Source organism: Amblyomma americanum, chromosome 6, assembly GCF_052857255.1.
Source record: "Amblyomma americanum isolate KBUSLIRL-KWMA chromosome 6, ASM5285725v1, whole genome shotgun sequence".
In the NCBI taxonomy this organism is placed as follows: Eukaryota; Metazoa; Arthropoda; class Arachnida; order Ixodida; family Ixodidae; genus Amblyomma; species Amblyomma americanum.
In genome coordinates, this window is record NC_135502.1 from 116,719,348 (window position 1) to 116,791,436 (window position 72,089).

At 45.5% G+C, this 72,089-nt stretch overlaps 1 protein-coding gene and 1 long non-coding RNA gene across 3 annotated transcripts in view; both read left to right on the plus strand.

Moving 5' to 3' along the window:
* Positions 1–6,412: 6,412 nt before the first annotated feature.
* On the plus strand, positions 6,413–33,853 carry LOC144094953 (uncharacterized). Its single transcript, XR_013306626.1, has 3 exons — positions 6,413–6,540; positions 19,334–19,385; positions 33,708–33,853. It is a non-coding gene; the product is annotated as an uncharacterized LOC144094953 (long non-coding RNA).
* A 16,557-nt stretch (positions 33,854–50,410) lies between these two features.
* LOC144094036 (glutamate-gated chloride channel-like) overlaps positions 50,411–72,089 on the plus strand; it is a 25,950-nt gene continuing 4,271 nt past the window's right edge. The window contains exons 1-7 of one of the 2 annotated variants that reach the window (XM_077627887.1): positions 50,411–50,963; positions 52,342–52,443; positions 53,572–53,672; positions 59,144–59,208; positions 60,668–60,891; positions 65,576–65,658; positions 67,559–67,693. In XM_077627887.1, coding sequence (XP_077484013.1) covers positions 52,358–52,443; positions 53,572–53,672; positions 59,144–59,208; positions 60,668–60,891; positions 65,576–65,658; positions 67,559–67,693 — 694 coding nt within the window. In that variant the 5' untranslated portion in view covers positions 50,411–50,963; positions 52,342–52,357. The remainder of the gene's footprint in view (positions 50,964–52,341; positions 52,444–53,571; positions 53,673–59,143; positions 59,209–60,667; positions 60,892–65,575; positions 65,659–67,558; positions 67,694–72,089) is intronic. The other variant, XM_077627886.1, reaches the window with a different exon arrangement.

The window sequence follows — 72,089 nt, forward strand, 5'->3', positions numbered from 1 at the left end:
CGAAGACTTTCCCGATTAAGGATCAAAGACCAGCAGTGGACTGACGCCAGATGCTACAACCTACGAAGACGCAACGCGGAATACAAGCCAGGAGACCAAGTCTGGGTCTGGACGCCCATTTGCTGCCGAGGATTGAGTGAAGAGCATTTGCGCCGCTATTTCGGCATGTACAAGGTTCGTCGGCTAGGTGAACTGGATCATGAAATCATCCCTGACGCAATGAGTGCATTATAGCGACGCCGCGTACAACCAAAAGTTGTTCATGTCGTCCGTCTAGAGCCCAATAATGCGCGATTAAGGACGCTGTTTTTCCACAGTCTGTGTTTATTGTCGCACGATATGTTTTATTCGGTAATAGTTGCTTTATTTCTTTTAATGTATTGGGTTGATGCTTCTTGGAGAGGGGAGTAATGCCGCGAATCTTTGTTTGTTCATTCTTCAAAGCTAGCTGCCCACCGCTTTATTGCTTTGTTTGCGCTGCAAGAAAACTAGATTTATCTCGATTGATCGCATTCAGGCAGAGCTGATTCTACGCTGCTCCAGAATGGTCTTGTAACTTTGCTCGCTTTATCTAGAAAGTTCGCTCTCAGCTTTAAGCTGAGCACGGCAGACAGCGGCGGGCATTCTGTTCGACGACCCCAGAGCACTCTTGTTGCTACGCCGCTACCGAGTGATTCAGACCATTGTGGGCGTAAGTGAGCCCAACTAAAGAGTTTTATTTAGACACCATTTTCGCAGCCTTTCTGAGCTCTAGATGCAGTTACCACTTGGTGACAATATTGCTCCTGACATTGCTCTCTTTCTTCATAAACGAATACATCTTGTTTTTGCCTATACCTTGTTTCCTTTTCACCGCTTTTAGACCACCTGCGTTGTTAAGAGCATGCTCGATTCTCTCCACATTAAACTACCTTATCTCGGCTACCTTCAACTTAGTGATTAACATTGGTGGCTCTGTCAGTTCTGTCTGTTGTGCTAGACGCCTTCACGCTTTGGCGTTTTTTCATCAGACCTTTTATCTCCTGAGAGAGCTTGCAGTTATTCTGTCGAACTAATGCACTGCTTACTTCTACTGCGCATTCCGCAATGATAGCGATGAGATTAATGTTTATTGCATGAACATTTCAATTTCAATTTCAATTTATTTCCCATGTATACATGGTGAGGGTCGAGGGAAAAAAGCCAGAATTTGTGGCTTGACATGCCCCTCGGCCCCTACATTGCAGGGCAACAGGCAACATACATACACAAAAATCATCAGAAAAGTTCGTCGTCCGCACTTAAAGCCGAACGTCGGTTCTACACCCATATCCTGAATTCTTCTACTTTTCCTCTTACCGCTAACTCGTTAGGGCGCATCCACTTCAACAGTATCTTCCTTTGTCTTTTCAAGTCTTCCTGATTCGAGACGTTACCATCATGTGGTCTCTACAACGCACCTTTCCGAGCACTTCAACGTCCTGCACAATGCAAGGGTGAGCGCATAACATGAAGTCTATTTCTTTTTTAGCCTCACCGTTCGGGCTCTTTCTCCTCCATTTCCTATTCTTTCATTTTGAGTAAAAAGTTATTCATCATCATCATCATCATCAGCTTTACTATACACACTGCAGGGCAAAGGCCTTACCCGCGTTTGTTCCCTCACCCACTCTGCCCGCTTCCGGTCTCTTAATGTTATACCTATCATTTTTCTTTCCATGTTTCGCCTCGTTGTCCTTAACTTAAGCTGAACTCTTTTCGTTAGCCTCCCCGTTTCTGCCCCGTAGGTGAGTACCGGTAAGATAAAGCTGTTGTACACTTTCCTCTTGAGGGAAATTTGTAAACTGCCACTAATGATCTGCGAGAATTTGCCATATGCGCTCCACCCCATTCTTATCCTTCTAGTTATCTCCCTCTCATGATCTGGATCAGCTGTCACTACCTGCCCTAAGTAGACGTATTCCGTCACAACTTCTAGGCTCTCGCTGCCAATTGTGAACTGTTGTTCCCTTGCTAGGCTGTTGAACATTACCTTGGTTTCCTGCATGTTAATTTTTAGACCCATCGACCTGCTCTGCCTGTCTAACTCATTTATCATGATTTGCAGTTCACCTCCTGAGTGACTCAGCATGGCAATGTCATCAGTGAATCGCAGAATATTAAGGTATTCTCCATTTATTCTTATTCCCAACTGTTCCCAATTCAGGCCTCGAAATATCTCCTGTAAACATGCGGTGAACAGCATTGGCGAGATCGCCTGACGCCCTTCCTTATTGGAATTTTATTGCTGACTTTATGGAGGACTATAGTAGCTGTGCAGTTGCTATATGTATCTTGCAGTATTTTGACATAAGGATCTTCGTACCCCTAATTACGCAATGCCTGTGTGACTGCTGAGGTTTCCACTGCGTCGAATGCTTTCTCGTAATCAATGAAAGCTATATATAGAGGTTGATTATATTCTGCGCATTTCTCTATCACCTGTTTGATGGTGTGAATATGATCTATTATGGAATACCCTTTACGAAAGCCTGCCTGATCATTTGGTTGATGAAAGTCTAACGTTGCCTTGACTCTATTAGCGATTACCTTAGTAAATACTTTGTAGGCAACGGATAGTAAGCTGATCGCCCTTTAATTTTTCAAGTCCTTGGCGTCTCCCTTCTTATGAATGAAGATACTGTTTGCATTCTTCCAAGCTTCTGGTACAGTCGAGGTCATAAGGCATTGCGTATACAGGGTGGCTAGTTTTTCTAGCACGATGTCCCCTCCCTACTTCATCAGATCTGCTGTTACCTGATCCTCTCCAGCTGCTTTTCCCCTTTTCATTGCTTCTAAGGCTTTCATTACTTCATCTTTCGTTACTGGCGGGATGACGCATTGCTGTGTACTGCTGTCTTTCTCATTAACGCTCTGATTACATTGGCTACTGTACAGTTGTGTGTAGAACTCTTCGGCTACGTTAACTATCTTATCCATATTGCTAATGACACTACCCTGCTTGTCTCTTAATGGATACATCTGGTTTTTACCTATGCCTAGTTTCCTCTGCACTGCTTTTAGACTACCTCCGTTCTTTAGAGCATGCTCGATTCTCCCCATATTAAACTTCCTTCTCTCGGCTATTTTGAGCTTATTTATTAACTTTGATAGCTCTGTTAGTTCTATTCTGTCCGTAGGATTAGACGCACTCATGCTTTGGCGCTTCTTATTCAGATCTTTCGTCACCTGATATAGCTTCCCGGTATCCTGTACACCTGTCCTACCGCCTACTTCTACTGCGCACTGCATAATTATTGATGTCAGATTATCGTGCATTGTATGAACATCAAGATCGTCTTCCTCAGTTAAATCCGAATATCTGTTTTGCAGCGCTATCCTAAGCTCCTGTGATTTCCCTCTTACGACTAACTCGTTAATGGTCTTCTTCTTCACTAGCTTCTTCCGTTCCCTCTTCAAGTCTAAGCTAATTCTAGACCTCACCATTCGGTGGTCGCTACAGCGCACCTTTCCGAGGAAGGCCACATCCTGAATGATGCCTTGTTTAGCCCATAGTATGAAGTCGATTTCATTTTCAGTTTAACCATTGGGGCTCTTCCAGGTCCACTTCCTGTTTTCTCGTTTGCGGAAGAAGGTATTCATGATCCGTAAATTATTTCTATCTGCGAATTCGACTAATACCTCTCCCCTGCTATTTCTAGAGCCTATCCCATACTCACCTACCACGTGGTCGTCAGTCTGCTTCTTGCCCACCTTCGCATTGAAGTCGCCCATCAGTACAGTGTACTGCGATTTTACTTTATTCATTGCCGATTCTACGTCCTCATAGAAACTTTCAACGATCTGGTCATCATGGCTGGATGTGGGTGCGTAGGCCTGCACCACTTTCAGCTTGTACCTCCGATTCAGCCTAATTACTATAGCTGCTACCCTCTCGTTAATACTATAGAACTCCTCTACATTGCCAGCTATATCCTTATTAATGAGGAATCCCACACCTAGTTCTCGTCCATCCTCTAATCCGCGATAGCACAGTTTGTGTCCGTCCTTTAGTACTGTATACGCCTCACCTGTCCTCCTAACCTCGCTAAGCCCTATCACATCCCATTTAATTCCCGCTAGATCCTCGAACAGCACTGCTAGGCTAGCCTCACTAGATAAAGTTCTAGCGTTCAACGTTGCCAGGTTCAGATTCCAATGGCGGCCAGTCCGGAGCCAGAGATTCTTAGCACCCTCTGCTGCGTCACAGGTCTGACCGCCGCCGTAGTCAGTTGCTCCGCAGCCGCTGGGGACTGAGGGCCGAGGGTTAATTGGTTTGATCACAGAAGGTTGTGGCCAAGTACTACACCAGGGTGGCCAAATCCTGGGTGGCCCAAAAAAGGTATTAATGATCCATAGATTATTGCTGCCTGCGAGCTCTACTAATAACTCCCCCATTCTATTGCTACAGCTTATGCCATACTCGCCTACTACCTGGTCTACAGCCTGCTTCTTAGCTACCTTGTCGGAGCGTGCTCGAGCTGCTGTCAAAATGATTGGGAACTTCGAGAAGCATGTAATCCATCGCTTAAGGCATTGGTTCCATCGACTTGGCGGAAACGGGGCCTAGCGAGTGGCAGACTCGTTTTACTAGCATCAAATCTGTACTGGCATTGCTGAGGCGGCTCCACAAAGAGTTGGCTTCCGGATATCGTGTTTGCGCCATCCGTCGCTTTTCCAACACAGCCGGTAAAGTTCAGCACGTGATAAGACAATATGTCCATGACGCCTTGATGCATCGCTTCTGATGTTCCGCTTGATATTTCTTGCGGGTCAAGGAACGTTTAGGATTTGCTGTTTCTTTCAGAGTTCAGAAAGCGAATAGAATAGCAAAGCTGTTTTGCTGCACAGGCATCAGTTGATTCATCCAACATTAAAGAGTACCCGGGGCATTCTTCACCATATTATCCAGGTGGCACTTGAAGTGTGATGCCAACACATTCCTAAAGCTTATACAGCTTATAGAATATGGTATGGGCTTGTCCGAAAAATAGCAGTATTGACACAATAATCAGCCAGCGTTGCAGGGATGGGAAGCGGCCCTATCCAACACGAACCTCGAAGAGCAATGAGACCTCGTCGAAGTAGCACGGGCAGCGGCCTTTGCTAATGGTGTCGCGGACTAGGCATCCGACATGTATTCCCGTAACTAAAGCATTTTCTTGTTTTCAATGAGCGTTATATTCATCGTCAGGACCGGAGGATAACAGCGTGGCATACAGCGCCTAGCATTAGTAGCGCTTTCGGAAGAGCACCGTCTATTTAAAAAGAACGAAATGTCTTCGTAGTAGAATGTGGGGTCTGCTGCGGGCCTCTGAAAAAAAAAACAATGCTTAAACTATCAGTCCTCAAAAGAGCGAGCATGGGAGTGAGAGTTGTGCAGCAGCCCAGTACATGCTTCAGTGAGCTTCTCACTGCCAGAGACCTGTACCAAAGATGGCATGCTCTAGGGAGCACCCCTTCCAGAGCCCTGATAACCTCACGACGGAGGCGCGCAAAGATTTGTATAACTGAGCAATGTGTGAAGGATAGAGTTATCAGTTTTGATATACCAAATGTTCCCAAGAGGACTTTCAGCGCGAGGCTGTTTTGGGATTATTGAGATTTTATCACCATGATGGTGTAAGTGGTGGCCAAACTAAGGAAACTAGTGAAATGTGTCAAGTAGTAAGCTGGGCAAATAAAAAGTAATGGTAATGATCTTTTTTAGAAAATGGTAAGCTCATCTTCTTAATTACAGTTTTCAACAAGCCAGCTTTAGGTTATAGCCACTCCCGCGTCAAAAATACTGAAACGCGATTTTGCTCATCGCCGCGCGGAATAAATTGGTACCTCACATTTAGACCCCAAATCATAACTTACAGATTGAGAGACACACGCACTAGCACTCAAGCGAAGTTATCACAAGGTGGTGCATATCAAATATCCTCTAATGAGCTCTACCCATGCTGCAGCATAGAAGCAGTTTGCAAATATGAGCAGCTGAATAGTAATCAATAAGAAAACCTCAAGGCGAATATTTGTTAGCAATGGGAATAGATGAAGAACTTGGAAATGATTATGGTAATAGCTCATGCTTAAACTGTCGAATTAAAAGACGGACTGAACAGTGAAATTGAATTTAAAGGTTTCGTGCTTAAGCCTGCTTCAATAATAGGCAGACTACTAATGAAACAAAATGTGTGGAATCGCTTGACATTAATACAACTGTTTTCACTAGAGATATTTAAGCGGTCGTGAAAACTTTCATTGGCTTCATCTTCTAACAGGTTCTATTCTTCTCATGTGAAAAAAAGTTTAATGTCTGCTGTGAAATTCGTTGCAGCACAAAGCAAAGACAAAAACGAAGCTCGAATTCAAAGCACATACATTTTCCAGCTGAAAATGTCACATTTCCGCAACGGGAGCCGACGTTCACATTTTTAACCAACGTTTGTTCCTAGCAGTCGACTCGGAAGTTGACGAAATGCAGTCGAAATTACTTTGCGTGTGTCTTCTTTTAGCTTTGGTTGCGGCTTCAGAGTAAGCATAATCTTTTATTTTCGACTCGATACGAAGCAGCATGAGCACTATACTTGGTAATGCAGTGCTTTGAGTTCAAAGAAATATTGTTAAATTCAGAGCTTAGTTGTAAGCTTGTTATTCTAAGAGACTACTTTTTGCGATTTTTCACACTGGCATACACACTTGTGTGATGCTGTCAACCGAAAAAGAAATGTGCGCTTCTTACCAGCGGTATAGATTTAAACAGCAAGAGTTGCACATGTCGCGAACGATGAGGAACGCGACAAGGGTGTAATGTTAATCCACCTATACCGCATTTATTCTCCAAGCTGGCAGCTGGCAGACAGTACTCATTTATTTCGTATATCCGCAACGCTTAAAGACATTAAGAGGAGAAATGTTACAAAAAAAATTTAGAGCACTCCAGTCTGTTACATTGGGGAAATTCGAAAGCACTTGCGTCTGACCGGCAGCAACTTTCTTTGCAAGTCATTGTTTTCTAATATCAGTACACACCCCCAACGCACTGTGCCCGTCTAACACGCTTCAACCAGCAGACTAACTGATTTACTTTGTTAATACTGTATATAGCTCTTTCCTGCATATAATCGCGTGTAATAAATACCACGCTTCATGAACTATGCGTTGCGTGCACGCCTGGCACCCAGAGGGCCTGGACAGGACAGCAATCCCGGCAATTCTGGTTTTTTCGAATGGCCATTTTTGTGCGGACACGCTCTGCCACCACGCTCTGCTGACAGGTCCTGCACACACCGCTCATGACACAGGAAAGGCTTTCGCATTAAAAAAACTCACACAAACTGATAATGGAGCTAACAATAATTTAATAGTTGCTTTGGTTACTTCAAAACGCTATTTAGTTAAGGCGTTCATGAACAGGAGGGATCTTGCATGGCGGCTGTTGGTGCGGATAGACAATTCCACTCTGCTGATGTTTTTACAGGCGCGCACAAAAGTAAACGGAGCACGCCATTGGCTTCCAACATTTCTCACGCGTTGTCTAAGTGAAATTGCCAGTAATGGTGTATGCATTCTGGTAGAGGACGCCCGTGCGCTTTCTCGTGGACGAACAATGTTTCTTCAGTCCCTATAGGGAAGACGTGTTCGCACTTAGAAAGAAATCGCGTGTTCCGTTTACTTATGTCCACGCCTGTACGTGTCTTTAATGACCGAAAGAAAGCGTTTGCTCTGTGTAACACAATACCAACCTTGCAAGTATGATTAATTTGGGAAAAACGAGATATGGAGCGTAGGTAAGTTCACTGGAAAAATGTCGATGTTTCAGTACTTTTCGAAAGAGACAAAGCGCCAAAATTTTCCGATGAGAACAGATTTGGCCGGTTAAGACTCACCAAGACAGGAGATGCACTCGGTGTTCTGTTGTAATCTGAGAGCATGCAAAGAGCCGATTCATTCCGCACGGGATGAGGTAGTCTTGCCTTAGGACCCTATGGAGCTACTGCGCCGCATTCGAGTCTGGAGCGACCCAGTGTTTCATATAAGGATAGTTGAGCCGATGAACGTGTTTTACCAAAGCTGCGTCAAATGTATTCCAACATGATCTCAGCGATGTTAATTGTTTCATTAATATAAGCTCTGTACTTCAGGGTAGCGTAAATATGTAGTCCAAGGCCTTTTTAATGATGATATAGACTCTGATGAAGCCGTTCGGGGGGTAGATGGCTAGGTGGCCTGGAAAAAAAAAGGAGCAATGTACATTTCTAAACGGTACGTTTCATGAACCCATTTTTCTCGCCATAAATGAATAAAATTGAGGTCGTACAGAAGAGTACCTATGTCGTTAAAATTTTTATTCCGCAAACCCAACGCAATATGAATGGGGTCTACGCGTTTTAACTTCGCAAAGTGGTTCAGGCTATGAGCGGCGCCATAGTGGAGGCCTCTAGATAATTTCGACCAACTGGTGTTCTTTAGCGTGCACTATCATCGCACACAGCACGGGCCTCAAGCGTTTCGGCCTCAACCGTAGCATGTCAGATCTTTTCTTTTACCTACTAAAGAATTATATGCAATTCCAATGTTAAGTCAATAATGATAATTTAATATGCCTGCAGAAGTTGGGACAACCCAGCGGCAGGAGGCAAAAACAAATTAGAGCACAGAATTTAAGCTGCTCGGTTTACGTCAGGCGCTTACACTAAAGATATTTCTGCGGAGACTGAAAAAAAAAAGACTTCATGGGAACAAATGGAAATCTATCGACACCAGTTGCAACTCGTATTTTTCTTCACGTGATTTATTATTGTTCTGTCCGTATTCAAAAGACGAAATACTTACCAGCACCTCACTATATCTCTGACCGCGTAGACAACAGTTTCAAAGAACGGGAAATCACCTCCAAGAATGATTTCCTTCGATTGTCATCTTTTCTCAAAAAACACGCGACGGGAACAAATTGCTTCAAACAGTGCTAGTGTTATGTTTAATGATATTTTTTCTATGTTACGATGACCAATGCAATTTCGTGGTGGCGTGCATTTTTGTTTTTCTGTTTGACATTGCTTCTTTTTTTTTTCTTTTTTTCATACTAAGTTTTTTTTCATACTAAGTTTATTTGTTCTGTGGCTGACACTGCTTATATCGTGTTTTCTCTTTTTGTTTACCCTACCCCGCTGTAATGTCAGATAGCGCCGTGGGGAAATACATATATGAATTGTCTTTCAGGGTGAGAACGGAGGCTAATTCATTCGCATTCGCGTCTAGCCTATATAGCTGAGAACCTTCCATCTGCAGAACATAATGCCTATTATTGAACATTATGGGTTTTCTGTTTTGTTATAACATTTGGGAGCAATCTCACTAGCTATAGTAGTAACCAGGTGTTCTATCTCATCTGGGGATACTTAAGACATGCAACAAAATTGCGACGACAGTTTCAGAAAGTGCTTTTGCTCTTATTATCACTGGCCAAAATCTCGCCACTGAAAAATCTCGCCATCCGCATAAATACGTTCCTTATATCAAGAGAACTCACTTCGCACCATCTGAGGAAGCTTCCGAGGCTTATGCGCCATCTGAATGGGTGGCAGTAAGCAAATGTCCTTCAGTCATCCCGGCAGCTGGACTGGGCTCCGAGGCTAGGCCTAGAGCCACCGGTGACGCGCTGGCAGAGGTGGCTTCGCCGGCGTCGGACCCTGCTCCCGGTCCATCGGCGGCAGCGCACATTTCGCCTTCTCCAAATGCACCTCAGCCCGTGAGCAATCTGCCCTCTGGGCGGAACTCAGCAATGGCTGCCCAGCCTCCACTGCTGGATGGGGCTTCAACCGTGCTGCGTCAGGAGGAGAGCTGTCCAATGGACCTGTCTTCATCACCTCCATCCGTGCCACCGGCTTCCTGCAGTTCTCAAAAGCGCCCATCAGGGGACACTGCACAGGATTCGTCTTCTGCCAACTGCCGCTCACAAGGCAAGCGTTCCTGCCCAGGGTATGCCAACCAGGTGGCAGTGCCGTCATCGGGATCGGTATCGTATAAACTGGCCATTAAAGCTTTGGCAGCCAAAAGCCCGACAGACATTCCGAACAGGATTCTTCAGGCGAACTTGGACGCGTGTCTTGGGACCAAAGGCTTTTGTGGCTCCACGTCTAGAACGAAATCTAATACCATCGCTGTGTTGCTCCCGACTTTGGCTGCTGTCAAGCGTCTGCAAACGCTCAAGTGCATATCGATTACTAGCGAGATCTCAGTGCCGGTCCAGGTGTACCTAGTAGAAGGTTCGGACCTACAACGCTGTGTTGTTTACAACGTCGACGTTTCCGAAGACCAGACGACCCTCCAGCGTGAGCTCTACTGTCCAACCCACTGTGTCATCCAAGCGAGATATATGGGAAAGGGGCGCTCGTGCATCGTCACTCTACAGGGCCCACCAACTCTCCCAGAACGACTTCACTACTATGGCTGTATTCTGCGGCCTCGCCCTTACAAACCGAGTGCTGTCTATTGCTACAGCTGTTTCAGACCTAGGCACATGCGTCGATCATGCCCTTTTGCAACGCAAGATGAGGCTCGGCCACTGGCACACCGTCTTACAGGGGCGGACATTGCAAGACTGACGACCACGAGATCACCTCTCCAACTTGCCCAACAAAACAGACAGCAACTGAGAAGGTTCGGGGTGGGATCCCTAAGCAAGTGCTTCCGAATGAAAACAGAGCCCCGATACACATCAAACAGGTTTGCGGCTCTTCGGTGGGATGAAGACGACTGGGCGGAGCTTTCTGAGCTCAATCCACCTGCAGCCCCTGGCCAACAGTCGTACAGTGATAAAGTGCGCAAGGATCGCCGTCGCCTTCAAGCTCCACAAAAGCACAGCCTACTGGAGCATCTGCGTGAGGACATGGCAGCAGTTGGCGACCAAATTTCACGTGTTTTAGCCGAGGTCTCTAAGCTACGGCAACGCCGGGAACTGCTTGCTCGCCGTAGACAGCCAGTGGAATCCCATTCCATGCCAATGAATGCTGCAGCGCCTTCGGCTACATCCAGCCCTCATGTGTTTTTCGCCGACTCTACCAGGTCTTCTGCATCACTGCAGGATAACTCAACAACATCCCTCCTCCGATTTATGGTAAACCAGTTATCTAACATGACATCAATTCTATTACAACGCTTGGAAGCCTAATCGATAATGGCGAGTACACGTAGTTCTGGTGTGCTGTAATGTAACTGCAGTGGCCTCTCCACAAAGCTGGGAGAGCTCAAATCTCGACTTCGCATGAACAAGCTCCAGGTGTGTGCCCTGATGCTGCAGGAAACCAATGCCTTGCCATCCATTCCGGGCTTTAATGGATACATATCTCCTTCAAAGAACGACCGTCGTGTGCACACTGTTGCCCCTCCGGGAAAGGCGGCGGTGTACGTTGATGCGTATTTTCCTCAAGTTCGCCTCTCTCTAGAAAACTGGGGCACCTCATATCGAGAGGTAGTCGCAGTGGCTGTGAAGCTTCCCAAGGCAACTGTTGTGGTCGTGTCATACTATGTAAGACCTGCCGGTGGAGCTCCCTCCCGCATTAACCTGAGGTGGTCATTAACTCTACGACGACAGCACCCAGGTTGGACTGTTTTAGTCGGTAGTGACTTTAACGCCCCTCGTCCGGACTGGGGGTGCCCCATTTCAAGCCCCCGTGGTAGGCGTGTGAGGGACGCATTCGCGAAAGCGCTGTTTGTTTTAATCAACCATCCAGATTCAGCAACGCGGACTGTGCGCCATGCTCGCAGTCCAACATATGCTCCGGACCTTACGTGGTGGTCAGGACAAGGGACTCCATCGTGGCACCTGGAACCACACTGCTGGGGTCCCAGCAAACAATGTACCTCCAGAGGAGCGCCCAGAAAGGATGGAATGTCCCTGTCCCAGTGCAACATTTATCGAACATTTCCAGGCCGTAGAGGCAGGACATAGAAACACAAGCAAAGGAGATGTGCGCCCACTAATGTCCTAAAAACGTTTTTTCGAGGGTGTTAAGCAGAAACAAAAAAAAATCATAGCATTTTGGTCCCAGAAAGGTAACTGGGAGAACGTTTTTGGGACCAATGCTTTTCAACAAAAAATACAAATTGACTCCTCGCTCCCTTTTCTCTCTCCCTCGGGCCAAAAGCTACGGGGAGAGAAGGTTTTGCGCTTGCACTCGCTGTTTTGAGAGATCAGACAGGTTTGTTCGACCAGCGGAAGGAAGCGCAGTTCACCCCGCATCTCTCTCGTGGGCCGTCGGCTCCATGCTGCAGGCAGGCAGGCGACGGCGGTCAGCCTTTTCATCGCATCGCCGGGAGCGCCGGTCACCAACGTGCCCGTCTTCAATAGTGTTTTCAACTTCAGCACGGTGCGGCGGTCCCTCCAGGCATCTCCAAGTATCAGCCGTCCTCGTTGCGCCGCTGTCTAGCAGAGGCGCAGTAATGGGCCTCCCGTCGCTCGCCCGGCTTCCTCGCTGGACGGAAGCCATCTTGCGCACACGTATTCCCTCAGCCCCTAGCCGCTCTCGCGCAAGCCCCAGCGCGCAGCAGCTCTTGCTCTCATCACTGGGCTGTCGTGAACTTCGTAGCTGCTGATTCATGGCAGCTTTACCGTGCACCTTGGCGTGCCCACATAATTCCTTTTGGAAATGGTGCAGCGGCGCGCGGCGCATCGCAAGTCTTTTGCACAACTTCATGGCCCTACACCATAATGGCGCTCTTACAGGTGTCGTTCGCGGCAGCAGATTTCAAGGCAATGGGCCACTCCTAGCGCGCACTCTGCATCCCACAGCCACTCCGACGACTGTGGCGTGTGGTTGGTGGCAGCGTGGCCGTTCACTGCGGTCATAGGCGGGAGAGATCTTCGGAAGCCCACCAGACTCTTGCTGCGAGTGCCCATGGATTAACCTGCTCTACCTACAATGCCGTCGAGTCGCAACGGTATAGTTTGTGTTGTGCTCGCGTCGCTGACTCCCAACCCACCCCCACCGGATTACTTGTGCCTTGATCACCTTGATCTCGCCTCCCACGCCGTATTGTGCTGCACGCGTGGTCTGCTGTACCATGAGTACAGCGAGCCAGGGCTCCTACCTCAAGACGTCCCCCCTTTCCATCCTGCTCCAAGCAGTCTTATCTCCACGCTTAGTCACAAGAAAATAAAACTGGGGTGTAACGAGGATGTAACGCGTATGTTTGAGCATTCCCTGTGCCGTGAGAAGACGCAGGACAGAAGGCTGCGTTGTACTCATATATAGTTGCAGCATTTTATTTCATCCTCGGGTTTCTGTTGGCAACGTCGTCAAGGTATGTGGTTTATGCTGGTTTTTTTATTTCCGCCTCGTAGAATTATTTTTCTCTGTTTTGATAACACGCTCAAGATTACTCCGAGGCTCGTGCGAGAGTCAAAGCGAGAGGGAGGTTTCACCCTGCAGAATATCCGTAACCTGAAACAGCGTATCTGTATCGTACGCCCATATCGTCTTTTCTTTTGGCACCCAGGTTGCTCTGTACATGCGTTTGCTTTTGTGTGTGCATATATGCTTTTGTACCCTTTAGAATGTTTGCTTAAGGTGCATCAACTTTCAGCCTGTATTATGTTTTTGTTGCTCCATTTTTTTTCAGATTTCTCAGAGCTAGAGAAAATTTTGGCCATTATTATTTGCTGGTGTCGTAGTGCTCCGTACATTGTGTGTTAAATGGTGCATACACATGCATCTCCTGTTTGCATTCATTTAAATGCAAAGAGCACATCTAATAAACTGAAACTACATCTGTATTGCGCTGCTATTTCCTGTTATATGGGCGGGATCGGGCGACTTTTTGAATTCATATTTCCTTTATGTGTAAAATTTTGGCACATTTTATGTTCTTGTGGCAGGAGCAGCGCAGCATGAAACAAAGAATAGAGAGGCGGGAATCAATGCTAACAACCACATTTTTAATCCATGTTAGATCGAATATATACATCTTGCTCGTGCAATAAAGAAAGAACAGAAGCATGACAAACGCATAAGATGTACACGTGGTAAAAGATTAGGACAACGCACGCAGATAATAAATTTCGCTGTCACGAACCACTATCGAAAGTATGCTGACGCATATACGTCGCTCTTTTGTCGGATGTTGAAGGCTTCTTCAATCTCCCTGGTCCGTTGATCAAAATATGACGTGAGCGCCATTTTGTTGCTAAGCTGCTGGTCACATTCATGCTCTCTACAATGTTTTGCTAATTCACTGCTGATGGCGCCCTTTTGGGATCTTTTGTGCTCTCGAAGCCGTTCATTCAAAAAGCGCCCTGTTTGACTAGTGTAGGTGCGTCCGCATGACAGATTTATTTTACAAACCCTCTTTTCACACATTTCACATGTTTTTTGGTCCTTTTTCTTTCATTGATTTTTCTTTGCTCACTGTTGACTTTGGCGCACAGGCTTCTTAATTGGTTGGGTGCTCACATGAGCACTTTTGCACCAGCTCTTGCGCCTACCTTTTTGAGGCTGAGGTAAATTTCATTAATGTAAGGAATGACCGCGTACGACTCCCCTTCTTCTGATGTGGTTGTGACATATTTTCTGCCTCTAAGTGCTTGCAGAATCCCTTCTGCGTCATTGGATAGCAGTCTCGTCGGGTAACCCGCTGCTTTAAGCCGACTGTTCTGGGCATCAAAACTACCTTGAACTTCATGATGACAGTATCTCGTCAATGCGGCTCTCATTGCTACTTTTGCTAAGGACTAGAAGAATTAGGACTAGAAATAACAAGTGAACTCCAAGAAAACAACGTTATGCGATTTCTTGACTTGACACTAGCCTTTCTAGGCGCTCACATATTCTGGCGGTACGGACCACGAAGCTAGAAGGGACTGCTCCCCTACAGATCCGCGCACTCCAAGATCATCAAGCGGGGGTAGAAAAAACAGAAATGAGAGCCGCATTGACGAGATCTTGTCATCATGAGGTTTAAGGCAGTTTTGACACCCAGAACCGTCAGCTGAAAGCAGCAGGTTGCCCGACGAGACTGCTATCCAGTGTCGCAGAAGGGATTCTGCAAGCACCTAGAGGCAGAAAAGATGTCAAAACCACATCAGAATAAAGGAAGCCGTGCGCGGTCTTTCCTTGCATTACTGGCATTTCCCACAGTCACAAAAGGGTAAGAGCAAGAGCTGGTGTAAAAGTGCTCATGTCAACACCCAACAAGTTAAGGAGCCTGTGAGCCAAAGTCAACAGCGAGCAAAGAAAAAAATCAATGCAAAAAAAACACCTGAAAAACATGTGAAATGTGTGAAAAGCGGGGTTTATGAAATACCTCAATCCGGACTCACCTACATTTGTCAAACAGGCGCTGTTTGAATAAACGGCTTCGAGACCACAAAAGATCTCTAAAGGGCGTCATCTCCAGTGAATTAGCAAAACATTGCAGAGAGCATGAATGCGCTCCGCAGCTTATCAACACAATGGTCATCCCGTCATAATTTGATCAACGAATCAGGCAGATTGAAGAAGCCTTCAACATCCGACCAAAGAGCGACATATGCGTCTGCATACCTTCAATAGCGCTTCGTGACAGATAAATTGATTATCTGCGTGCAATGTCTTAATATTTCACCACGTGTACATCTTATGCGTTTTTCATGCTTCTTTCTTTTCCTTCTTATACGAGCGATATGTATATAGTCGACTAACGTGCATTAAAAATCTGGTTGTTATTCAGCGTCGTGTCCCGCCTCTCTATTTTTTGTCTCGTGCTGTGCTGCTCCGGTCACAAGATCATGCACCAACAAGCCCAAATTTTCACCTTGTTAAAGCACATTTCATGTAAACAGGTAAGTCTGAATGTCCTAGCCAGAAAGCATTCACGCGAGTTGACAGATGTATTACACCACCTGTAGCGTAAGCATGTGTCTGAAAATTGGCACATACGTGCGTTTAGATGCCTTAAGTCTGCATGAAAAAGAAATAATTTTATTGAGCTAGAGCCGAGAAATCTAGCATTAACCTTTTGGAGCTGTCCCTGGGACGTACAACTTTTTGGACACTGCTAGTTGTGGGGACGTTTTTTGGACGTCTTCGGGAAAAATTAGAACCTCCTGGGGACATTCCAAATGTCCTGATGGGATATTTCTTGGAGAATTTGAGGAGGGTTTGTGTTTGTTGGGGTAGTGACCACCATCCTATCATCATCGGTCTCCATTCATCATGGGCCCGCCGATTACGCCGTAGGTGTTCTGTGGTCAAATAGGACACGTTTAGCACCACCGTCGAAGATCTATCTCTGCAATCATCTACACTACTTGTGTACTGCATACAAACTGCACTGAATAAGGCTACTGCTGTCACCTGGACTGACGTGAATCGCCCGGCCCCAGATGTTGGTCTGCTTAACCTGTGGGCTGCTCGCCGACAAGCGGAGATGGCAGCTTCCCGAGACCGAACTTCTGCGCAAGCACGGACAAGGCTGAATTACCTTACTGCCAAGGCTCGCAGATATGAACGCGATCTCTCGCGACGGCAGTGACATGCGTGGTTTGAGCAGTTATTGGCAAAGTTATCGAATGCTGCTCTCTGGCGAACGTTTTGTGCGATGCAACATGGTTCCCGTCGTCCTGACGCAGCGGCCGCAGCATGCTTCGCAGCTAACTTAGCTCCGGATGATTTCACCAGAGAGGCAGCGCGGAAGTTTTTCCCCAAGTATGATGTGTTGCCTCCAAGGGTCATAGGAGCCCCCTTGGCTGCCTTTCCAGCATATGTCGATAAGCTCCCATCTACAGCCGATGCCAAGGGAATTGCAAGCCCATTTTCAATGCCCGAGTTGCTTGCAGCAATAGACGAGGCCCGTCGGAAGACTGCGCCCGGCCCGGACTCCATTCCGTACGAGGTTTACAAGAACTTAATTTCCGCTGCACTGCCTCAACTCCTCGACACCATTAACAAGGTATGGATAGAAGGCGTCGTACCAGAAACCTAAAAATCGGCTATTGTCATCCCCATACCAAAGCCGGAGAAGCCGCCGACAGACCTCGGAAATTTCCAGCCTATAGCGCTTACGCCAACATTATGCAAGCTTACCGAAAAAATGCTTGCCACACGACTGTCGTGGTGGCTTGAGCACGATGGTTTCTACCATCACCCCCAAATTGGCTTTCGTACGTCCATAGGTACAGAAGATGAACCGGCTGTCTTGGCGTCAGCAAATCTGGCCTCAACTCGCAGCCACAATGTACGTACTGTACTGGCCATGGACTTTGAAAAGGCGTACGATAATATCAGTCATGCTTCCATCCTGGAATCGCTTGACATGCTGCATTTCCTCGTTAGAGTGCGCAATTTTGTTAAATCCTTCCTTGAAGGCCGACACTTTGCCATACGCCTCGGTGGTGAGGCTGTCGGATCATTTGTGCCTCTTCGCGGTGTTCCCCAGAAATCGGTGTTATCGCAAACATCATTTAATATTCCTTTTATTCCCCTTACTTGGCGCTTACATGATGTCTCTCAGATTAAGTTCTTATTGTATGCTGATGATATAACGGTGTGGAGCACTCACAACGACCTGATGACTCAAGCAGCAGGCCTACAATCAGCCATAGATATTACGCTGACTTTTGCTTCTTCAATTGGTCTCCAGCTTTCAGTGAGCAAAACCACGTTCATGTCAGTCGCCAACCGCTTGGGGCACCGTAAACTGGCTGCAACATCAATTCGTCTCGATCTAACCGGAGCTCCATTTCATGAAAGTTTGACCGTACAAATCTTGTGCTTGACAATACACGAGGCAGGAACAGGTACTGCTTGGCTTTCTCGGGCTAAAAAGCACGCAATTCAGGCGTTGGGTCTGATTAGAAGCATTGCTCCTAAAACATGCGGAGCCCGCTCTTATGTTGCACGGCAGTTGGTGCGGGCGGTTGTGCAACCGCGCCTCGTTTACCAAGCCTAATTCCAGCATTTGACGACGGCTCAATGGGATCGTCTAGAAGCTGTTAATCGAGAGGCAATGAGAGTCATCACTTGCCTTCCCCGCATTACCCCGATCGTGGCGCTCCAAGAACATGTGCAGCTGAATACACTAGATGAGCTGGTGCAGCAACGGCGCGATGCTCGCCGCCTGAAGTCAAGCCTTACACACACAACGTTTGCACACAGGGCATATGCTTCATCGCACTCCATTCTACAGCCGCCCCCGCCAGTTCTTCCTCGGAATTTTCTGCAGCTAAGCGACAGCAAGCCAACTGATCTACGTCGGCCATCATCTACCCGCGCGGAATCGTCGTTTCGCACCCCAGAAATCTGCCAAGACATCCATCGTCTAGCGGCACTTATCCCGCGGCAAATCCGTATTGAGTGGGTCCCGGGTGACCTCCTGAGCGCACAAAGCCGCGCAGATTCGGCGACCCGCCTTTTGACCGCAACCTCGTCTTTGCCTCGAGTCCTCACTCTGGATGACACTACCCTCCTTTTAACAGGAAAGGAACACCTCCGGTGCCGCACCCGTGGCTAATCCCTCCTCCGTGTGCGGTAACCCACCCCCGTGGTCTTACCCTTGCAGAGGAGGTTGCGCTTCGGAGGATAGGGGTCGGGGTTGCCCTAACTCCAGCTGTGACACGCAAGTGGCCGCATTTCAAAGATTTATATCCCGGCTCCGGGTGTCCAGTATGCAAGAACAGAGACTGTGAGGCGGATATCCACCACCTGTTGGGACTGCCTGGCGCTGAAGCCGACGAGAATTCGGCACCCGGCGGCAGTGGGACTCTCACCGGACAATCTGTATTGCTATATTGCCTGGACACAGGGTCTATATCATCGTTCACTTCTTGATTTCATCAAATCAACCCACCTTTCTTCATTTATTTAAGCATCTTACTCATCTCTCACTTCATAGTTTTTATGCCTTGAGGCAATAAACAGTGCTTCAAAAAAAAAAAAAAAGACTTGGAGATGATAGTTCCTCTGGCTTCCTTTTTGTTGTCCGTATTTTTCATCTGCGAAGATAAGATTCTAGGCGTATATGACTTGCTAAAGGTGCTTATTCATCTGTTGTTCATTATTGTATTCGCAGATATTGAATCACAGAAATTATGCCTAACCGACATCTAAACAGATATTATATAACATTCAAGAAGTATTTATTGTGATGCATATGTCATGAGTATTCTGCTTCAGAATTAGGTAAAGGCTCCGAAACATTGGGTCATGGCTCCTTGTAAGCAAATCTTGTGCTTACTAGTTAGAGCAAGAGAAAACTGCAAATTCGAAAGTGGTTAGAAATGAACAAGACAAATGGCCTTTTTTTCATTTCGGGGCCTTAGAAACTTATACGTACGATTCTCTGTTTTCAGTTCAATGCCACCCAGACTTGAAGTAGTCCCCCGGTTCTCTTGTCCAAAACTGGTAAGAGTTTTCATAGGTTACAAGAACGAGGACTGTATTTTTAAGCGAAAATTGCACTGCACGACTTGTCTTTCAAAGAAAAATTTGAAGTGTGGACGAAGCAGTTATAAGTGATTGAACTTCAGAAATGTTCAATTATCTTAGAAAAGACAACTGAAAGAAAATTTGCAATATATGGACAAGTACGGATTCTATTCTGCACAAGGGGTACAAAACCACCCTAAAAAAGCTTTTCCGGCGGCGCATGATATTAGGCTAGGAGCAAAACTCTACAAAATTAGCGCTAAAAATGGCACGCACAGAAGAGAAGAAACAACACGAGCGCTACTCTTACATGATCGCCTCATAGAGCGCGCCGAGTCACTGAGGTCATCAGCACCCAAAACCAACGTCACGCTTAACTGCCAATATTGCAAAGAGGACTCTTAGAAGGCAAGTCCAAGGCAAACCTTCTCGAGTGCATTGCCTTGATGCTACGTTAGGAAGAACTTTACGTGCGAAATATTCGAAGCCTTCGCCGTCCGTAAAAGGGATACGGATTGCGTTAGCGCATCTTCTGCAAGCTTTCTAGCTGAGGAGATTGCCTGCCTAGATAGATAGCTTTACTACCACCGTTAACTGCGCTCTATGAGATAATTTGTTAGGCAATTCTTATGTTTTCGGCGCTTTTTATTTTTTGCTCGGCTTGAAATATAACCATTAATTTTAGTAACACCCGTGTTGTCTCTTCTCTGTTGCCCGTCTGTTTTTCTGCGCTATTTTGTAGCCGTGCCACTTTTCGATTTATCTCTTCCCTGCAGCTCGTCCCGACTAAGACAGTTCGCCGATGACTGTGATATTTACCGTAAAATACTACTAAAACTGACCAACAAGCGTTGCAATCAAACCTAAACGCGATTACTATGTGGTGTCCAGACTGGAAAATGACCCTCAATCATACCAAAACTGAGTTCATGTCATTTACACGTTCCTCTTCCCGCATTTTAAGCTCATATGTTAAAGATAACAATATTGTCGAGCTTACTATAACATACAAATACCTAGGAGTAAATTTTCAAACGGATCTAACATGGCATCATAACATCAACGTTACTCTTGCAACTGCTAATTGCTCACTCGGAATCATGAAACACAGACTAAATCAAGCACACTCACACTTGAAAAAACTCCCATACACCACCTTATTAGACATAAAATTGAATATGCATCTGCAATCTGGGACCCGAGCCAGGATTACATCATACGTAACGTTAAATCCCTGCAAAGCTGTACTGTTCGCTTCATTTTTTGGGACCATTCCTAGTACACCAGTGTTAGGTGTTTAATAAATCGTACCGAGTTAGATCCCCTATCACTACGACGAAAACACGCTCGCCTATCTCTGTTTCACAAATTTTATCACGACGACGTTTTGCATGACGAGTTTTTTCAGCTACCTTGCCTTATCATTTTCCCTCGCCGTGATCATCCTTATAAACTCAAGCGCCCAGCGTGTCAGTCATCTCTTTAAGCGCAGTCACTCACACCTAGATCCATAAGTAACTCGGGTACTGATACCGAGGTTCACCCAGGAAAATTTCACAAAATGCTGCATACTCACATCAGAATGTGACGTCCCTGTGCACCACTGTACTTTTACAAAGTTATTAATCCTTCTTTTGTGCTCCCTCGAATACCACTACCTTCTTTCAGATTTTATTTTCCATTTTTTTCTGCGTTGTTTTTGTACTTTTAATCTCAGCTGTTTGAATTTACGCTTTTGTATCTGCGCTCTAGTGTAGTTGTTGATGTTTTTTTATGTTCTTCATAAAATTGCGTCTTCATTTTTAGTTTATCTCTTTGCTGCACCTTTTAGAGCAAAGTGTTATCAAAGTGATTCTTGTGTCCCCCCTATGTAGTACTCTCCCCGGAGGGCCTTTAGGATATTTGAATAAATGAATACGTGAGAGAGAGAGAGAAAGACGAACGGAAAGGCAGAGAGGTTAACTAGGCGACGCCCAGTATGCTACCCTACACGTTGGAAGGGGAACGGAGGGAGAGATGAAAAGGGGAAAGAGGAAAAATAGATCAATTTTCCACGCGTACGTAGGCCATTACTAACAGAATACACAGGGCACGCACGGAAAGTTTATTGACTTGAAATCACGACTTAGTCCTTCAAAGACTTGAAAAACGCTTACAGAACTGTCCTCTGCAATGAAGATTTAGTCCAAATACCTAGAATATTGGCTTCAGTAAGACTACGACGATGTAAGCGGCGGAGCGTTGCAGCCAGGAAACACACTAGAATACAAATCAAAGTGCAAGTGACGACAGCCTCACTCACTTGAAAAAGCTCCAGTTCGGTCGACAAGCAGATAAGGCGCACGGGAGATGCTACCACTCTTGAAACCACAAGAATTAACCGGAAATGCAGAGAAAATTTTTATTACGATAGTCTGCCATGATTCTGCAAGAACGGATAGGATAGTAATTTACTCTCACGTAAACTACAACCTCCGAGTTTAAAAGTTTGCTTCGGGCGCGATGAAAATGACACAGCTTCCCGGAAGACAGCGCAGGTACCTCTCTAAATAAGGGCATTGAGCTATGCGCCAGTTCATGGAGGAGTAATCGAACATGAGCTGGATTAAATCGCTAGTAGGAGTCAGTTTAATCAATTGACAATACTTCTCACGTTTTAATATCGGTCTCTTCAATTCTGCCGAAGTTTAAAAGGACGAGTAATAGCCTTCATTGATTGGGTAGGATAACTGTGCCTGGGAGTTTCCCGTTCTCTGGGTACCGCAAGCTCCCTGGAAATGAACAGGTGGGTCAGAAAAAAAGAACGGTGGCCCAAAGTCTAACACTATGCAGACTGCATTTAATGGCTCTAGCAAATTTATTCACCAGTATTTTTTTCTTTTTCCATCGTTAATGTTCTGTTACTGGGTCATTCATTGGCAATGTAATGGTGTTGATCTACCAGCAACGCTGGAAGCATAGGTTAGAGTTTCCTTACTTTATGTATGTGCGAAGCAGGATTTCGATTTGTTTGTGTATTTTTATTATATTTTTTGTCAACTTTCACGCTCTCCATCTCTTCTCTTTCCATTTGTTTCTCATATTTGCTTTGGAATCTAATGAAAACGCTTTCCATATTTTTAATCAGTGTGCTGCCTACTATTAGTGATGCACGGGCAGTTTCATTTTTAGCGTACCAGCAGCTTTGGAAATCATGCGGGTCGTCAACGCGTTATCGCTAAAATGATGGTTTATGGGTTATCGGGGTTTAACATCCCAAAGCGACTCAGGCTATGAGCTACGCCGTAGTGAAAGGCTCCGGAAATTTCGACCACCTGCAGTTCTTTACCCTGCACAGACATCGTACAATACACGAGCCTCTAGAATTTCGCATCCATCGAAATTCGACCGCCGCGGCCGGGATCGAACCCGGGTCTTTTGGTCCAGCAACCGAGTGCCGTAACCACTGAGCCACCGCGGCGGGTCATCACTGAAATGAAAGAGAATGTTCCAGAAGGTGGTAAAAGTATTTAATCGCAGAAATATTACTTCAATAATCGGCAAACCTGTTGCATCCCAGTAACGTCTATGGCAGGGATAGTTTAATGCCTCAGGCCGAACTCTGCAGAACACACGGAAAACTCTTAGGCGCCCATAAACCAGTGCTGTGCGCTGATTTTGCATAGCTGACCGAAGATTAGCATTTACCTAAGAGCACTCCGTAAAGTGTGCCCAATTATGGCGCACTTCTTGGTAGACTCGGTAAGCGAGGAATAATAAGAGACCTTCGAAGCGTATTATCAGCCATGAAATTTCCACATAATCAGATGGGACAGCTTCTTATCCGGCCTAGCATGAGGCGCATCGGCACTTGCGATAGGGTATTCGGAAGACGGAAGTCTAGGCGGCCGCCATTGGCGCTAATCTGTCGCGCTGATATCGTGACGGGTTAATGCGTACTTTTTTTAGTTTACTCTGTGTTATGCGTGCGGAAAGTTGTGTGATGCTGTGGCGACGAACGATGAATATTCGCTGTGTGCCATCCTGCGCGTAAGCTGTTGGGGAACGAAAATGAGGTTTTGTTCGCCTGACCGAGAGACAGCGGTGTAGAAATAAGCCACGCCACGGCAGGAGACCGCGGTCTTTTCCTTCTGCTTCTCAACCATGGCTGTCTTCAATAGGTATTGTGATTCAAGTGTTTTTGTTCCTGTGGTCGAAGTTGTCGTCACATCGCAACGTGACAGCAAGCTGATATCATTGGCGTTTTAAATAAGTGATAGAGGAACAGTGCGTGTTGCGGTTATACATTCGAAGAACTGCCCGGGGGTTTCTCGAAGGCTTAATGAGACTTCGACTGTTACCGTGACAAAAGGCAGTACAATACCGTGGAGAATAGTTACCTCATCAGCACACCGGGAAAGGTGTGCTCATCCCTCTCCAATAAATTTAATTTCATGAAAAACTGCGCAAATAAAGCTGGAAGAGAAGTTGTGCACTTCATTTTCTGCTCGATCATCGATTCTTAGGATCACGCCTTTTACACCAAAGACCGATGAGGTAGACATCTGTATTTTAAGCCTGAACGAGGGTCTTTGAATTTTTTTTTATTTTTCAGCATAGCGAGCTAATACAGCGTGCAGGTATAAAGTGCATTTCTAGAAAACTATTCAACAACAAACAACCAGCTACCCGGCCATTCCACTTGTGATTTGAAGAGATGCGCCAGAACCTCGGCGTACTAGATACATTGCCAAACATTTGTCGAAGGCTACATCCACTGCAACCATAGTACATTTTCCCTGAAATCTATAATTTCACTCTTACACAGTTCTGTAAAAAACTAAATTTTAAAACAACATACAATAAAGGAATTCCTTGCACTCGATGAAAAGCACAGTACTTTTACAGTCTTCTTACAGGTGGTTCAAACACAGATGTTTAAGTTGAAAGCGCCGTGGTACAAGAAAATCGGTGTAAAAGAGTAACAATTATACAGTGTGTATCCTTCTTCACTACTTAATATTGCGCCATTGTGTAGCCGTAGAAAAAATAGCAAATGAGAGTCTCGCCAACAGTAATAGTTACACTGACTCGCTAAGCGAGCTTACAGTTCTTCACTCTAGAATTACACTAAATCCACTGCTTGGCGACCTCACACACCACATTGCAGCAGCTATAGCTAGAGAAGAAAACTTAAGACTGCTCTGTACCAAGTCATGTCGCTATCAAAGGCAACGAAAGAGCACACGTCTGAGCTGCTTAAGCTCGTGACATGCAATTAATGTAAACATATCCTATAAAGGTTGTATAAACTTAGTACATCTGAAAGCAAGGAAAAAATTCAATCCGCTTGGAGCACTGCAATAAATAACAAACTGCACTTGGTAAAGGAAGTCTTTGGCGAATGGAAGTCATGTGCCCACCAGGAATGTTTCAGTGAAGTCATTATCTGCCATCTCCGTATAGGTCACGCACACCTTACACACGACTTTCTGGTAACGAGAAAAAAAAACAAATTTTTAGATGTGGAAATGAGCTTACAGTAAATCACATTTTAATTTCATGCTCGAAATTTGAGGAGGCAAGGAAAAAGTGCTTTTCTTCGGTTGAGAATCGATGCGTTCCTTTTCGCTCAGTGCTTCTCCAAGGGGATAATGCCATTGTGGACATATCTTGTGCTTTTAAATTTAAGAAAAGCAGGTTTCTTTAAGGAGTGTAAATCATGACCCAGTGCTCCGCCTTATGTGCCTCACTCACTTTTTCATTCCTAAGAAAGCCCGCAAGGGCACCTTGAGTCTCAAGGTGATGATGCTTGGCGCCACCAGACGGGCTCCCCATTTTTATACCAAGTGGGGTGCTCCGGGACATTCTTGTGTCTGTAAGGGTGAAGCACAAGTGACAGAATAGGAGCCCTTAATTCATACATGCTGCATGGATTCTCAATTTGTCCCTCTAAAAAAGACGATCGGAACCGGAAACGGTACCGCACCGAAGAAATCAAAGTTCCAACTTCGAAATCTGCTGAAAATTTCCCAGAGTTCCTGATAGTCTACGCTTTTGAGCAAAACGCTCCAGTGGCCGCGCAATCAGTGTTTCTAACACAAAAGTGGCTAGTGGCTATCATAGGCGAGGAATATGAAGCAAAAAAACTCTCACCCGGAGATATCCTTCTACGGGTAAAGTAAAAAAAGCAGAGCGATACATTACTCAAAAAATAGAAACTTGCTGACCGTGACAATACCGTAACACCTCACAGAAGCATGAGCGTCCAGGGAGTAACTTCTGAGCAGCTGGTAATGACAGAGGATGAAAACGAGCTCCTCGAGAATTTGCGAGATCAAGGCGTAATGTTCCTTCGCCGCATCACTACAAGGCGCAAAGGAGAAGAAAAAACAACTCCTCACATCGTGCTATTTGCGGCAGCACTCGCTTGGTCGAGTCTGCCTGGGTTGCATTCATCAGGTGCCCAGTGAGCCCATACATTCCTGACCCTAGGAGATGTTTCAGATGCCAAAAGTTTGGACATGGCAGCAAGACATCCAGAGACAAGCAGACCTGCGCCAAATGTGCCGAAACTGAACATGATACAGACAAGTGCCAATCAAAGGAAACAAAATGTGCAAATTGCAAAGGTCCACATGCAAACTGCTCACAAACCTGTGATGTATTCAAAAAAAGAAAAACAAATAATCAATGTGAAAGTACGAGAAAATATATCTTACCCTGAGGCAAAAAAAGTTCAATGAAGAGACGTCCAGGTGTTTTCTTCTGGGATGAGTTCAAGGAGCGCCGAGCCAAAATTCCGGAATGAACCTGAATGAACTAAAGCAACCACCAACTACCCTCCTTTCGGCTGATAAATATGAGAGGCAGGTATGCGGAATGGTCAACCCATTATCTGATCATTATATTCAAAACCTCAATCGAACGGACACAGGTCCCAAATGACTGGCTTACCGCTAAAGTGGTCCAAAAAGACAAAACTGGAAACCGGCAGGCAGTTGAAAATTACAGGCCAATTTCTTTAAATTGTTGCAAGCTTCTGGAGCACATAATATCAACGGCAATCCATATATATCTTGAATCTTCAAAAGCTTTGTTTCCAAATCAGCATGGTTTTCGGCAACAGTTGACAACTGTAACACAGCTAGTAGAGAGAGTTAATGACTTCGCGAAGGCTCTGAACGACATGAAACAAATCGATGCAATATGCCTTGACCAGTCAAAGGCTTTCGACAGAGTCCAAGACAGGGATTTAATTAAGACATTACTATTAATGGGAATTATTCATAAAATGGTGCACTAGATATCAGCTTATCTAAGCTGAAGATCTCAATTTGTCGAAATCAATGGTAGTAAATCAGAATAATTAAGCGTGACCTCCGCTGTACCTCTCGGGTCTGTCATGGGTGCCGTTTTATTTTTATTCCATATTAACGACATTGCTTTCGATATTAATAAAGATGTTACAGTGAGACTTTTCGCTGACGACTGCCTACTCTAGTGTGGTATTAATATTACAGATAATCAAAAAGCACTTAGTGTTGCTCTCGTAGCTATCGAAAAATGCTGCCAAGGCTAGAAAATGGAAATCAGTGAAGAGAAAATAGTAGTTTTCCGCGTCATGAACAGGACCAAACATGCCCATGAGTACTGTTATATGCTCGGATCTACCGCACTTACAAGATTATGAACGCTTAAATACCCGGGAGTCCTCATTTCTAGATATCTAAACTGGAAGGATCATATACTTAGAATCTGTTCAGCCGCTGAAAATAAACTCTGGTGTTTGCGCCGAAGATTAAAACTGGCCTCATAATCTGCCAAGTGAGCTGCCTGTTTAACTTATGTGCGACCAATATTAGAATATGCTTGTATTATATGGGATCCTGTAGAAACTGGTTCAATAAAAAAACTTGAAAGTGTGCGAAGAACAGCAGCTCGACTTACAATGTCCGGAAATACGCGTACTGATTCTGTAACAGAGATGCTACGTCTTCTCCAATTGCCACCTCTCGCAGGACGTCGCCGAATGACAAGACTATAAAATGTTTATTTCAGCTCTCAAGAAAGTCCTTCAATATGAATAGCTACCGTTACTTGGTCCCAAAACAACTTACACATCTGAGAGCAAGCAATGAATACTGTTACCAAACCACGAACCCATGCATTAATGTGTACGCTAATTCTCACTTTCCGAGGACGATAACAGAATGGAATGAGTTACCAGCATCTCTCTTACAGTCCAGTGCATCAACAACGTTCGAAAAACCTATCTCTATTTCGCACTAAAAGTTTTTTTTTTTCAATGCCATACGCCTAACCACTTGGTGGTTACATCTCGCCTAAGGTGAAGGCCGGGAATGTAGAAATGTTTTCCTTCTTCCTTTTCTGTGGGAAATAACTGTTTTTAAAGTGAATGTTTATTATCACTGCTTCTGTAGGAAAAAATTCATTGCGCTGCAAGAAATATGATTGTGTAGATGACGATGATTTTGTATTTTTCTCTTTCTGTATAATGAAAAGGAAACATATTACTCCTAAAGTGTCACGCCCCACCACTGTAACGGCCCCACGGCCAACTGTATTTGCCAATAATAATATGTTGACGCCGTGCGCCGGGGGGCCGAGCAGCGTCTGGTGACAGTGGGCACACAATACACCGTTGTTGATGTGTGCCTGCCCCGTCCCCCACCCGAACGGAACTCCGGTGTCCGCACCATTGACATCCCAGAAGTGCACCTGACGGCGCACTCTGGCAAACCCAATGTTAGTGGGAGCGGTGATACACCACTACAACTTCAGGCCACATCCCAGGCAGGGTCATCCACATCTGTGAGAGGTGCTGCCAAGGCTGCTCTGAAATCTCAAAAGAAAAGCTCGCTGGCTCCTGAGCCGACAGGCCGCACGGCTTCCTCCCATCGGGAGAAGCCACATATCCGTACCTCCGCGGGTTCCCCGCTGACATCCATCGCCTCGAAGGCGGCGATGGCTATAAACAGTACCCAGCCTCCGCAGAAGCGGCGGCGCAACAGGCCCCACAAAACCGGAAGCACACATTTTTAAATACTTCCCCAGAAGTCATTAGATAAGGCGTTCCTAATTCACTGAAACTGCCGAGGCATATAAAAAAACTACAGTGACACAAAAGGTATGCTTTCTTTATATTCCCCGCTTGTTGTGCGTCTCCAGTACACAAACTTGGGATCAAAACATAAAAATATTTTAAGTAAATATAAAGTCTTTCGTCGCCACCGAGAGCAAACAAATAGGCTCTCTGGAGGTACTGCCATAGTTGTTCAAAGTAGTGTGGCCACTCGTGAAGTCAAGCTTCAGACTACATTTGAAGCCGTTGCAGCATCTGTAGTACGTTTTCAAACAATTACTGTATGTTCCGTATATCTCCAACCATACCTGACAGTAACACTTCATAACTTAGAAGACCTTTTAAAACAATTACCAGAGCAATATATGTTAGTCAGCGATTTTAATGCTCACTGTAATTTGTGAGGAAGCGAACAAACGAACACTATAGCGGCCGTATTTTAGATTATTTTATTATGTGCAATAATATATGCCTACTCAACAAGAGCAAACACGCGTACTACTCTCCAAGCTCAGGAAAATGGAGCTGCATAGATTTTTCTCCTACATTTCCTTCTCTTTTTACTGCTTTTAAATGGGATGTCTTGGCCAACTCGTATGGTAGCGACAATCTACCCGTTTTTATCAAGGTAACTTGCTCTCCGCAAATCATTCCTCCAAAACCACGACGTTGGAAGCTCCATTTGGCCGACTGGGCGCTGTTTCAAGAAAATTCCAGCCTAGGAAAAATATATCCAAATAACTTCAGTATAGACAAACTTAATGAAATTGGCACAAACTGCATTCTTTCCGCTGCGCGCCTGGATATATACCTCAATCTTCAGGAGTGGTGAAACAAAATCACAAAACCTGGTATACGAAATAATGTAGAATAGTAAAACAGAAACAGACCAAAACAAGGACAAACTTTCGGAGGTACCCCACGCAGAAAAAATTTCCTAAATTTTAAAAAGGCAAGAGCAGAAGCCTGACATATCCGCCGTAGTGCCGAAAAGACTTCGTGGCAAAGTTACGTAACATCCATAAATAGCTCAACAACATCAAAAGAAATATGGGAGAAGGTTCGAAAGCTGAATGGTAAATACTCCCCATTCACACTTCCCCTCCTAACAGCCCCTGGTATGCCGACAAAAATCGAAGAACAGGCAGGCATTTTAAGTGAATATATTTCGGCAGTTATCAGCTCATCACACTACACAGAATCATTTCTAAAGTACGAAAACAGAGCCGAGAAACAAAGACTCCCTACAAGTGGATATACAAATTAACCATATAATAGTTTTTGTACAGTTCAAGAAATACACTCAGTATTGTCCGCTGGTAAGGAGACTGCACTCTGCCCTGACGGAATAAACTATCAAATGCTGTCCCACATCTCTGAACCGGCCGTAGAGGCATTTAAGTTTTCTTATTAAGGTTTGGGTATCGGGTAAACTACCCGAAGCCTGGAAGAAGGCCATCATCGTTCCATTTTAAAACCTGAAAAACCACCAACCTCTCCTAGTAGTTATAGTCCTATAGCACTCACTAGCTGCCTTGCAAAATCCTTTGAATGTATCGTGAACATCAGATTAACCTTCGTACTGGAAGCCTGTTAGCTTCTCGATGTCCATCAGTGCGGTTTCAAAAAGACATGCTCCCAAATAGACTACCTGGTTTGTCTTGTAAATGCTGTCCGTGAAGTTTTTGTGCGCGAACAACACTGTTTTGCTGGTTTTTTTTTTCGATTCAGAGAAAGCATATGATACAACATGGAGATTCGGGATTCTTCAGGACTTGGCTGAACTCGGCATTCGTGGCAGGATGTTGAACTGCCTAAAAGACTTCCTCTCCAACCGTTCGTTCTAAGTGCGCTTCGGTTCAACCCTCGCGAGAATTTTCATTCAGGAAAATGGAGTGCCTCAAGGGAGTATTTTATAGATGATTCCCTTTGTTGTTAAAATGAATTCTATTGGTAAAATATTTCCAATATCCCTGATGTATTCAGTCTATGTAGGCGATCTTCAGGTAGCTTGCATGTCCTCAAACATATCAACATGCGAAAGACAATTGCAGCAAGAGCAGTTAACAATAAATAAACTTGCAACATGGGCTCATTGAAATGGGTTCCGGTTCTCCCCGCTGAAACCACTGGCTATTCTTTTCTCACTCAAACATGGCCTACACCCTTCGCGGTGGCTCAGTAGTTACGGCGCTCGGCTACTTAGACGCGGGTTCGATCCCGGCCGCGGCGGCGGAATTTCTATGAAGGTGAAATTATAGAGGCCCGTGTACTGTGCGATGTCACTGCACAACAAAGAACCCCAAGTGGGTGAAATTTGCGGAGCCCTTCACTACGGCGTCCCTCATAGCCTGAGTCGCTTTGGAACGCTAAACCCCCATATACTAAACTAAACTAAACGTGGCCTACAGATAGATCCTAGACTACACCTGGACGAAACCGTATTACCTGTAAAGAGTAACCACAGATTTCTGGGCATAACTTTTGACATAAAACTGACCTTCTTGCCCCCCATAAAGAACCTGAAGAAGAAAGTTTCTCGATCAATTAATATCTTAAAACTGCTTATATCTTAAAAGACCTACCTTTTACACATCTACCGCAGCATAGTTTGCTCTTTCCTAGATAATGGGTCCATAGTATACAGTTCAGCTCGGCCATCCTGCCTGAAGCAATTAGATCCAGTACATAACTTTGGTCTGCGCCTTGCAAGCGGGGCATGCAGGACATCGCCCATAAAAAGTATATATGCAGAATGTAACGTGCCACCTCTCGTAGATAGAAGAGCCATGCTCACATGTGCATATGTCCTAAACATCTGTTCACTACCAAAACATCTCTGCTACTGTATAGTTGCAAAGTCGCCATCTAAGCAGTTTTTCAGTAAAAAAAAGAACAATGTAACGAGACCTCTTATCCTCCGTTATCAAAAAATTTGCCACGAATTAGGTATTCTTCACACGCCACCTGATGTTACCCAGAGACCCGAACCACTGCCACCTTGGTACACCTTTCCCGCTACAGGAAACTACACAGTGACACAACTTCATAAAAAGCAAACTCCACGCGAACACATGTTACAAGGTTTTTTGGTGATAGACGAAAATACAAAGAATACACGGAATTTTATGCAGACGGTTCTAAAACAGCACTTTACGTTGGAAGGGCTGTAGTGCAAGATAAATGAGAAAACGTAGTCAGGTTGAACAGTGCGCGTCAATTTTCTCAGCCGAATCTTATGCCATTTCGGTGACTGTATCAAAAACAGTCAAAAATTACATTCAAAACAGCACTATATAAACGGACTCATCGAGTTTAATCACAGCACTGAACGCCAGAAATGTGAGAGAACCTTTAATAGGAGATATAATACACAACATAATAACTGCTGAAACACAAGGACATGTAATTAAGCTCTGTTGAATCCCAAACCATCTAGGAATTATCGGAAACGAGAGAGCTGACGCGTGCGCTGCTCAAGCTCGATGTAAGGAAGTCAGGACTTTAAGTATACCCTATGCTGATTGCGTAAAATTAGTAAAAAATAAACTTAAAAATGGCAGCCTACATGAAATATTGAAGAAAATAACAAACTACATTTAGTAAAGCATATTCTGGGACAGTGGAGCATCAGCAGCGTTTTATAGAGGCAATTTTATGCCGCCTGCGCATCCGACACAAACACCTAACACATAACTTTCTACCGACAAAACAAGACAAACCTTTATGTGAGAGATGTGTAGATGAGATCACAGTAAATCACATCTTAATCTCGTTCACAGAACTCGAACGGCTAAGAAAAAAATATTTTACACTATGTTACGATGAACGCATTCCCTTCCACCCCAACTTATTTTTAGGAGATAAACCACTTCTGGGTACTTCATCTGTTTTTAGTTTTATGAAAGAAGCGGCGATGTTAAACAAATTAAAATATCACAGAAATACTAATTCTAAAAATTGCCTATGGGTTATCTCTGGTTAAACCTGGTTGAATTGCGAAAGCTTGCTTAGCTTTCGCCTTAGAATTTAACTGTTCCGAAGCAGTAGAGCAACTAGATTCAGATATAGACTCTTCGTCGGTAACTTCCATGGAGAGACTGACCAACCAACGCGTAGCGCATCGCTATTCATCCCAGTGAAGCCACCACGGAGCGAGCGCAAAGTGAGCAGGTCGTCACATCAACGGAGAGACCACCTGCTAGGCGCGCTGCGCCGGCTCGGGGGCGACGGCACACTCGACGAGCGGCTCTCTTCTAGCTGCGGAGGGGAGCACGCTGACGTCACGCGTCGTCATAGCAACGGAGAGAGCTGACGTCACACCACCTGCCAAGCGCAGCGCCGGCTTTGGGGGGAGCGCGGCATACGCAACGGGCAGTTAGACCTGGCGTAGTATTGCTTTCGCAATAAAAATTTTGCCCTAAGCATTGACGCATTCTGTGATGCACCTCACCCATTTTCTCAGGACTGAGAAGAAGGCTGAGGTCATTGTTTTGATTTGCTGGGCTCCTCAAAGTCCTTGTCTGGACAAGGACTGTCGCTGAGGACACGCAATTTTTGGAATTATACCATGTGTTTGGCGCATGATAGCCTGTCTTGCTTGTGCGCCATAATACCCAATGCAATACAAAAAAACAATACATTCCGGAGAAATAGGCGGAGGTTTTTAACTGATTGGGATCCTCAGATACGTGCCCAGGCAAGGATGGCCGCTGAGGTTACCCGTCCCTCTTTAAAGATTTTAATAGTACCCATTTCTAAAGCTTTTTTCTTTGTCATGATGAGATAGCGCTAACTTTTTAAGCACTGTACACCACCGATATTTTTGCACATTTCTATAAAATTCTCCACAAAACTTCTCCTGTACCTCCAGCTTGGCGCATGATGGCCTTAGTTGCCTATCTGTCATAAAACCCAACACAAAAGACTACATATTTCTATAATGGTGCATACCTCGCTCTGATGCTGCACATTGAGACTAGAAGATGAATGGTAAGTCGGCGCCAGCGACTCTTTTTATCACTGTATCGATTTCTTGGCTACAAATTTAAGCTCACAAAAGCGATTATTGCAATGTCAGTATTCAGCATTTTAGCGACTTCTGTTTTCATGCCTGTTCCTCTCTGTACAGCTGACGTGTAAATGTGCAAGTTATCGCGTTTTTGATATCTTTAAAATTACGTTCTAACTGTTCTCTTTATCTTTCCATTTAGTGCCTCATGGGACAAAGACCTGGGGACAGATGCACAAGAAATTGTATATGCTACACCCCCTATTTCTTAGTCAATCACTTGCCGCTTCCGTGCAAAGCAGCTCGCTCCGGTTAGCAAAGACAAAGGTCAGCGAAAATATCGGCTGCAAGAAAGTCAATAAAATTTTAGTAAAGCAAAGAGTCGTGTTGTTACGCCCTAAGAAAAAAGTGAATACATGAATATATTTGCGACTTCGAGGAAGCGCTTTGAAGCTATAGCGGGCGAAGTATGCATACCTCCATAACTGAAGTGCTTGTGGTAGGTCGGTATTTTGCTGCGAACCCTTCAGTAATGCGTAAACTGGGCTCGGAAGACCAGGCAGAGGCATGCGGCTTTACGCACCCTTCTGTCGAAACCAGGTTGACGCCTACGATTGTACATTTAAAAGTGATCGCCGTGGTATCCTGGATCTAGCTTGCCTCCAACAGAGCATTCGTATTGCAAGTGATGTATACGCAATGTAAGAGTGGATCTTGTGTGGCGGCGTCGAACAGAATCCTGGTCCCTAGATAGACCCGGAAAGTTTGAGCACGCAAGAACAGTTGCAGCAACTGATTTTGGAACAGCAAAAATTGAGGTGAAGTGGCAGCATTAAAATTTTTAAACGCGAAAACGAAAAACGTTTTATGCGAATATGGCCAACAGCTCGATCTTTTAAAATACAAAGCAGCCCGCGTTGAAAACTTGGGAACAAGTCACCTTCCTTCGCGAAATAGTTATTGATTCGGAGAACAGCAATAGGCTAAATTGACTGTGCTTGGAGCAGAAGAGGACTGCGATGAAACAGAAGCTGTCCTTAAAATGAAAATTATTTCTGAGGTTTTTCAAACATACCTTGGTCTGATATGCAGCTCAGTCTCCAGAATCCACCGCATCGGTAAAGTTGGAAATAAACGACCTTGTTCATCAAGAACTTTAATCAAAAGCAAAACATAATCCGGAATGTCCACAAGCTTAAAGGAACCGAATTTTCTGTCCAAAACGACCATTTGATTACACTCTCAGAATAGAAAGCTTTATGGGATAGTACGAAAACCGACATAGATTGGGGCTACAATCCAATTCTGCTGCACGATAAACTAAAAACGGGTGGGCAGATTTTTATGAGGGATGAGGCCAACAATTGCAGATACAGGATACGTAATGATGAGAGTAAAGGGCGACTCCGATCAGCGCTTTTCAAAGAACCCAGGCTTCTAAACATAAGTGCGCGCAGAGTGATAAATAAATAAGAGCGATCGTCTTGAATTCGTAGTTCTAGGGTACCAGCCACATTTCATTGTAATCACAGAGACTTCATTGCGCGAAGAAATTGACGTTGAAGACGTTTTTCCTTCCCTTTGCCGCGTATTCCGTCGAGACAGATCTTTCTGACGAGGCAGTGTTGCCGAACTTATAAAACGTGGCATTGAAACTTCTGCCCTAACTCAATTTGAACACAATGAAAGCCTTGCAGTAAATGTTTCCTGCTGGAGACGGTTCTCGTTTAAGTAGCTGCAGTTTACAGAGCCTTTGATTCCCCACCGCAGTTTGTGCGTGAACTATCCGAGTTCATGAATGATTTTCATTTATGACAGAATCTTATTAATTGATTACTTCATTCAAGCTTCCAGCAATTAACGGGGACAAGCCTTTTCTCAATCTAGATCATGCTACTCACCAACAGCACATATTTAACACCATGTTCAGGCACAACTTCCAGCAAGTAGTAAGGCAGCCAACACGCGTACATGGTTGTACTTCCATACTTAACCTTGGGTTTGTTACCCGATCCATGAGTGTAACGCGAAATATGCAAGCTGTTGCTGTTGCCTTTAGGGGATGAAGCGTTTTCAAGCTGTGTTCAAACAGCTTTTTCTCCACTCTTCCTTTTCACTTTTTGTGTGAAATAAAAAAGTTCAAGAGTTTAAAATAATAATTTAGAAAGGTGTTCACTTTCTGTCTTTCATCGCTCACTGTAATTCGCAGCTGATAGACATGGTGTTGAATTATCTGACACAGTGAAAACACCAGGACCTGAATAAGACTGAAAGCACTGCATAATATTAAAACATGTGCTGGTTTTCAAGCAAAAGAACCTAATGAAAAAGTAAACGCACACTACTGTCATGTGAACAACACTGGGTGAACAGAAAGTTGCGCGGTTTATAAGAAATAAAGTATTCTTTTTTTGTACACAAACAGCTATCCTCTTGATTTTTTTTGCCCCTGTATACCTTATGCTAGGAAGCACAGTGGCATGGAAATTCAAACGAAATTGTCCTCCAGCACTAGAAAAGCATCCAAACTGCAAGCTAAGTTGATATGTTTCCTCTGGGAAATGGGTCACAAGGCATAAAAATATATAAGAGCCATCCACTGGGGTGCAATTTGAAGTGACTGGATGCGTCATGAAGGTACATGTAAAGGTATTTGCTTGATGTTTACAGCAGAAAATGGCATTGCAAACTCCATCTGCTCTGACATGAGCAATTTGTCGGTCGGTTCTGGCTTTCTTTGCTGAAGTGACTGCTCTGAGTACTCTACCACTTCCACGTTTAAATACAAAAAGCATAATAAGTCGCAGCCATATTTCCAATACTTAGGCGCCACATTATTTAGTGACGTAGCATGGAATACCCATCTTGCTAACATAATATCATCCGCTAACAGTACAAGCAGATTTATTAGACCTACCTTAATTGAGTGTATAGCGATGTAGATAAGCTAGGTCTCATGTATATTCCTGATTTGTGCACCTTATTTAACATTTAAGAGTCGCTAAAGTGAAGTGCCGTGAGAATCCGCACGGGTAATCCAACCTGCAGCTTGAACAACCTCAACTCAACTCATATCAACTATCCTCGCCCCACATTACATGAAACTGCTCACAAACCACCTAGAAGCAATCCGTAATAACGCTGGAGGATTCATTCATCTTATTACTTGTATGACGTCAGCGTGTCCGCTCTAAAGCATAATCCGCAGTATCACCTCTTTCTGTTCGTCGTCACATACCTACCCTCTTATTGTGCCAGAAGATCAATTACTTCTCACTTAATCCTAACTTCAAGCTCCCCTTCTTCGTGCCTTAACAGTTACTTCTTCATTCTTCTTCTTTCCACATGCAGCCAAAGATCGGAACGGCCTTCCCCAGCATATTGGAAACACCTGCTTGTCTTATCTCGTTGAAATTTACACTACCCTCCTAGGCATCCGCACACATTTGACATTGTTATCGGTCTTTTTTTGTAATTTCAACTCTTACTTAATACCCCCGAGGGGTCTTTAAGCAAATAAAATCAAATAAAATAGCGGTCCCAAACTCCCACAGCATTTGCCACGTCGAAAAGCTGAAAAGTAATCAGCCTTGCTCCACTCAATAAATGCATACGAGCAATGAAGTCCTGTAGCAGGTGACCTGATCAGAAATTATGCCAACGATTCATTTCAGAAACACCTTTGCAGCCATCCAAAGGGAGACTTGTTGAAAAGTAAGTTTGCCTTTTTAATGGAGGCGAAATTTTAGAGGCCCGTGTACTGTGCGATGTCGGTGCACGTGCACGACGTGCACGACGTCGGAGCCCTTCACTACGGCGTTCCTCATATCCTGAGCAGCTTTGGGACATTAAGCCTCCATAACCCAAGCCTAAGAGTTCTTGAATCGGGTGATGGGCAAAAAATTTCCCATTTTAGATTCAACTTTCTAAGCAATAATTGCAAATTTTGAAATATCAGCATTGCCACAAAAAGTCAAAGAATTGAATTATTTAAATGCCTCAGTATGAGGATAAAATATATATAGCTCTCTTGACAACCCTGACAATGGAGGTGGGCGCTGTGGCAACACCTTACATTGGCGTAGTGGTGCGATAGCAAATTCTCGAGTGAATTGAGCTTTATTTGTAATGCCAGCAAGAATATGTCGAACAGGACTGGCGCTTTTCGTTATGTTGAAATGCAGCTTGCACTGCAACAGGTTTGCGACAATTATCAAGGAACGCGCATTCTACGGGGCAAAGAAAAACGTTACCGCACCATAGAAACGTTGACAAGTGAGGCATATAGAACAACACGCAAATTTTTTACTCAAACTAACTAGCCCCCCACAAAATATTTTACTCTACTACCTAAAATCACTCATGATTAAGACATGCAGATAAAATTATGCGGCAACCTTCTCATTGTGAGCCACGTTTTCTCCTTGCACAATAATAGCCTCTACTTTGTATAGCTGCTTTCTTATACTGTATATATATATATATATATATATATATATATATATATATATATATATATATATATATATATATATATATATATATATATATATATATATATATATATATATATATATATATATATTTATTTATTTGCACTGCCACTGCAAGCGAGGACATGATTTGCAGTTTTTTTTATAAACTTGACTTCGATATCATGTGCTCGAGAGATACAAGAAAATTGAAGAAAATAAACAAAAACTTTAGTACTAATCTCAAAGGCATGTCTGGACATTTCCATTAGACAAAACGCAACAAAGAAAATGTGGACGATTCAGCATGGTTTGGTCAAATGCCAATTAAGTGCTCCAGCGTTTTTTTCTTCAGTTCCTTTTTGGTTCGAGGATCCGTTTTCAAGGCATAACATGCTTCAGAGAAAAATCGGCGAAATAGGCTCTAAGCAACGCAGCAATGTGGGCAAGTTGGTTTTACATTTGGTTTGAATAACGCGATACACAAAAAACAAAACGACAACTGGAACGGAGGACGACAGGACAAGCGCGCACTAATCACTAAAATTTATTCTGGTACGGGGGTACATAAATACATTTCACGAACATGCTGGAACAATCAATTCATTGCCAACGGCTGTGTCACTCGATCCTTCGTTTCTTGATTAGATGCACCTCCTCACTTGATAACAACACCGAGGGTGTGCTTACGCACTCGTCTTCACCGGCTTCCAATTTCTCAAAGGCTTCTTTTATTTCCCTTTATTTCGGGAAAAAAAAGAAAGAAAGGGAAATGAAAGAAGCCTTTCAGATATTGGAGGAGGTGCATCTAATCAAGAAACGAAGGAGCGAGTGACACAGCCGTTGGCAATGAATTGATTGTTCCAGCATGTTAGTGAAATGTATTTATGTACCCTCGTAACAGAATAAATTTTAGTTGTTTGTGCGCGCTTGTCCTGTGTCCTCAGTTCCAGTTGTCATTTTGTTAGTGTGTAGCGCGTTATTCAAACCAAAGGCTCTAAGCTTCGCCTTATGGGTATGACTCGATAGTGTTAATGGGTTAATGATAATACGTGTCGAATAGTCGACTCTCTACTTTTAATTCGTATATCTGTGCGAGTCCTCATACCACTACTGGTGCAGTGGTGAAGTGATTAAGCGATGCGTCACGGCGTTGCGATGGAATGTGCTGTCACTGGTGAGGCTTGTGCGACCCAGGATGCTCTTGCCGAGAAAATTCAACGTCGCGGAGAGAGGCTTCTATCAGACAAACTTTGTCGAAATCTGCAACGGGGTTTTAGTGCTCGTGCACTAAAACGTCAATATTATGTAAATATTCCGAAACTGAAGGACAAGACAGTTTATGACTGGTTAGGAGAACTTTGCGCTGGTTCTACTGGTTCTTGTCTTCGTGTCCACAAAGACACGAACACAACAACAACAGGAAAACAAAAGCAATCGTATCAGGCCAACCTCTCGTGCTATTTACTCGCACTCAAGAAACTGCGCAGAAAAGGAACCTCCTTATCCAGCATGCTAACCGATGGTGATGCGGCACACGCGTCTGCTTCTTTTTTAATCAAGTAAGCTTCTATCAGCTCCCGGCGTACCTTATCACTGTGCCTGAACAAGATACCAGTCCTATCTAGGTGATGAAAGCAATCTTTGCAACCCATGCTGTGCAGTGCGAGGTTGGAGGACTTAGCGCCTTTCAATGATCTCGGTGTTCCGCTAGACGCTCTTTGATACATTGACCAGTCTGGCCGATGTAATTCTTACCGCGTGAAAGAGGCACACGATCCACAACACCTGTGTCACGATTTGTGACCCTATTTCCGAGGGCTATCGTACAGTTACTCCTTGCGCGGTCACCACCATACGCAAGCTTTTTGCGCACAGCACTGCACAAACTACCCAGCTTATTCTTCGCGTTGAAAACAAAGTTAATCCCGTACCTGGCCCCCACTTTCTTTAGGCGATGTGAATTGCCGTGGACGTAGGGAATTCCTTCATTCGCTATTCGCGGCGTTCTCTTTCACGATGACCGCGGGCCTACCTGTCCTGGCCAAGATCCTTTCGGCTGCTCTAGCCAGAGTCTGATCAGGAACACCAAATGTAAGCCGGGTGTATTGAAATGAACTGGTACGACGGGAAAACGTTCCGAGGTCAGCCAGGTCGGGAACAGGTGCCTGTGTCGGTAGCAATGCTGCTGAAGCGCATGTTTACCTTCACCTCTGTCACCAATATGTGTGTTCATCTTTACAATATATGCACGGTGAAGATGGGCACCAACCCAGCCGCACTGCCATCGCTCTGAGCGAGGCCCTCTTTAGCCTGACTGAAAGCGCACCACCGCTGCTTCCGCCGATTTCAGCGTTACCAAATAAGCCACTGTTATATTTGGTGGAGGTTCTGTTTGCCGTCCCGTCCGCCCTTTAACTCCGCAACCGCACGTAACCGACCCTCGGTATGTCTACAGACACCAACCATCAGGCCGTGCAAGGGGGCCCGGCAGTTATATGCTCTGGCTTCCCCCCAGTGGGACAGACGACCACGTTGCTGAAGACTAGCTCACTTCCTGCGAGCGGGTGTGTACCTTTAAGAAGTTGGAAGACGCTACGAAACTGAACAACGTGATCTTCTATTGAACCGGCGTTGCGAACCTATGGTATCGCAACCACGAAGAAGACCTCTGCACGTAGTCCACCTTCAAGAACACCGAAGTGTTCGGTCGTCCTGCTGTCCGAAAGATGTGTGCCGACCGACGCTTGCGGGAACGTTCACAGCACTCGGGCGAAATTTTCACAAGTTACATTTAAGATGTCCTTAATCTATGCTCGCGCATCAACGCCCAGATTTCCGAGGCTAGCAAAATAAAGCACATTTTGAAAGAGATCAAGAATGACGAAGTTCAGATGCTGCTTGGTTGGAAGTTGTCGGTCTCTGCCACAGCCACGACGAGCTGCGCAAACTGAGAGTCCTCACTCTCCAAACCGCCGCGCCTATCGAGTCGCTTGCCGGCCTGTCAGCCGCATCTTACCTCTCGGCGCTATCGCAACACCTCAAAGGCTTCATGCGTGTGGAAGTTGCTCGTCAACTCTCCTTTCTGTCACTCCACACCGGGCTGTCTCCATACCTGGCTCCCGACCTTTGCCACGTCATCACCGAACATGTGGCTGAAATTTTTCCACTGGTCCATCCTGCTTCACCGGCTCCTCACTCCGACGCACTGATCTCCACTAGCGGGCTGGATGCCGCATCGGGCGCCCGAAAGTGAAGCCACTGGAAGTCGGGCGGCATGTCCCGGAAGTCAGCCTTTGGCAGTGCACGAAATCGGGCCTCAGCACGGTTTTTCAGTTTTCGTTTTCGTTTTCCACTTATCATCTTGTATTTTCGACGTTCTCGTCTGTTTACATGACAATGCCTATCTCTTTCGTCGTCAACTGCATGAGGAGAGCAGCAACGTCCTCGGGAAAGACGGTTCAAAAATAAGGTTAATTGCATCGCTATGGGACGACACTAAGAGACGACAGAACGTTGCTACACACAGTAACGTAAGGAGCCTCGTCTGCTCAGCTCTATGTCGTCCCGTTGCGCTAGCGTCGCCAATTCTGCTCTTTTTTGTGATCAATGGGTGATAAATTTAAGAAAGAGTAGGTGGAAACCTTCATTAGACAGCCGACTTTGCAGTTACCATTTAACAGAATTACGTTTAGACCAAACCGGAGTGAGAGCGAGGCCACAATCTGGTGAGGTGCCGTCGGTGTTCTGCTGGTTCACATTAGCGCGTTCAAAAGGTATATGGCACTGCCTTTTCGACGGAGTGTATCAAGTACTATTTCGTACTGTAGCAAACTATGCCTGAATGGCCTTTTGTTCGGGATGCTTGGTGCAGTTGACTTCTAACAGCGCTTGTCACATGCGCTGCTGCATTCGTCTCTCTCGTCAGTCGTTTCTCTCATGCTGTGTAGATGAAACGTGGCTGTGCCATAAAGTTAGATGAAAGGCACTTCTGGAAGGTAAATGACACACTAAAGCGATAAACATCACCTGCCATTGATGAGAAGCGACCTCGTGCGCCGCAAAACTGAAACTGAAACAGCGGTAGCTGTATGAGTCGAGTGTCAGGACTTCCGCGCCATTGCTTTTTTAAAGATGACCTATACTCACCGTCATTCCACTACTTCCCCTGATTACGCTCGGAAGACAAGAATCAGATCAGAAAATAGTGCTTCATGCACGTACCCCTTTGCTGCGGCATGGTGAAACCTGCATGCCTGTTTTCTTCGGATTCTCTGAAATTACAGGGTTCCCCAAACAATGCACACATTTCTCGCGTAGAGCTCGCTTATTACTTTGATACTACAGTAGACGTTACACGAAAAGAGCGCGAAAAACTGAGAACGGAAGGGCGAAAAACATGACTTTTTGCATTGAAATGCACAGCAGACACTGAACTTCCGGGACATGCCTCCGAACTTCCGGTGGCTTCACTTGCGCCCACTTCGGAAAGCAGGAATGCGGCATCCAGCCACCTCGTGGAGCTCAGTGGCTTGACGCTCCCGCTGTCCCATTCACCGGCGCTGACGCTGTTGCACAGCCGAGGCCCGCTAGCCGCCGCTCGAGCTGCGTTGTGCCCCAAGTGCCTGTGCCTCATGTCCTTCAAGCGACGAGGCCTTTTTTCCGACCGCTTCCACAAATCGGAAATCCCTGGCGTACAAATGACAATTGCCCCATGTGTCATTCTTGCAGAATGTCTAGTCATGTGACCCGGCTGTGAACGCTGTCGTGGGCCAGTATTCCCGTTGCCTCCCCGAGTTGCCGGTTCCTGGCCTCCTCAAACTCAATACTCAGGAACAGCCGAGCCGCCACATAGTCATCTCTTTCACCTGACCGCTCCACTTTCTCCACCCAGCGTTCACCTTCCCGCGTTGCCACTCTCTTTCTGCCATGGGCCGGCACCCCACTTTTCCGCTAGAGGAAAACTAGAAGGCGCAGTTCCTGAGGCGAGAATCGCGCCGCAAGCGAAATGTCAATGGCCTTAGTTCTCTCATCTAAGTTTTTGTAGAGGATGCTTCTGTTATGGCCCTCGTCGATGCCGGTGCTGCAGTTTCTGCCATGACTGTAACCTTTAGCCGTTCCTTGTGAGAAGTGAACACACCACTTTCTGGGTTCTCGCTTTGCACAGCAAGCGCGCAGCCTATTGAACTCTTAGCGACGTTCACTGCCCGGGTTGTTATACCGGACGTCGTGTACGCAATTGATTTCATTTTGCCAACTTTTTCCCATGACATATTCTAGGGTCGAGACTTCTTGTTGCGCCATAACGCGGTCATCGATTGTGCTTTCCCAACAGTAGTATTTTGCCCTCAGCGATTCCTCACTGGCCGCTACCACTTGTGCTGCTTCTCCCAACGTCATCGTTGCCGAAGACGCTGACGTGCCTGCGTGCTCTGCTGTTCTTGTGCCCATCACTTGTTACTTTTTCGGGGTGGTAACAATTTTTAAATCACCGCCCATATTTCTCCGTCGCAAATCTCTGCCCCTATATTACGCAATACTCACCATGTCAGCTGGCCTTACCGTGTTATCCGTGACCAATACTTTCGCGTATTCTTTCAGTGTGCGTCTCAGTGAGTGCCTCCACACCGTCCAGCTCACTGATTTCATACCCCTTCGTGGTGAGAATAACAATTCGCCGTCCCCTGTCGTATACGCCCTGGTCCCGCCGGTCCCACGGTCGACACTTCGCCTACACACATTTTCCTTCGCTCTATCTACGCAACCCTGCCTACACCTCAAGGCACTCATCTCCTGGCGCTGCTTCATCAGTTTTTTCCTCCTTCGATTCGTACCAACCCGTTTTGAGCCGCACGTCGACTGCCCCCCACCATATCGACATCGATGGCTATGTCCCTCTGCGTCAGCGCCCATACCATGTCACCGCCACTGAGCGCCGGTTTATTCAAGAACAGTTTGACGCGATGCTTCAGAGCGGCGTATTTCGGGTCTCTCACACTCCTTGGCCCTCCAACGTGGTACTCGTGAAGAAGAAAGATGGCTCTGTTCGATTCTGCATTGATCACTGCCGCCTGAATTAGATAACGCGGAAAGCCGTAAACATCGCCATGACGAAGGCCAGCTTTACACGGCTTTCCGACCCGGTTCACTAGTATGGCGTTGGATACCCTCCACTATTTCCGGCCTACCCAAAAAACTCATTTCGAAATATAATGGCCCCTACCGCGTCCTGGTGAGCACATCCCCATATTACATTATTGAGCCACTCACGCCGTCTGCAGATCTCCGCCACCACGGCCGCGAGACTGTGCATGTTCAATGCCGCAAGCCTTAGTACGACCTACCTGGTTGTGATGTCGGCACCATGAGTCGCCAGATGGGCATTAGCCCAGCTGGACTACCATAGCTCCGAGCGAGACCCTGCTAAGCCTGACTGACGAGGAGCCACCGATGCTTCACCGCTGCTTCCGTTGACTTCAGCCTCACCAGGTAAACCTCTGTCGAAATACTTATAAGGATGACTGACACACGCTTAAAAACATAGCAAGGGTTTACTGACGTTTCAACTCCTGGCCAGTTTTCACGAGAGTGGTGCATTCCACACCGGTATTTACTGAGGTGGAAAAAGGCAGCTACAATTCGCCTATGTTAAAACCCGAGATAAGAAAAAATTAAGTTCATTTTCCCTGGCACTTGGTGCCTTGGTCAAAACACCGTTTCTTGATCTAAAACATGCTTGTTTTTATTGACGGAACGACATGTGTGAGAGAGTTATAAAGTCAGATCCAGGAATACGAGTGCGGTTAGCCGCGCTAGTTCTCGTGGAAGCAAATTTCAGCACTATAATATATGGAAGAGGGGTACCGGCCTACGAGCCTTTAGTAAGGATTGTGCGTGCCTTGATGTGCCTGCCTGCGCCGCCGATGGCATGTGCATATTTGGTCAAAGGCGTGATGAGGGGTAAACGAAAAAGAAACGACGTAGTGATTTTCGGCGTATATTACACGCGCGCCTTTCAGCATCTCCCTCAACCCCACCCTGTGACTCACCCTGGTGTTGAAGGATTGGTGGAAATAGTACTAAAAAAGAAACAGGTGTCCGATAGCAAGAATTCAAAAGAATGCCAACTGTAAAGAGTACAAACCTAATTAGGACTGTGAAATAGCTCGGCATAAAATTCAATAAAAAAATAAAAAGGGAGAAATACCACATTGCAAAGTTGCTATACTATTTCGGCTCATGACTAAGTGTGCACTGTACAGGCTGCCGTGATCGCTTAGTCGTTATGTTGCTTGGCAGCAGACCGGTTGACACTGGTTCGACCCCGGCCGCCCCCGGTCCCAGTTAGATGGATAGAGGAATGCTAGGGACCTGTGTACTGTGCGATGTCAGTGAATGTTAAAGAACCCTGGGTGGTCGAAATTATTCGGAGCCCTCCATTATAGCGTCCCTTATAGCCAGAGTCACACTGGGACGTTAAACCCCACAAACCGTCCACTATACACAAGGCGGCTGAGGTTGAAGGCGAAGTTATTCATGTTATCTACGTCAGCTTGAAAGGGGAAGTCGCAGGAAAGAAAGAAAAATAAAGCGACCTCTAAAGATAGCATTGCGTTTCGACCCTCTGTAAAAGAATGAATAGTTAAGAAGGGGCATGAAAAATTCGACAATACTTGCAAGTGCAACGTCGATACAGGAACCATTTCTGCTGCATTTCCGCCGGACGTTTCTAGGGAACACCTGCCGTCCGTTTTTCTAGCATGTCCTTGGAAACCTTGCCACAAACATAGCCTTTGATAAAAATGTCAGCCTCATGACACGCTGGGAAAATGAGGACATGCTTAAATCGTGAGTACGGTGCGCCATGAAATTATATATTTTCTAAGGTGATGCCATAAGCTCATGCCAGTACATTTTATCCAATCAATATACGAGCACATGCCGAAAAAAACGTGAAGATATCTCTCCCGTCTACCGTTTCTCTCCTGCTAAATTGAATGCATTCACGCGAATCGCGAAAACAGTGATATACCAAAGAGTCTGGTGATCACAAGACGACCGAGCATGTTTTGCGCTTCTTCGCACATGGCTTTCGAGAATAGCATACCGCGCGGCTATCGCGACCAGCGGCGTCTATGAGTAAAAATGGCAGTCGAAATAAGCCAAAGAGACGGAAATTCCCCACAAGCGGTTGCTGGCAGGCTGCAACTGGGCGGAGTCGCGAACGTGGAGGAAGAAAAAGCCGGCAAGGGGCTCCTGAAAGAAAGTTAGCTGCTCACAAAATAAATGCGGTGACAAACGCGGAATACATAGCATGGTGCTTGTGCGGGAAATTTTGAGCTCCTACATGTTATAATGGGTGAAAGAGTGACCGAGGCGGGCCGAGGGCAAACACAGGACTCCTTTATTTAGTAGACAACGAACTATATAAAGGCTGCTTGCCTGGTGACTTCACACAAAAGAGCCAATCAGGTGCGGCAGGTGTCAGCCCAGCCCGCCTTATTATTCCTCCCTTTCTTTTAAAGGTGCACTTTTTGCACGGGCCTCCGTGGAGGGGTAGATCTCCGAAAAACCAGCGATGATCTTGGACATTGAGCTGATTTAGCCGGAAGCGATGTCGAAGGTATTGGAACGGCGCCGTTGGGTTCCAAACTTCCCGGGATGAGGCGCGCTCTCCTCGTGGCGATACTTGTTCCTCTTTGTCCGGGCTAGACTGGACTGGGTCGGGCGCTTCAGCCTTAGGAGCCACGGGCGACGTAGGCACCTGACGGCGAATTTGGTCGAAGTGACGCCGGGCTGGCCCATCTGGAGTATCAACCGTGACCAGCCGAGAACCCTTGATGCATTTGATGACGCCTAGACACCAACGCCTCCCCTGAGCAAAGTTGCGCAACCACACGGGATTCCCGCCCTGAAATCCGAAAGGCTGCGAAGAACTCGGAGGAAGAAATGGCACACATGCGTCCAAGCGCGAACGGACATGGTAGTTCCGCAGCATTTCTGACGGGGACATGCCGCAAGGAATGGTGTTCGCCGGTAGCCTAGGAGTACTCGTGCTAGTTTCGTCTCGAGATCGCTCACCGCCGCGTGCTTAAGGAGGCCGTCCTTTATGGTGGGAACAGCGCGCCGCTCCACCAGGCCATTAGGCTGTGGGTGTTACAGTGTGCTGCGTAGGTGCGTTATCTTGATTTCAGTCATGAATTTGGCAATCTGTTGGCTTGAAAATGGAGGCCCGTTATCCGCCACTATTGTTTGCGGCAAGCCAAACGTTTGCGAAAAGTTCGCGATGCCGCGAGATTGTGACTTCAGTGGTCGACGGCCGGACCGGGAGTGCCTCAATCCATTTTGTGGGCGTCTGTCGATTGGTGAAGCATAATCGATCTGAATCCGTGACCATTTGGTTCCTGTTTTCTGCCAACTAATAGGAGTCTCGCGATGTGGCATTCGTTGCGCTTGTATACATGGGAAGCAAGATCTTGCAAGACTCTCGACCTCACCATTCAACCCAGGCCACCAGAATAGCGTCCCAGTCAGTCTTTTCATCGCCGATGCACTTTGGCCGTGCTTTGAGGAACATAGGCTGGGCGTTTTTTCGTAGGTGAAAATTCACAGGCGGCCACTGAATGCTTCCAAACCCTGCTTGAAAAAGGTCAGGAAAATTGGTCAACAGGCTGACTGGAGCTGCTGGAGTGGGTTGCACAGTTACGGGAAAACCAGGCGGCAGTAGCAACAACGCTTGGATTAAATCCCTTCTGCAAAGGCTACGGCCTGAGCAGCCTATAACAATGAGGGTGAAGGAACAGTCTTCCCTGCGAAATGTGCTTGGAGGTGCAGTTCACCGAGATAGCAGCTGAGCTTTGGTGTGTACTTCGATAAACGACGCCAGCGTAGGCGATGCTTGCGATACATCTCCTACGGAATGATACAAAACGGTGATCCTTTGGCAATGAGCATTTTGAGCGAAACACCGCCCCAGCAAATGACCCTACGGAACGACTGCAGCAGTCTCGGCTTTTCCTGTGCTTCCTTCAGAGCGAAGACCGTTGAAATGTCTTCCTTCGTTTCAGGTGCCGCGTTGTCGCACTGAACTGCGTAAGCATCGGCATCATGCCTGCGAGCGGTCTCAACACACGGCTGTGAGCGGCATTTTATTGCGAAATGACCAGTCTTTCCACAACGAAATCACTGATATCTTTTATATAGGCATTGCTTTGTCTGATGATCGCGGTTTCCGCGCGTGCGCAATTGATACATCTTTGATTTTTAGCCTTGGGGCGTTTCTGATAGCAGCGAGCCTGGCCACCTAAACTGCACACCGCTGCCTCATTATCAGGCTGCGACATGGCGCTCACTTCCCGTGTGGCTACATCTGCGGCCATAGCAATAGTTTCGGCTGCTGCTATGGTGAGTTCAGTTTTTGCACGCAGCGTCTGTTGCACAGCGCGATCTCGGATGCCATAAACGATCCGGTCACGCAACATGCGGCCAAGGCTGGTGCCGAAGTTGCACTCGTCAGCAAGTTTGCGGAGTTCAGCAACACATCCTCGGACAGATTCACTCGCAGCCTGGTTTCTTAAAGAACTTGAAACTTGCAGCAATCTCGTTACACTTCGGCGCGTAGTGAGCATTAAGGAACGTGTTTGCGTCCATGTAGCTCAGCTGATTTGCTTTTCTGGGAGCGCAGTGTCTGGCAAGCACACCTATCGTCTTCATTGATAGTGCAGAAACTAAGAACACCCCTTTTCTTCTATATCTTAGCACATCATTCACTCCGAAGAAGGCTTCCAAGCGACTGAATTAAATATCCCACTTGGCTTTCGTCAAAACTTCGGGAGGTGAAGTTCGCAACCAAGGATATGGCCGTTGACGCACCGTATACCCGTAGCCGCCTCCAGTGCCGCGGGGATACCCATCCATGCCACTGTTATAACGGGTGACAGAGTGACCAAGCCGGGACGAGGGCGGACGCAGGACTGGTTTACTTCGCAGACAACGAACTATATAAAGGCATGCTTCCCAGGTGACGTCCCAAAAAAGAGCCAATCACGTTGGCCACGTGTCAGCCTAGCGCGTCATATCACTACAGAAATAATATTTCAAGTAAGTGAAAATGTTAAAATAGAAAGCAGTTTAAGAACATTCATCACTTTGCTTAAAAGCAGACGAGCAATTACAAATACCCAAATGGATTGTTTATAGAATCGGAAAGATGTAACAGTGACTGGTATGTTTGGCGCCTTTAATTTTCGAATCATATCAATATCTGAAAAGGAGCAAATGCATGGTTAAAGACGCCGTGAAAAAAAGGGACCGTCAAAATTCGTAAATAAGCAAGCGAATAAAAGTTTATTTTTATGCTGCAGTGCAAATTTTGGACATAAAGGGCAATGCTCGAGTATGTAAGCACTTTGTTTGCACCTTAAATTAATGACATGTTGAGTCAATGCTCGTGTGTCACTCTTCATTGGAGAATATATTTAGTTTACTGTTCATAATTTATTTTAAAGGGTATACTCGGTGCTGAAACTACAACCGTACATGCCCTTTGTTGGACGCCCGTTAACAATGTAAACGCGAATTGTTCGAACGCATGTTCGTCTCATAAAATACATTTTACGCAGTGTCATTGAGCTGAACTGAAGCCCGCAAAAGACCTGGCTTCTTCCGCAACTAAACGCTCTACTGACAAGGGCGCTTTATATTGAAGGCTGCGTTTGGAACAAGGAGCGCATTTAGCACAACGTCCGATAATGTGCAGTGTCGTTGCTTTTTCGGTACCATAACGTGCTCTATTATTCATGCCAAAATAAAAATCATCAACAAACATGAAAATAAACCGTATTCGTATTCGTATTTAATGAGAAACAGTCGGCGAGTAGAAACGCACTAAACTACCTTGTTTAGCGATGGTTGGTTTGAGTGCGTCTTCGCGTTTCATGATGTATTAATCAGGAAAATAACGAAGCAGATGGCCGCAAGGCGTTAAAGCCCCGTTTTTGCATGACTAATGCATCTCCTCAAGAAGCGGACGCTATTTTTTTTTTCGCGAAAGCTCGGGTGGTCGCTGTAGGGGTGGATAGTCGCACCCAGTTCGTCAAAACCTGGGACTATGTACGCATACAAGGGGCAAAAGACGTAGCGGCGACACATCCTTCAACTCTATTTTGGGCCCCCGCCGCCCTCATCATCTTGAAAAAGGAGCGATGGGGAAGAGTAGGGTGGCGTTCACGAGGAGGTGGCAAGATGGTTGCGGCACGAGAGAGGGCGAGTGACAACCGGGGGCAAAAGCCTTGAACTGGGTTACACGCCGTCGCTTGCATTCTTCGGGCGAGGCCATACGCGGGTTCCTCTGACACAAACAGCAGCCGGGGCGACCCGGCCCCGCTGCGACACTTGGAAAACACGGTTGCACAATCCTCGAGTCGCAAGTGGCGGATCATCCCGTCAACTACGGCGTAGTAAGCAGCTCCCCTAAATCGCGCCAACCAACAGGATATTCGAATTATCGGCACTTCCGTCGGCCGCTCCTTGCAACGTATAAGTGCAAAAGCGTTTGAAAGCGTGTCACAGCCGGGCAAGTAGCCGTGACGTCTCGTCGGGTTGGGGGCGACTGAACCAAAGCGGAGGAGGGGAGATGGTGCGGGTCGAAAGAAGTAAATAGGCAAGGGACGGGGGGCTCGCGAGAGACGAAGGAGGCGGCGGCAGCCGCTCCAAACCGCAGAGTGAGACGCTGTGGGCGACACCGTTAGTGCACAGCGCTTCCGCCCTCGCTCCCCCGCCGTGGTGAGCCCATTTTCAGCATGATGTCCGCATGTCCTCTCTCAAAGAACGTCAACAAAAGATGAACTTAAAGACGCGACGTCTGCTTTGCTTACACAAATTCGCAGTTATAGACGTTTGAAGTTGTAAGCAGTAGGTATACTTCTCATAGGCATCGCCTGTGGCCGTTTTCTTGGAACATATGCGTATGCGCGTTAGTAAACAAGGTATGTCAATCCATGAACCAAAGACACGGTTTGGGTATGCATTGTGGTCGCGACAAACGTAAACACCTTTTGTTACATACATGGTGTTTCACCCAAGACTTTACACAATTTTCAAAAATAGGCTTTTTGAGTTATAAGAGCGCTTTTTTTTCGGCATAGCATTGTAAGCGGTGTAGTACGTCAGAATACAGCTGAGATGGGCTAACTGACCGGTTGATTAACTAATTTCAGTAGTAAACCTTTTAACTATCTCTCTTAGGCTCCTTGTTTATTGAATGGCCAGGAGGCCACCGTAAGCAATATCCGTATAAGATTTTAGAATTTTGAAAACGCTGTTACTCTCGGCTCGGCGACCCAACGAATTTCGGCTATTTCGACTAGTTACTTGCACTGGCGAGGTTGCTTTGCCTGCATGATTGTCGAAAGCGCATCTATTTTTCACGATGAAGCCAAAGTATGTTGGGCCACAGCACCGAGCGTAACCGCCTTTTCAAAAATGCTAAAATTTGATACAGATATTATATCTTACGTGCATCTCAATAATTGAAGAGCCTAAAAGAAATAGTTCAAAGGTTACCGATTCATTATTAGTTGATCAAACTGCTATTTAACACGTCTCACCTTTATTCTGACGTACTACACCATTGCCAAAACTATGCAGTAAAAACGCTCTTCTAACTCGAAAAGCCTATTTTTAAAAATTGTGTGAAGTCTTCGGTGAAACACCCTGTATGCAATGCACATAATACGTAACTGGGTAGGTTAACCAGAGTTGGGAGTAATTTAAATTTTTGCATATATTTATTTTGGTTCAATTTTTCATCGCTGTCGTGGGTTCAGGGAAATTCCAGGCACACATTTCTCATTAAGAAGCAACGTTGCCAAAGTTTCTGTCGAAAAATTATTAAGTCTTCCGCAGAAAACAGATCAGTTTTTTTGTATAATTCTTACGTTTTTTATTATAGTTTGCGGACTCCTTTTTTGCAAAATAGTTTGACGAGTCTTTGCCACTTACAAATGAGTAGCGACTTCAATATCTTCAGCGGGCACCTGCAATGCATCAGCGGCGAAGGTGGAGGCCCCACTTCTGTAAGTCTCAAAGTATGGCATATCTTCAAGGGGTTTTCAAAGTTCCATGGCCGACCCTTGCTTTTGCAAAATCAAGTGCGCTATTTTTTATTTAGCTAACCTACAAACATGCTCGGTGCAACGCCACAATGAGGGCGCTTCGGACTCCGTTCAGACGGAGCGTTGCCGAGCAGCGCCCGGATCCCCTGACACACGCATTCTCGTTTGCCATCCATCTAAACGTTGCTAGACGAAATCGCGAACTCAGTTGATAAACCGCGACAGCTGCTGCTTCCTACATTTATTCCAGGGTCTCCAAAGTAACTATGGCTTTCCCAAGGAACGCATCGTACCTGAAACCTGCGGTTGGTGTCGCCATACTCTTCGTGTTGCTTCACGGCGCCAACGCCCAGTAAGACCCCCCATACTACTTTCATGTCTCTAAAGAAACGCCTTCCAGCGAAGCGTGTTGTTGCATTTGCCGTTATTTTTTTTTTCTATCTGCGCCAGTGTAATACATCGCACCGTCTTCTAGTCTGATGTCGCCAGATGGCATGCAGTGAGAAGCATCTCTGAATATTCGATGCAGTTCGCTCTCCTCAATGCGAGAAGCGTTCTTAATGTTGGGCAGCCTAGAAGCACAGCGCTGCTCTACGGGAATTGGTCGTATTCAATTGCACCTTTTGGTCTTGGGTTTGCATAACGCGATTTGATTACAGCTTTCGTAGACGCGCTCTCACGCGTAGGCTTGCGAAATCCGTGCAGTATTTGGAAAATTAGCGTTTCCTTCTTCGGGTGGCACAGTGCTCTGCAAATTCGTCAGGAGTGCTAGTAAGGCCCACATAGCAAATCGGCGATGTTACAAGCTTCCATTGGCAATCGATGTTGATAGCGGGCGGCGTGACAACGTAACCGCTATCCATCTTTGCGAAGTTGGGCGTACTTTGAATCCTACACCTTACTCGAGAAATTGAGGGTATGCCCATTATTATATTTTCGTTATGAACTGTGACCTACCCTTTTGGATTGTTCCACGTTTAAACCGGCAATTGATAGTGCTGCCAACTGAATTTTAATATTATTTTTCTCGACAAAAAAAATGGGTCTTTTCTACCGAATGCACGTTGGCACATATACCAATAACATAACAATCATTATTACTGAGAAAACAAATTGCATGAAGGTTCTCAGCATCTGTTTATTGGCGTTTCAGAGGCCTGTTCTATGAAGAAAAAACAAACTTTGATATGTGCACAACTCATCAGCGTAGATCACTTGATAGGCTTCGTGCATCACCGTAATCATTAAGCAGTGGAAGCATAGAACAATGACCCTAATTTTTTGTAAAAGACGCCAAAGCTTCAAATCAACTTAACACAATATTTTCTATCTTATTCTGACCACATTCGCGCATCGAAGCCCGCTGCTTTTGCTGTCCGATTTACTCCTGTTTATTTTTCACCACCTTGTTCTCTTTGTGGCAGGTGCATACATGCATATAATGAAAATGACCGAAAACCTGCTCGTTTGTCCTATCTAGGAAGAACTTCTACTCCTACGTTGGACGAGTGTTGAACGACATATTCAAGCCGGAGAAATATGACAGGCAGGTGCGACCAGCGGGGACGAACGAGTCGACAGGTACGAGGTCACCAGATTGCTTTTCCTTAAGTTCTGGTAAAGGATTTAAAAAATTGTTCCTAAGTGAAAAATAAGAGCAGCTAGCTTTTATGGTCACTTCTGATGCGATGGTACACTTGTTTAACAGTTGCATATAAAAACATTTGTGGGTTGTTCATGGCGCGCGTGGAAGCTCCCACTAAATACTTTCGTTTGACTCGTCAAATCCTTGCACACGCTTCTCAGTCGGTTGAGTTTCGGGACCAACAATGAAGGATATTCGACGGTGCAGAGCGCTCACACGGAAGGGACAGCCTCCGAGACTCGCTGGATGATCACCACCGCAATTGGCACAAGCAAAATCGGCCTTGCAGGCTTGGAGTTTGATGTTGCTTTGTTACCCAACAATGTCCCTAAGAGACCTGAGTCCAGCAAGACGCCAAGGTCCATTTCGTGCGAGTCGGTTGTTCGACCTCCAGCAAAAAGTGTCCATGTTCCTGAGCGACCGGTTCACAGCCAGACTCGACGGCAAGGGAGACGGTCATATGCACAAGTGACAAGAAAACCAGCTACTGCGGCCAAGAGTGTCCCCCTCGGCATCATTTGCATGTTCTAAGTGAGTGCGTTGCGCGAAAGAAGGAGCTCAAAAATCTAGGTGTGTCTGAACTTCTTCAAGGTGTGTCTGACCTTCATCATGTTTCGTTTGGGGCCCTGCGTTCACATGTTCAAGCGATGCCGTCAGCTAACCTGAAGAACTTCCTAAAGCTGGTGCTTCCTTTTGAGTCCATGGATACCACCTTCGCAGCGAACTTCATTTCGATCTAATATGAATGGTGTTCAACCTCATGAATTTATATCCTCTCAAAAGTGCCGCTTATACTGTACTAGAACTGCGCTGGAATTTTAAGTCGGTTAGCTGAAATAAAACTATTCTTGAAAGAGACTTGTGTTCCAGTATTGGCCCTGTCAAAAGCTGGCCTGCCAAGAGGGAGATGTTTGACTGGATATGTCGTCCATAAAAACTGCAGCATAAAGTCATTTCCTGAAGGAAGTGCCGCACTTTACATAACAAGGGAAATTCCACATGTTTCTTTGGGTGTTACCGATCTTTGCATGGATGATATTGAGGTAGCGGCTGTGAGAATACGGCTCGGCTTTCAAACCCGTTCTATTGCATCCGTGTACGTGTCCCCACGGAAGAAGGTAGCATTGGATTTGTTTCTACAGCAGCTCTGGGACCGCTGCCCAGCTCCTCGAATCATCTGCGGTGATTTCAATGCCCATCATGCCGTCTGGTTTAACAGGAACACTGATTCCCGTGGACGCAAACTCGTAGACGTTATGGACAGTTTGGACCTGTGTGTTGCCAGTGACGGAAGCCCCACTTTTTTCCGGCCTCCAGCCTCAGCGACAGCTATAGACCTGACATTGCATTCACCTGGCGTCCGCGTGTGGTGGTCAACAGCGCCTGACCGCATGGGAAGTAATTATTATCCTATTTTTGTGTTTGCTGCCGACTTTCGTATGCGTGATCATAAAATCAGCAATGTGGTCAACTGGGACAACTACACAGAGCACCTAGAACGTGTTTTCTGGTGACGTTATTGACAAAATGATTTCTAGCAAAATGGAAGCAACCATTGCGGTCACGTTACGTGATCATTTTCTGGCTCCAGATTTCAAACTCGGGAACCTTTCCGCAGCGAGAGGTGCAGAGCGCCAACTCATGCGCAAGAAGGACGACCGGGACTTGAAGGCAACATTCAATAGACTGATTTCGGCTATTCGACGGCACACAAACAAGCACTACAGGTCGCAATGAGCCTCATTCTGCGCTAGTTTGACTTTGTTCTCCCCGATGACGAGAATATGGTGAGTTATTGGCAGCCTTGCTGGAGAATCTCGCCCTTGGAAGCCTATTGAAGCTCTTGCAATAAGCAAGAAAAAGCCTATTGCGTGCTTGGCAGAGGAATTTGCCGACGCACTGTACGTGCTAATTCTGTAATGGATATATATACACCACCTGTTTCCTCCAGGTCTTTCATGGACGTCCCGTTCACACTTAGGGAGCTTCAGGCTCCGCTCAGTGGTTTGCGGCGCCGGTGTGCACCAGGTCCCGACGGTATCACCAACCAAATGCTGCATAATCTGCCCCTGGTACTCCAGAAAGCGCTCCAAATTTCATCAATCGAGTTTGGGAGGCAGGAAATGTTCCTCTGTCATGGAGTTCCGGTACTAAAGCCTGGCAAAGACATGACGGACCTTGCCTCGTATCGCCCTGTGTCATCGACCTCCTGTGTAGCTAAGTTGATGGAGAAGCTGGTAAATGAACGCTTATCGTGTTGGCAAAGGCTGTCCAACATGTATGACAGGATTTCGCCGAGGTCTTAGTGCCCAAGATAGCGTCTTAAACTTGGTGAGTCACACTAAACACCAGAGAGCTTTCGGCCTTTCCACCTTTACGATTTTTCGTGACGTTTCAAAAGTTTATGACAACGTGCTTCAGAGCTCGTTTCTGAACAGTTTGCAAGGCACGGGCATAGAGTGCCGTATGTTAACATTCATTTACATGCTTATCAGTGATCGTACGGTTCAAGCGCGGTTACGGAGTACCTTAAGCGCCCAAAGGGTTCTATCACAAGGTGCGCCTCAAGTAATTGTTCTTTCCCCCACGTTCTTTAACGTCGTAATACTTGGCCTTCCCGATTTGGTCCAAAAAAAATGCAGGCAAGTGCGTATGTCAATATATGCTGACATTTGTATTTGGATTACTGGCTACCAACACAAGCCATTAGCCCTAATAGCTGGACAGGCTCTAGATTCGGTACAAGCTTGCCTACAAGGTGTGGGATTGTCTCTACCAGTGGAAAAATCCAGCTGTGTTCTGTTTCTAGGTGTAGGAAGACATCAAGCGCGATTTAAGATAGACGTTGGTCCCTCTTGCAACCGCCAATTCAATTACACGCGTTTTCTGGGCGTCATTATTGACTCCCATCTAGAGTGTCGAAATTGTGTCGGCGCGATTGTGTCATCTCTATATTCGCGTCTCAATGTGATCCGTAGAATTGGAAGGGAGCAATGGAGAATCCATCCGTCTTCAATTTTCAAACTTCAAGAAGCGCTGATGGTCAGTAGCATAATGCATCAATTATCTTTAATTCCGCCTCGGCATCACAGCTTCAAGGTCTCGAAGTTTTTGATAGAAAGGGCCTAAGAAGAGCCATTGGAATTCCTCAAGCGGCTGCGAACAAAGCAGTACCTTGGCCGCCTAGGAGAGACGGTGCGCTGGGCAATCCCTTCTCCAGCGGCTTTTCAAGAGATATGAGTCGAAGGCCTTCTTGGCACTTAATACTCTTATTTCTTTAGGCCTTAATGTTCGAAGGCAAAGGAAACGGTCGAAACCCCACTGGTCTTTTTGAACCCTCCACTGTAGGGTCACAATTCCGCATGTGAGCGCAAAGCGCAGCTCTCCTTTGGCAGCAACGCTTTCGCTCGTACTTGAACATTTGGAAAAAGAGTATGCTCGCCATCTTCAAATATTTAAGGATAGTTCTGGGGACAAGGTCAAACAAGCTAGTGCAGCGGCTTTTTACATTCCTTCTTTGTACTTTAAGTGGACTTTAAGAAAGTTAGGGTCTTGTCCGGCTCAGCCTGTTGTCATCATAACGGATTCAAAATCCTCCCTTGAGAGGTTAGAGCGCGGTTTGCCTACTGATGCCTTGCCTAAAAGCTCTCTGCGCTTCGTTCAGGTTATGCACAGCAGAGGCTTTACCCTATATTTCCAATGAGTGCCCTCTCACATAGGAGTCAGAGCCAGTGAGGTGGCAGAAAGTCTCGCCCATAAAGCTCCGCAAGAAATTCATCAAAAAAGTACCTCAAGACAAAAAAAGACTCTTCAGAGAAACAGTGCTCGGTCATTTTATACTCTGTGGGGTGCGCCCCGCAAGCCGCGTGTGACCAAGGAACGAAGAAGATCGCAGGCCACTCTACTATATCGAATTCACACGTGCTCTGCTCGTACTCCTGGCCGGACGCATAAGATATGTATGGAATCTTCTCCGCTATGTTCTTTATGTGGTGTGTGCGGGGATATGGAATAATATATTATGCACTGCCCAGAGTACAACCGGGAAAGGTATGTGATGTTCGCTACCTTGAAGAAGACAGGAGCCCTTCACAGTACAGTTCAGGACATTGTCTACCCGAGTGTAAACCAGACATGCAGAAGGGAGGCTGCACGCCTTCTTTTAACATTTCTACAGGACACTGATCTTGTTTCTAAATGGTGACAGCAGGAACGGACTATGGACTACGGTGATTGAATGTGTGCCTAGATGATGTCTTCCGGAGTGGACTATGGTATACTGTAAGTGAATGTGTGTATGGATTGTGACGCTGCAATGGACTATGTTCTACTGTGACTGAATATGTGCATAGAGGTGACTTCTGGAGTCGACTGTGGTGTGGACTGTGTGGTGTGAATGTGTGCATAGATGGTATCTGCGGGAGTGGAATGTGGGCTACTATAAGTGACTGTGCGCATAGAGGGGTAGATACGACAGGTTGTAGGACATTATTAACATAGAAGTGACGCCACGGTAGAGCAATTGCTGGGAGAGTAAGCAAGGCTAATCCCACTTGTAGCATACAACTCAACTCAACTCAACCACTTTCGTTGGTACTAGCACGTCAGCCCAACTTTTTTACTTCAATTGCACTGATGAAATCTTTCCGACGTCTAACTTCTCTTGTAGTTCTATGTCACGGTAAAAAAGAAAAGCCGCAGCCGCATTCCCTTTTTTGTTATACAAAGCTCTGAGGTGCAAATGAGAATGACGGTAATTATCGTTCCTACTTATATATTTATACCGCTCTCCATTTCTTGTAGATTCAACTGCACTTCAGGTGGGCAACATTTGAAAAATGCTAACAGAAGAAGGCCAAATTCGGTGCCTTGTCATTTCGCACCTTGCACTCGTTAGCTTCAGCAACCATGAGGCGATCACGCGTGAAGAGGACATGCTCATACAATCTCAAACTTGATGCAGTGATAAAATTTATAAGGAACAGTTTTCAACCAAAAATTTATTTCGACGTGAACGACATTCAAATGCGCCTCCTAATAGGTAGGTATAAAAAAAAACAGAAAACGTATTTGGCTGTTGAAATTAAAAACGCTGTTTAGAATTTCCGACTGTGAACGTACGCTATGTTGGCAAAACAAATACAGGTCTCAGCGAATAACGTCCTAGCGCCACACAGTTGTTCGCGAAAAAGAGCACAAAACTTTCTTAGACATGCGATGTAGCTCCGAGAATTCGTAGCCTTTATGTCTTGCCATTTCTCAAGGTTGCCTGACCTAGAGCTAGGTTCTTGCCCAAGGTTACATAACCAGCCATCCCCATCTGTATTACTGTACACGGAGGCTATAACTGTGCACTTACCTGGCATGCGGTTTTGCCACGCTAATCCGGTTGTCATTCTCATTCCAGGTCCCGTGATAGTGACAACCAACCTGTTCGTCCGATCCATAAACGACATTGATGACCACGAAATGGTAAGCGAGAGAGGTAATAATTGATCAATGCTTGGCGCTCACAGTAAAATTTGTAGGTTATTCCTGCAGACTATTAGTGTATACAAACTTAGTCTAGATGTTTTAATACGAATATTATTGCTTATCCAATATAAATGTAGCTGCATTCACAAAATGTCCAAAGGCATAAACAGAATTGAAGGGGAATGTCCAAGAGCTCTCGAACGCGCAAAAATAATACATATTAGTTCTTTGTATCAAACCTTATTGTTAAATACGAAGCACAAAGCTGCTGGCTAAACTAACACTTCATGAAATGGACGTGTTAACCTCAGAAACTCATTTGTCACCGGTACAGCAAACATGGACACATTGAGTCTTTTTTCCTCTTTTGTTTTAGAGGGGTCCCTTTAGGATATTTTAAAAATAATTCTGAAAAATTTATCTTCATTCTATCCGCAATCATCTGGTAAGACGAGCATAACGAATTGTCCTGCTGTTTCTCTTCCAAAAATTTCTTTAGACAGTCTATAGACTATTCCTAGACGTTCGCCTGTAAAGTTTGTAGACTTTCTGCAAAAAAATTCTGCAGGCTTTTCTATAGGCATTACGAACTACACAGATAGTCTAAAGACAATCTATATATATTTATAGGCATACTCATTTAGTAGACAGTCTATAAAGTATGAACAGACGAAAGTAAATATTAACAAGAAGGCAACGGAGTCTATAAGACGTCTACAGACAGATAATAGACTATTTTTATAACGGTGGGCTAGCACAGCATATGGCCGCGGTGCAGAACGCGTACGTTCTTGCTCGTCCAGTGAGCCAGTACTCTCTTGCCTCCGTTTCCGTTTACTCGCATTGAAAACCAACAGACGCGTGTGCTGAATGAGTTCTGTTATTGCAACGCTTACTATAAACGCTTAGTTGTAAAGCACTCGCAGCCCAAGGTTAGCTCTCTCCATTCAAAACGCGCGCAGTGGATGTCTTCGTGTGTGAATATATTGTGTAAGGCTAAAGTCACACAAGAAGAAATGGTCCTCACGAAATTGTGCTCGGTAACGCTGGATGTAAATGCATGACTTCGGAGTGCGGTTCCCGGCATTCCTGTCGCTCTAATTTAACAGTGGCAAGGAAATCTGCAAACTGTTCCGGATACAGTTGTCCTTTGAAATAGTTTGGCTATAGAACTCTAATGATGTCTCTGTGCCTCCTCATCCTCGTCTGTATGAGCTCGTTCGCCTCATGAAGAAATATATAACGAGAATCACCCGAAAAGTTTCTGGTCTTTGCTTAGAGAAACCAGTTTGTTGGTGGGAGCAACTTAGTTTCACAGGCGGTTTCACATAGCTGAAGAGAACATAAAAAAGTTTCTTTATCTTATTTGCTTTTGTTCTTCATTTGCTGCTTTATTTAGTGGTGGCACTGTGTTCCTTAAAAGACTATGCTCCCCGGCGCTGGCATTTATGCGCAGGCCTATAGTGTGCAGCTGACATTTCGCCAGAAGTGGAAGGACGAGCGACTCAAGTACAACGACCTCAATGGTCAGTTGAGGTACCTCAACCTGGACACACCATCCAAGCTGTGGCTTCCGGATCCATTCTTCTCGAACGAACTTACCGGGAGTTTCCACAACATCATGCAGCCCAACGTCCTGGTCAGAATATACCCCGACGGCACGGTACTTTACAGCACAAGGTACGAGACTGTCCTGCTACAGACACGAGACAAGCACATGCACAGCTGTGCTGGAAACGTGACCGCGAACAAACCTCGGAGTGTTTAATTTTCCGCGGTAAGCTTTGTAACGCCCAATTTTGATTACACTGGATTCTGATTTTTGCTGTCGTCAGCTATGAATCCAATTTCCAGCGATATTTGGTGGTGCCCTATTTCGCAAAGTTGCCTCGGTGTTTTGCAGCGTCAGAAAAGGGGAGGAGAACAAAAAGCTGAGCTTGTTTGTGCAGCGTTTGTCGTCCTTCTTTCTTCGTTCGTGTCCGTCGTCGCTCCGCTGTTTTTTCCGCTTCACCAGTGGAGGAAAGCGCGTGAGGAGAGCGCCAGACAGATGGAAGCGCGCGCATTTCCTTCTTTTCATTCGCCACAGCCAAGCACATCATTCGATGAGGTGATCTCAGGCGCTATAAACAACAAGCACCTTCATCGCCGCTAGAGATCCGAATCACATACCGGCTCCTGTGGGCGTACAAGACTTAGCCGGGCACGAGATCGCGAACGGAAGCGAAGAGTCCTCGAAGAGCCGCTTGTCGTGCGCTCAGAGCATGCGAAGAGAGGATCAAAATGTGCGAGTTATGAAACGCTCTGCGCAACCAGAACGAGGCCAGTGTTAGAAACTATCACTGGTCGAACTGATTTCAGTGAATCCGCTCTCATTTGTGTTCGTAGCAATATGTCTATGAGAGACCGCTAGACGGAGTGGTTGCATGCAGGCGAGGGGAAGCGTCGTGTTCGACACGCTTCCTGTACGCAACGAGTCACAACGTGCAAATATGCGGCGTGTGGAATTTATCTATATTGTATAGCTGGCATACGACTTCCAGGATTCTCGTCTGTAAAATACCTTGGTGTTCAGATATCTAATAGCCTAAACTAATATGTCTGTTGTTCATAGGACCCCTTTAGAGCCAAGAATATTTCCAGATTAGGAAGAGTGCAAAGGATCGCAGCCCTTTGCACCAGATACAAACGAAGAGATAGTGTAACTCCTATGATCCTATAGGCCCAGAATCTCTCCAAACAAGGCGCACTGAAGCTGGGTTGAAATCCTTACCTAATTCATAATAATCTGATCAAAATAAACACTCATGATTATATTACTCCTGTTCCGCGAGCAGCTACGCGTTATAGCCATAGAAAATTGCTACAAACATTTCGTGCTTGTTCTAATACAGTTAAACACTCATTTTTTCTCGAATCGACTACAGAGTAGAATGAATTGCCGAAGTGTGTAGTGAATAGCCCGAATGTAGAAATGTTTGTTGGCAAATTGAGAGCCTTTTGTATGTGAAACCCTTGTTTTTTGCTTCTTCATTTCTCATCGCTTGTTTGTTTTTGCATCACACTCGTCTATATCTTGCTTGTTTTTTACTTCTATCTGTGCTCACCCCTGCTTGGAGTCAAGCGACTCTGCAGTATTAAATAAATAAGACGGACGCCTTCGAAACACAAGCCGGAAGCGCGCAGCGCTACCAGATCCCACAACTGCCAGGATCCTAGCATCAGTGCCGCCGACATCGACGCAAAATGCGCTAGCGCGAACATTCAGCACTGATGTGGCAACGAACATGTCGTTGAAATTCGGCTTGGTCATGGTAATCCTCCTCTCAGTTGTTTAATGCTCTAGATTTGGAGTTGTCGACACACCAAAACCCGCTTATGAGCGGTGTCACCAAATTTCTTGGGAGGTAGAGGGAGTTCATGTGATCATGTCACGCCATCGCAGCCTGCATACTATGCCAGTTGGCAACCTGGCCACCGGAATGTGAGCAACCTTCCCACTGCGTCAGGTGGCAATAGTGAAACTAATGATTGGTGGATATTGGTCCCGTGACCGTGTAACGTCCTCACAATCTGCCCACCGGATCATGAGCAACCTATAAAGCCAACTAGATAGAGAACTGAAATTTTAAAAAATGTGCTATATGAAAATTTTGCCACCTCCAGAGCATAACGAATACCTGCTACTGCAGCCAGCCGTCCGAATATGGCCGGTGATCGCTAACAAATTGACGCAAATGCACATAACGCTTGCAACAGAAGCTGCGATAAACGTCATATCTAAAGATGTCACATTCCACTCTAAAGGTGACTTAAGCGCCCCATATTTTTTCATTACAGTAATAAGCACTTATCGTTCAGGGATGGTCCGCAGATGTCTTTTTTTTACGGTTTACATGCTTACACGCTTTACTCTGGAAACTCTCCTTGAAAAGCATGCTGCGGACAACGATCTTTTAGAGTAAAAATTGATTCTGTAGCTCTTTCTGGTTATGTTAATGTCCGTCCGCCAGCGAAAGACATAATTACTGCCGCGAAAAAAAAGTAAACGAATGATTCGCGTATGCGAAATCAAATGAAGAGCGTCAGCCAAATTGTTTTCAGGTATGCTTTCGACAAATTAGGATACAAACGTGTGCGTCAAGAAAAGACGATTCGTTTAGTACCAACCGCAACCTTCTGCGACCCGCCACTGCCCTCCGAAGGTCGCCCCTATAGAGTTTCAAGGACCAAAGGTCGTCGGTACGAATCCCTCAAACACAGCGGGCTTCAACTCGACTAACAACTTTGTGCGCCAAATTGTGCAGATTCGTTTGCCACCCCTCCGAATACTCTGCGCCCAGCAAATGGCCCACAATTTTGTCAGCAATGGCGATTCCTAGCGGCACCAGTCAAGGCACCCGCTCAGACTTACACACATATAGCAAAACGCCAGCTTAGGGGGTAAGCCGGACGCCATGTCGGCCACTTATGTCGGACCTCATCTCGTGACCGCGCGCAACGCGCACGGTCACGAGATAGGGGTTCCATTTCTCACGATGCTGCAGCAATTGGATCACATGACCGGCCGCCATCTTGAAATCTCGGACAAACAAGAAACGTTCGAATGTCGAGCAAACGCTCCTGTAATGATTCAAACATTTCTCGCCACTCGATTCCAACTCGCGACGTCCATGCCACAAAACGCCCCTTGAAGTCAATGGTGCTGTCGCCTGGCCTCCGGGATACACGCTTAAATTTTTAAGAGCCTGAGCTGACTCACCACGTTTCGAGATTTCGTTTGGTCGGCTACCACCCTGACATCACAGCGCCATCTGTGGCAGCAACTACTCATCACGTTTGAAGGTCTCATGGGGTCTGCTACCACCCTGAGATCGCAGCGCCATCTGTGACCGCATTAGAAAACAGAACATCTCGTATTGAGACTTGTAGCTCCATCTACAATAGCGTTGTACAAACAACCACCTGCCGCGTGCCAATGATGACGTCACAGTCCAGTATAGTGGATAGAGGTGCAACTATGTGAGTGTGCCGTCAGGGGACGAAACGATGGCATAGTTTCGGTTTCTCGAATCCTTTATGGCGGCCTTTAAATTGGCTGTGCTCTCCCATTCCTTTCTCCTCTCACTCCCAATTTTGAGGTGATGGGACGAAATGGCGGCATAGTTCAAGTTTCTCCAATTCAAGATGGCGGCCATTAAAATTGGTTGTGCCCTCCCATCCCTTTTCCCCCTATATCCCTTTTTACCCTTTTCCCTAAGTATAGAACTTCTGGGATGGAACAAAATTGTTTAGGACACCTTAGCAATTTGAGTAACACAATATATGCAATGGCAACAGTGCAAATATTTCACCCACTTATTCAAGACGGCATTGCTTCTGTAGACAAAACATTATTCTTCAAAACAAAATTTTATATATATGAAATTAAACAACTATCCAGTATCACGAACATCAAATACCTGATTTTTAAGTTATGCATAACACACTGTAGCATTACAATGCAAATAATGTGTTACGTTTTGCACAGCGGCATATTTCACTCAGTTTGTCACCCTATGGTTCATGACAACTGACGGTGGTATTTTTTTTCAAACACACTGTTACAGTGAAGACTCGATCTGAGAACCTTTGTATATCTGTCGTGGGAGCGTTAGACGATTCTACTATGCCGATACTTGTAGGTGCTTCTGGACATATTGGAGTTTAGCCCTGCGGTGTCAGGTGGGCTAACAGTGCCCTGAAAATGTCTATTTTGGATTATTCTGTTCTTTCTCAAAGCACAGCACTTTGCACTGGAAAGTCTAGTTCATGCTCTCCTTTTAGCCGCTGCACAAAAATATTTGGATATGTACATACTTCCATATTTTTATATTGGATATGTACATACTTCCCATTTTCCAAACTTCGAATGAGTTTTCAAAAAATGCTAAATGAGGAATGGAGACGCCGTTGCCTCTGATGTGTGCGGGATATCGCTTACAATCTAAATGATGCGGCTATATGCAGTGCTTTATCTGCGGAATTGTTAAAAAAAACACAACTTCTCCCACTTAAGCACTGTAGGCATCAATGCGTGGCCCTTTAGCGAAGACCTGTCCCATCTTCCTGATAACATCTTTCTGCCTGCTTGTAACTATGTGTACTGTGCCAACTCTCATTTACGCCTTGGGCGGCTACAGTCAATTAATGCACAAAATGTGCTGGTATCAAATATCGAAAGATAATTTTTTTCATCTAACCACATTTCTGGCACTTCTGTTGTTTCTAAATGAAGCATACTGCTCCATGTGGAAGTGCCAGCGAAGTATACTTTGTGAGCTGCCCACAGCTTTGAGCAAAGTAAAGCGCCGCTTTTTCCATGCAGGATATCTTTACGCTTGTCCTGCCCAATGAACCTCAAGAATTTCCCATTCGACAGACAAGCTTGCCCATTGAACATCGCAAGTTGTAAGTATGAGTGTGCCGATTTCGCTCTCGTTGACCTCAGCGCACACTGAAAGCCGTTTATAGGTCATTTACCAAAGGTGCGCAGGCACCTTTCTCTTGTACAGCTGATACCTCGTGTGACGGCCAACCGAGCACAGTTTCTGTCTGAGAGATTCTATTTTGGCATCGCGAAGAGCTCATCGTTTCGTAATAGTTGGCATGCACTCGGAATAACGCGTAGGTCGCGCACACACAAAACTACAACGCTCCTAACAATCGCACCGAGAACCGCCGGGATAGAAGAGAAGATTTCGGGGTCTTGACCTAACAGAGGAAAGGTGCCACAAAATTATCGCAAGGTACCGAGAAGAGATAGAGGATAGAAAACGGGGGACAAAAGGAAGGCGCCCCATGAAGCAGAGAGAAGCGGTTCTTATAGTAGGAGCGCCGATACGACAGCAGCGCCCCTGCTGGTGGTTTCTGTAACCACTGAGTGAAGAATTAAGGTGGAGGTCTTCCCCGAACAGCAATAATGTCCAGTTCTCTAAACTTCATGCCCCATGGCGGAAAAAATTTTGGAGGAAATGTCGCGTGACAATTTTTTAAGCTGAGCATTGAAAATTAAAGGCGAGAATGTCGCCCCACGTGAGATCTTTTGGAAGTCCTTTTTCCGCCACAGCCTAGCATCAGCAGTGACATAATTCACAGTTCTGCTCCCTAGGGACGCCAACTTGGCCGTCGCTAAAGAGAAAGAGCTAGGAGAAAATAGCTTCAAGTGGTCTTAGGACTATTCAACACTATAGCAAGGCGGGCGAATTGGTGATACATATTTAACAATAACGGTGCGGAAAACGGGGACTAGAGGAAAGAAAAACACAGGACAAGCGCTCTTTTTTCACTGGTTGCGGCGAGGTTCCCTTCCTTGACGGCATAAATGGTAAATGAAGGCCGCAGCTTGGAGTTATGCTCCCACCTGATACTATTTGCTTTATGCTAGGCGCGATCTAGCTTGAGGCAAAAGGGCGCTGTTTTAACTTCGCGGTATTTTTCGTACGGGGTTTCACTTTCAATGCCGTTCTCTTTTCTCATACTCAGTGCGACCCAAGATGTGCCTTTTGCGTGTAGTTATCCGGGGTAGAAAATGGTGAGCCTATGTCCACAATATCATGAAAAAACGCTATATTATATAAAAGCGTTCCTTGAAGAGAATTCCCTATAGATGTCGCTGTGGAGCATGCTTCATGTGACGCAGGGCATTCCTGATATCTTTAAAGTGGGATTTTATATGGCATACTAAACCAACCTAAACCAAGGAAGTTGTCCTCTTAACAGTGGTTGTCAGAACTGCTGCTCGGTTGTTCAGACATCTCCAAATGTAACCGCGCAAACTATGCTTTCAGAGTGAGGTGATTTTTTATAACGCATATTTAGCATGCTATGTCTTTAAATGAGAAGCAATACAACGTGACTGAAAACTTCCGTGATTCGGAATATTATTATCCATAAAGGGTTATTTGTTAGTCTTTCGTTAATGACGCGGAATAACATAATTCTTTATTCCTTGTGTGCAATATATTTTTCTGTGCCTGTAAAATGCTGGCCCCTACTTGATATTATGAGCGAAAACTCTAGCTTCCTTTGCGATGCAGCAGATAAAAACTAATTATTGAGAATGCGAAATAGATAACTCTTGACATCCCTCTTTATCAAGGCGGTGGCGAATCGATGTAACTCTTTATTTTCTATTTTGTATTCTGAACTTTCCTCTATAGAGAATTAGCTTGGTGACGGCACGGTCATCGAGTAGGATTTTCGAAACGCCGGGAACGTTCTTCAGTTTTCTGGTTCGGACAGAATGGTTTAACGAATCTAAGCGATGAGAAAAACTGTAAACTTTATTGTTGAATATTTGCGTTTCTAGATGGCTACACAACCGAGGACATAGTTTTCTTATGGAAAGAAGGCGATCCTGTGCAAGTGACGAGGAATCTGCATCTGCTCAAATTCACCCTGACGAAGTTTATGACAGACTACTGCACTGCAAGAACAAACACAGGTCAGTATCTTTTTATTTTAGAATTCAGTTTACCTTGTATAAGCAGTATTCTCAATTCGGACCGTACTTTGGAATAGTTCACCGGCGTTCTACACGATTTACCAACAGTGTCCACAAATTGCTCCGATTTGTGCCACTCGCCGAATTTTCCAAATATAACCACGCCGCCCCAGTCACTTTGTATGTTTTCAGGATACGTTTTGTCATTCGGAGGAAGATAGCCTTGGCGAAGCTTCACATCATACATGTTGCCTTTGCAGTCGAGTAGTCGGAATGACTGCACTGCCACCGCGCCGCCGGCTGAAAAAGGTGATCCGTTTCTTGTGCCAACGTGTGGCCTTGCAAATCTCAATCCTGGTTGCGGTCGTGCTTTCTGATGCATTGAATTCTGGATTTCCAGGGAAATTTATTTCAATAGACGGACGCATTAGGGAAACAATTATTCCTCTCTGGGCGAAGACCGTGTATGTAGGAGCACTAACCTCGTATCTGCACGTGCAGCAAGCCAACTTGCAACCAAACTAGGCTCTACTATGAATTTCATCGGGTGTCAGTGTGAGAGAAGTGCCATTCTGCTTGCATCGCCATGCGTAGTCTCAACCACACTAGCGGAATTACGATTCGGGGGTCCGGTGAAGAGAAGCATATTTAGGACAGGTTTTTGATAACTAATAATTCCTTGCACGAGTTGTAGCAAGTAGCTTACAAACAGGGTCACGGCCCCAGGTTCTCACAAAATCTTGACTGGAAAGTTTTGTCCCTCTCATTGAGACAATGACATGTTGGCCCCCAATTGCGACCGCAGGAGCAAGTCTTCCGCCATCTGGACTTGTCCGGCATCCATAAGTGGAGCCTTGTTTGGAGCTTCAACACATTTTGTTGTTATAATGACGTCACTCTATACTAGCGTCGTTACTTCAACAATTCAACGAAACATCGGCAGCCTTCCGTCAGCGTTGTCCAGCCTGCATTGAGAAGGTATCGGCTAAACAAGTTCTGATACTGTATAATACATTTTAGACTTCGTCATTCTTCTAAAACAGTTGCAAAGATCATTGCGCCTCGTGTAATTGGCACACAAACTGCTTCAGTCCAGCCTTCAAGCCGGTAGCCACAGGAGTGTCACTTAGCCATACACGAGGAATATCACGAATGACAGCTGCATCCGTAACCTCGTTAGCATTTCCGACACCTCGGGAGGAATAATTCAGTGAAAATGTTACCCGTGTTATTGTGCAGCAACAGACCAGCGTTTTCCAGTTTATCAACGCTGAAATAAAAGAAAAACGTTGTGCCATGAAGAACACATATACTCTGCCTTCTTCGACCAAAATACTTAGTCGATTCGATGTGAACTGGATATATTGAAGGTCGCAAGAAACTAAATCAGGACATTTGTGGAAATTAAACGGAAGTGGCATTACGGTTCGCAAAAAAAAATGCTCCGGAGAAGCCACGAATGCAGTAGCAGTGTACGCGTTTGTTAAATATTAATCTGTGCTTCCGCAGTTGAGAGGAAGTGCTGTGAAATACTGGAAGAGCCAAAGGCTGTAGTCTTTCTCTGCATGTTAATAACCAGTAGAGACGCACTAACAGCAGAAGTTTGCAGGTTAAAAAAATATTGACTGGACGGTTAACACTGCATGGCATTAGATTAAGCCTGAGTTGTTCAGGTATTGCCCTATAACGATGAGTTTAAATCGAGTGTTCAAGAACAACTTGATATCTGTGCAGTTCTATAGAACTCTATAGTTTTTCGTATAGAGGGTGTTTCAGGGAACACTTTCAGTAATTTCCAAAGTATGGCTTTTTGTGGTAAAAATAATGCTTTTGCGGCGCAGTATTACCAGTGTTCGCGGATACCATAAAACCAGTGAATAGTTTTAAGTATTAAATGGTTAACTAATTTTTGAAAATTAACTTTTTAATGATTACAGTTAGGGCCTAGTTGCAATTAGAGATTTGTAGCCGGTCATTAGTAATAGCCATATCAGTTCTTAGCATTTCGAAGACCCGATTATCATCGGCGCTGTAGCTCGACAAAATGTGAATACATCGGGCCAAAGTAAATGCGCGTTCGAAAAGCAAGCAGGCAAAGCAACCCCTCCAGTGTACTTAAGTAGTCAAAAAAAGCCAAATTTTGTCGAGCCACAGAGCCAAGGGTAATCGCGTTTTCTCAACTGTGAAAACTGATATGGCTATAACTGACGACCACCTTCAAATCTCTAATTGCAACTAGGCGCCTTACCCTATTGGTTGTAATTTTTATTATTTAATATTACTTAACTATCTTACTAATTAAAATAATTCGCCAGTTTTCTGGCGGTCGCCAACGCTGATAATACCATGCCGAAAAAGCTATATTTTTACCTGAAAAAAACTTATTTTTGAGAATTACCTAAAACCCTCTCTGAAACACAGCGTATACTTGCTTTTCGACCGGTTCTCATCGCCAGTACGCCGCTCTAGTCTCGCGGTGTCACCGATGACCGTTTCCTCGGGCGGTACATGCGCAGAAGCCGTCGCAGATGGACAGCGCTACATTCCCATGCTATCGCCATACTCTCCTGCTTCCTTCTATGGTGATAAGTTAACCAACCGGATGGTTCACCCAGCAACTACCCCCCCGGTTACCCATTCCACATCCTCCTCCTCCCACGCTAAACAACTTCCGGATGGTGCCCGAGGTAACAGCCCCTACGCTCTCGATATAACCTCCTCCTTCCACTATGCACCCTACGTGTGGTTGCCATGGCAACAAAACAACCTGTCATGCCAACCATTACGACGACGATGACGTGAAACGGGCGCTTTACATCTGTCGTTCTAATAAAAGTTTCCCGATATGGGGATCTCTCATATTTTGCACCCGCTATTCATAAAAGAAAAAGACTTTTCACAATGAAGCCACCGTTGCCAAGCTTTCCCACAAGTCATTTCGATTCACACTTTACAATTTCTAATTTCCTCATTTTGCATACCTATACACTAGCGTGAAAATTAATTTTAACTCTTACAGATATTAATTTATATTTCGCGTAAATATTATTAAGCATCGTCAAGTGAACAACGCGAAATATGACACAAACAGCAGGGCGAAGAAATAGACTAACACAGGCCTGCTGTTCACCTCAGTTAACGCTGTTCACCTCATGATACTTCATAACCAGCTAGCACGCCAAATCGGCTTAAAGTTTTTTTTTTAATTCCTTCGTGCACGCCGCTGTCCTAATCGCGCTAGAAGTAGCGTATGCTGCAAAATTAGTCTGCATTGGTTCACCAGCTAGAATGAGAGCCTGCGCCGGCTCGCGTTCTTAAAAAAAGTAGAGCTTTCGTGGACTGGTGGCACCGCCTGCACGGCGAAAAATCGACCAACGATGGAAGACCACAGCTGCCCACGTGTAGGGCGCGCGGTGCCGGTACATCCCATCTGGCACAGCCAATGCAGTTTAACAGGGTATCTTCCGTGGCAGGTAAATGGCGCCATCTGCTAACTGCTGAAAAGATGGCATTGAACGTGCCATTAAATCCACGAGCGTCGACTAAAAATAAACCGAGAGGAATTTTTTTTCGTAATTCCGACAGAAGCACTTACCTTTTTGAGGCTTGAGCTGCGTGACAGGCCGTAGTGCGAGCAGCAAAAAATCAACATACTTTCTGCCTGCATGAAAGCGAACAGTATGAAGTATACTTATGTCCAGTGAGCACCTCTAGCCCGTTTCCTTGGCGCCGCATCAAAGATCCGACATACGCTGGGTTTTTTGCACATCGTCGATTTTGTATAAGTGTAAACAAGTTAGCAGACATTGGAGGACTGGTGAAGGAAAGCCAAAGAATAGTTCAACCTTGCATAGGAGACTTGACCAGTGTATTCAAATAAGATAAGTTAGAATCAAACAGGCAGGTGAGAATTTTCGCTGGCCCGATAAAAAAAGATTTTTATATATCTCTACCTGCCTATCTTCTCCGCTCCTACCTAAACAAACAATTCCTCAGACGCAGTCATTTCTCGATGATCCCGTTAAACCTGGCAAATGCAGATCTCGCAATATCTTTCAGACAATACAGATCGTAGTGTGATACTTTCTCCGCGATATTTGCAGCCGAACATCAAATAGTTTGCCTCGAAGACATCTTTAGCTTAAGCTTCAGAGAAGAATGCCACACCTGGTATGCGAACAGAATGCAAAATAACAGAAAAAACTGAAGGCGAAGGGTCAATCAGACACTTCGTTTGTTCGTGTTCTGCAGAAAGGCGGCAAACGGCCATTTAAACACTCACACTAAAGGAGATACTCGTACGCGTTCTACACGTCATCTTTCAGCACAGCCGTTTGTAGCCATCTGCTTTGTCTTCTCGTTTTTCTGGCGCCTTCATGCAAAAAAAAAAGAAGAG